This window comes from Oryctolagus cuniculus, chromosome 2 (genome assembly GCF_964237555.1).
Source record: "Oryctolagus cuniculus chromosome 2, mOryCun1.1, whole genome shotgun sequence".
In the NCBI taxonomy this organism is placed as follows: Eukaryota; Metazoa; Chordata; class Mammalia; order Lagomorpha; family Leporidae; genus Oryctolagus; species Oryctolagus cuniculus.
The window spans coordinates 21,009,851-21,074,347 of NC_091433.1; the positions used below are offsets into that span (position 1 = coordinate 21,009,851).

Here is a 64,497-nt window from a genome sequence, read left to right on the forward strand (position 1 = left end):
AGAAAAAGAACGGAAAACAGAAAATGCCAAGTAAAAATGGTAGAAAATGCTTCAGATAGATCAGTAATTTCTTTCAAAGATTTATTCATTTATTTGAGAGATAGAGTTACAGACAGAGAAAAGGAGAGATGGAGAGAAAGGTCTCCCACCTGCTGGTTCACTCCCCAGTGGCCTGAGCTGGGCTGGATTTGGGCTGATCTGAAGCCAGAAGTCAGGAGCTTCTTGGGGGTCTCCCACGTGGGGGCAGGAGCCCAAGCACTTGGGCCATTTTCTACTGCTTTCCCAAGCACATTAGCAGGAAGCTGGATTACAGGCTTCTAGATCAGTAATTACAGTAAATGTAAATGGATTAAATCCACGGGTGAGGAGGTGGGGATTCTGGGGCATTCTGGAAAAGCCACACTGCAGGACTGTAAGAAAGATGAGGAAAAAATACCAGCCCAACAAGGACATCAAGAAAGCTGGGCTAGAGGTTGGCGCTGTGGCATAGTAGGTTAAGCCTCTGCCTGTGGCACCGGCATCCCATATGGGCACTGGCTCAAGTCCTGGTTGCTCCTCTTCTGACCCAGCTCTCTGCTATGGCCTGGGAAAGCAGTGGAAGAAGGCCCAAGTGCTTGGGCCCCTGCAGCCACGTGGGAGACCGGGAAGAAGCTCTTGGTTCCTGCCCAGCTCTGGCTGTTGTGGCTATTTGGGGAGTGAGTCAGCAGATGAAGACCTCTCTCTTTGTCTCTCCCTCTTTCTGTCTGTAATTCTACCTCCCAAATAAATAATAAATCTTGAAAAAAAAAAAAAGAAAGAAAAAGAAAACTGGACTGGGGCCTGGCACAGTGGTGCAGCAGGTTAAACCCTGTATAGGAAGTCTGCAATCCATATTGGATGCCAAGTCTGAGTTCCAATTACCCCATACTTCCAGTTCAGTTTCCTGCTAACCCAGCTGGGAGGCAGCGAATGATGGTTCAAGTACTTGGGTTCCTGCCACTCATAAGGGAGACCCAGTTGGAGTTCCAGGCTCCGGCCTTTGGCTTGGCCTACCTCAGGCTGTTGAGGGCATTTGGAGAGTGAACCAGCAGATGGAAGAGTGCCTCTGTCTCTCCCTCTCTCTGTCACTCTGCATTTCAAGTAAATGAATGAATCTTAAAAGAAAGGTTGGGCTTATAATACCTGTGTCAGATAAAATAGAATTTAAGCAAAAAAAAAAAAACTTTAAGAGCAACACAGTGGGGTGGTATATGCAGATTCTTTAACACATTCTTCAATACAGATACATTCAGTGAAATGTATATGACGGAAAAATTTCATATAGATTTCAAAAATTTTTGCACCAAAATCAATTTATCCTTTTAATTCTGTTTCCCATGAACCTGTTGAAATACTCTTTTGTAAAAACAAATGACCTTCTAAGAAGATACAGTAGTCACAAATTCATATGGCTTTATCAATATAATCACAAAAATATAAAGAGAAAACCAACTAAATTACCAGGAAAAGTGGAGAAATCAATTATCATAATGGAATATTTTAGCTGATCTTAAAAAAATTCTATTAGTTGAAGCTGGCAAAAATATTTAGGATTTAAGTTTAAGCAAATGCATGTAATGCTTTTAAATCGCTATAAAATGCTGTATCCATTAAATGGAGAATGTACATTATTTCCAATTATATGTGAAATTCTTAAATTGATCACATGTTAGGTCATGATATTTTCAAAGAAATAAAATAATAAAGTCCACATCTCTGTCCATAATGCAATCAAATCAAATGTCAAACTTCCAGTGCTTGGAAACTAAGAAATGCACTCACTTGTGGTAGAAAGGGAACCTTATGGAACAGAACGTATTTTGAAGAGCATCCACAGTGTTACTTATCAAAACCCAAGTGCACAGCCAAAGTGTGCTTACAGGCCCAAACCTCTCTGCCATCCAGCTCACAGCCCTGGAAGCTGCCTCTGTCCCTAGGTTCTTTGGTTTTCTCCCCAGATATTCAAAATACACACAGGGTCTTCAGAAAGTTCATGGAAAAGGCACAATCTCTTGCAATCCCATTTTCCAAGAAGGGTTTGAAGCCCCAGGAAATGAGGTCACACGGAGGAAAACAGAGTGGAGAGATCCAGAGAGTCCTTGCTGTCTGATAAGAGTGTCCTGGATTTAGCTGTACCTGAAGCCAAATTACTCATGTTTGACCAAGTACAATTCCCTTCTTCTTGAAATATGTCGCTCCCCCTCTTCGTGGAGGAGCGACACTAAACCCTGCCTAGGCTTCATATCCGAGTCACGGCACCATTATGTCGCTCCCCCTCTTCGCGGAGGAACGACACAGGACCCTGCGCTGTTCTTTCGTCTGCTCGGCCCTTCCCGGGTTTGCTGCTGGTTCTTCCCGGGTTGGCTACCGTCCCTTCCACCTCCGTGGAAGGGCGGTTCCCCCTGCCACTTTCCCCACTTCCGCGGGGGAGCGGCACACCGCTGGCTGGCTCTCTCGGGGGCTGCTCAGGTGTTCCCTTTAGATGTTCCTGGTGCATGTTGTCTCTCTCCTCCTTTATAGTCCTCTTCCACCAATCCCAACTCTGCTACCCACACGCCGAGTACGCTGCTCTCCTCCAATCAGGAGCAGGTCCTGCTGTTTATTGGTTGAACTGGAGGCAGCTGTGTAGAAGCTGTTTCCTCTTCTCCCAGCGCCATATTGTGGGAGAGCAGATGCATAGAATAAATCTTAATTCGAGTAACAGTCTAGTCCCAGTTGCTCCCCACATAAATACTTTTTTTTTTTGACAGGCAGAGTTAGACAGTGAGAGAGAGAGAGAGAGAGACAGAGAGAAAGGTCTTCCTTCAATTGGTTCACCCCCAAAGTGGCCGCCATGGCTGGCGCGGTGTGCCAATCCGAAGCCAGGAGCCAGGTGCTTCTCCTGGTCTCCCATGCAGGTGCAGAGCCCAAGCACTTGGGCCATCCTCCACTGCCTTCCCAGGGCATAGCAGAGAGCTGGACTGGAAGAGGAGCAACCGGGACAGAACCGGCACCCCAACCAGGACTAGAACCTGGGGTGCCAGCGCTGCAGGAAGAGGATTAGCTTAGTGAGCCGTGGCGCTGGCCTCTTGAAATACTTTGAATTTAAGGTCTTGTCACTTAAACCAAGTCCTGACCTGTTCAACTTCCACTTTATGGACCAGGCTTTCACCATATAACATCGTTGCAACCTAGTGAAACTGGTTGCTGGACACACATGCCTTGCCTTTTGTGTGGAAAAACGGGCTTACCTCTGCTGTGTGAGGCTAGACAGGCCAGGCTCCTGGCCTCTCTCAGTCTCAGCCTCTGGTTCTTGGCATTTCTCTCTCTCCATGTGGTTGATCACACTTCGGTGCCAAAACTGATCAGACCGCTGCAGGCCACTCCTGCAGCACTTCCATGGCTGGTTTTGTCCGAAGCCCTTCTCTGAGACGTGTAGGTGCGTGTGTGCATGCGTGTGTGTGCCCACCGCCTCCTTCCTGCCCCCACCGCTCCAGGGAACAGAGAACAGGTGTGCACACCTCACCACCCGTTCTCCGAATGCCCCTTACGCAGCCTCGCACCTCACGTGCCAAAGAGCAGCCCCCTTCTCTTGTGGCCTCAGCAGACTCCCAGATTTAAGACACCACTGGGTGATCCCTGCTCTGCACCTGAAGGTGCTCCCCTCGTTCAGGGAGCCGGAGAGCAGAGGCCTGGCTGGCTCTCGGATGTCTAGCTCAGTCTCGGCCTTATCGCTCCTTTTATCAAGTCAGGTCTTTCTCCAGAACCCACAGTCGCTCCCTGGTGCTACCCACATCCAAAGCAACCTTTTGTCAGGAATCGCTCTGCTCCTGTGAACCTCCGTCCTGCGTGTCCAGAGTGATGCTCGAGGCACGGGCTTGGAGTCTGACAAGTGCTTGAATCCCGTCTCAAACACTCATCCAGGCAGCCTGAACCCCCGTGTCCTCATCTGTTAAATGGGAGTAATAATGGAACCCAGTTCCCAACGTTGCTGTGAGTATTGAACGAGATCCCAGCTCCGTGCATGGCCAGACATGTTATTTGTAAGAAGCACAAATGGATGCTAAATTACTGATCCAGGAAAATCTTCCAGGTTGTAGGAGGCTGGAGAGAGGCAACAGTAAGCCAGTGAGGCATAATCTTCAGTGCTTTAGAGAGCAGCTGGGCAGTCCACTGGGGCTTCATGCAATGGCTCACCCGCCCTGGGGGAGGGGAGGTCCCGCAGCAGGAAGTCACTCAGACTGAGAAGTCCAAGGTTCTATTTACTATGCAAAATGAGAGAGCTTCCGGCACGGTACCCAAGGAGAGATAGAGGCCCTTTGCATCCTCAACCCGTGTTTAAGGAGAGGCACGACTGGGTGAGGTAGTCTGTGTTGGAGCCCTGTGTGTGTCTCTTCCGCACAGCCTGGGTGAGTTATGGAGAAGAGGTGTAGTTTGGCTCCTAGCTCTGGTCCAAGGTCAAGGGGCCGCATCTGTTGAAGGCCTTCCATGGGCAGAGTCCTGAGGTGGCACGGAGCTTCATGTGGTGAGAGCTGGAGATCTGGCCGAACTGGCTTTCGCGGCGGACTCACTCTTCCGATAGCCTATTAACCCATGACTCTGTTAGTCACTGGGGGCTTAATCCATTCATGCACACAGAGCTCTGATCCCCTCTCAAAGTCCCCTGGCCCTATCCATATCTCACAGTGGGGGCTGCAGGTCAGCCTGAGTGTTGGAGGTGACGGCTACACTCACCCCCTCGTAGTGCACCCCTGGCTGCCTCTGCTCCCAGGGGGTTGGGAAGGCAGCCATGGCAGGGGGTAGAGAACCTGGCTTGCTCTGCTCTTGGTGCCAGGCCAACGATGCAGCCACCTCCTGGTGCCACTGAAAACAGAAAAACGGAGGCATTGGGGATGCACTGGCTCTGTCCTGTACAAGGCAGGGGACAAGACGACAGCCTGCGGTGGAGCAGGCAATCCATCAGTGGTCAGTGAACCAACCGGTCCATGGATCACCAAGGCTTCTCCTGCAGGCATTGGACCCATCCGTGACTCATCCTCTTGGGTCAAGAAAATGGCAGAGTCTGAGTCTGGGCAGAGAGGAACGTACTTCCTGTCTTAGAGGCCAAAGGGCAGTTAGAGCCCCATGAAGGGAGGACAAGATGCCCGGATGGTGCCATTCTGGGGAAACTTCATGGCCATCGTGCGACTTCAAGGTTCTGTGGTTCTCTGTCCCATGAGGTTCCACCATGGAGTTGGGGATTCAGCTTGAGTTGTTGGGTCCTCCCTTGTGTGTGCTGTGGCTGCCTGAGTCCTACCAGGACCTTCAGGGAGAAGTTAGTGGTGGGGAGAACTCAGCAGAAAATTGACCCCTCCTGGTCCTCTCATGGGCAGTTGCCTATATCAACAGGCTGATGGGAAAACCAGAGAAGCCCCCCTGGAGGAGGCAGAGCAGGGCTGGGCTGTCAATCAGCTCAAGTCACTGAACCAAAAGCTTATGCTGGCTTTTTTTTTTTTTTTTTTGACAGGCAGAGTGGACAGTGAGAGAGAGAGACAAAGAGAAAGGTCTCCCTCGTGGGTGGCAGGAGCCAAAGCACTTGGGTCTCCTCCACTGCCTTCCCAGGCGCATCAGCAGGGGTCCGGATAGAAGTGGAGCAGCCAGGACTTGAACCGGCTCCCACTCGGGGTGCTGGAGTCTCCGAAAGTGGCTTAACTGGCTGCACCACAGCGCCAGCCCCACAAGATGATTTCTGGGCCCAGAAATTCTGACTTCCACTGCCCACTTGGGGCCCACTTCCCCTCATCCTGCAGGGCCATCTCCCCGGTCTGGGCTTTCCCTGTGGCCACATTGCATTCTCCCTTCAAATACCCCAACATGTACTCAGAGCTGCCAGGTTTCCTGTGGGTCCAGCCTGCCCGGGGTGAAGCTGGCCAGAGCCATCTCGCAGCCAAGCATGGAGCTGCACTCAGCTCAGGGTTAGCCGCCCTCCCAGCTTGTTCTTCCAACCTCGGCAGCAGCTTGGGGCTGGCAGACGTGTGCAATCAGGAACACAGCTTGCAGGGGATTCTGAGCCAAGACGTGGCTGAGAAGGGGACATATCGTCAGCAGGTGGGATGATCAACCTGCACAGGGGACCACTGGTGACCTTGGCGAGGGTCAGTCTTGCCTTGAGACACCCAGGGGCTCATGTACAGCTGGACTCAGGGCTCCCAGGATTCTGTGATCAGCTGAGACCAGGCAGAGCCAGGGCCTGGCAGCCACTGCCCTGTGTTTTAGTCTATAAACCCTCGGGCGGGGGAGGGGGAGCAGGCTGAAACAGCCACAGCTTTACAACTTTGCAGACTGTGCAAGATTCGTGGACTGCAAATGTTCAGTAATGAAGTTCAAGGATGAAACAGGGGAGGGGTCAGGAACTCCATTCAACTTTAAAGTACCCTTGACCTCAAGGAAGTTCCTGGGGAGGCTCTCTGCCCTTGACCTTGAGTCCTTCCTCGTATATTTTTGTGTCTTCTCTCATACCCCTGCCGCGGCCAGCCTGACAACTTTTGATGGCTGCTGTCCCCAAACTAGGGCTCTCAGGGGCTCTAGACCCTGTCCTGGCTGGGTGAGGATTCACCCTCCTGGGTGCTAGAGCTATGCAAGCTGTCTTTGCCAACGTTAGGGTGCCCAGAAATGAGCCAGGGCTCTTGCTCAGAAATGCAGGTTTTAAGTCAGTACTTCGGGTGGACACAATAACCTAAATTTCTTTTTTTCTTAAGATTTTATTTATTTTAAAGACAGAGTTACAGAGAGGGAAGGAGGGACGGAGGGAAGGAGAGAGGGAGGGAAAGAGAGGGAGAGAGAGGTCTTCCATCTGCTGATTCAACTCCCCAAATAGCTGCAATGGCCAGAGCTGCTCTGATCCAAAGCCAGAAGCCAGGAGCTTCTTCCAGGTCTCCCACGTAGGTGCAGGTGCCCAAGCACTTGGGCCATCGTCTGCTGCTTTCCCAGACCATAGCAGAGAGCTGGATTGGAAGTACAGCAGCCCAGACATGAACCAGTGCCCATATGGGATGCCAGTGCTGCAGGCCGGGGCTTTAACCCTCTATGCCACAGCACCAGCTCCAAGAACCTGAAGTTCTAATAAGTTCCCGGGTGACTTTGATTCTGCCATGCCTCGGCCGCTACGGCTATGGGGTCAGAATTGGTGACTCCCTACCCTGCCAGAGACAGCCACTTGGCCCCATCAGCATGCCCAGCCCCGCTCCAAGCTCCAGCAACAAATATGTTGAAAGCCACGTAAGGTCAGTGCTTGGATGGGGCCCAGCTGGTGGTGATTTCCCCTCATCTTCACAGTGGCAGGTTCACCTGTGCAGCCTCTCGGCTTCCAGGGTCGGCCAGTTTCTCCGCTTCCCCATGCAGGGCCAGGCAGCTGTCACCTGTGCGCCCCGACTTTATAAAGTGAAGGGTGGTGGGCTTTGGAGGTGGGGCCTTTGGGAGGCAGTTAGATTTAGATGAGGTCACGATGGTGGCATCGCTATGGTGCGATTACTGTCATTAGACGGAGAGGAAGAGACCAGAGCCCTCTGTCGCCCCCTCTCTCTGTGTGAGGACGCAGCGAGCAGGCAGCTGTCCTCAAGCCAGGAAGAGGGCCTGCAGCGGGACACTGAGCCAGCCGCACCTTGATCTTGGATCTGCCCAGCCTGCAGAGCTGTGAGAAGCAAACATTTGCTGTTTAAGCCCCTCCCCACCACCCCAGTTTCTAGAATGGTCGAAGCATCCTGAGCCAAGACTCCTGAGCACCTGCTCACCCATGGACAGCCCTAATGAACACAAAGAACTTCTTCCTGTCCCGTAAAGACTCAATGCCAGGGTCTCCTTTGCTGGGTCCTGGCTGGAAAGAGTGACTTGTGCCTCCACCGGGCCTCTGTTCTTACCTGGAGCAGGTAGCAGCGCGCTTAGCTGTGGTGTCTTTGCAACCTGCATCTGCATGACTGTCATTCTGCTGCCCTGGAGGGCAGGAAATAATGATGTGGTGCAGGGTGCATAATGTCTATTCATTGAATCCTGGTCCCCCATTTCCTGGAGCCCCTCCGTGCCTCTCTGGAGAAAGTCCTATGGGAGACTTCTCCAGTCTAAGAGCGTTGCAGTCTCCAGCCCCGCTCTGCTCTGCTGAGATGAGCAGGCTTGGTTGCTTGTTGGAATCAGCATGAGAGTTTTAAAAGCCCAGAGTTTAACTCTCGGAGCCTAATTGACTTGCCTTGGAGTGTGACCTAGGCATCAGGAGGAGATAAAACCCCAATGCAGGGAGTGATGCCAAGTGTGAGAACCCCCAGGGGGCAGGACTTGTAGGTCAGTACTCAGCGCCACAGTCTCCAGTAGCACTGTTTTCTGTCTTCTGTCTTCTGGCTGGAGTTCCCCAGAGCGAGCGAGCGGGCTCGATAAATTGGGGGGCCAAGGGACTAGAGAAACAGAAACTTGCAGAAACTTGCAGAAAACAGACTCGAGTTCAAATCCCAGTTCCACTAGTTAATTAGACGTTAACTGGAGGCAGTTTTCTCCATGTCTCTAAGGCTTGGTTTCTTTCCAATAAAATGGGATAATGCTCTAGGCAGTTTCTGCTGGGTAAAAATGGAGTGGCGGAAAGCACAGACATTATTTTTTTTCTCCCAGTTCTGGGGATGACTTTGCTGTTCTGCTGTGCACCGGCTAGGCAGGCTGGGGCTGTAGGGTGGTTGGCTTGATGTCGGCAGGGCTGCTGGGGACAGCTTGACTGCTGTCCGTGTCTCCTGTCACCCAGCAGGTGCACCCTTGTCCACATGCCTGTGATCCCCAAGGACATGGGAGTTGCAAAAAAAGTTGGTGCACTTTTCTTGCCTGCTTGCTAATAATATCCCATCAGCCAGAGCTGGTCAAGGCCATCCCAGAGCCCACGTGGAAGAAGACTACCGATGGGCATGATTTGGCTTCCTGTAACTGTATTATTCAAAATGAAATGCATCATGCCTCATTTTGGCAATGAGGACCTGCCTGGGCTTTTCCTTAGTACGTATGTGCCTGTTGCTAATGATGATAATGGTGGGAAAATGGCCAGAATCAAAATGGCATCACTCACGTCAAACCCTAATGAGAAATAAATAAATAAATAACCGAAGCCAGGAGGTTGTGAAGGGGAGGCTCTCGTGCACACGAGGTCTGACAAGAAGAACTGTCAAGAGAGACCCCGCCAGCACCACGCCACACACAGAGGCTGCTGCAACGTGACCCAGCAAACACTTCCATCGTGGGGTCGGCCCAGCAATCTCCTGTCCACAGAGGACTGAGATCACTCTTGTCATGGATCCGTGTAGCCGAGGATAACTTTTTCCAAACAATGTCTCTAACACTCTTGATTTTCCCTTTAAACCCCTCGTCTTTTTTTGCCTCCAGGAATTCACCCACAATTCACAGTGGCGAGTGCGTCCTGCCTTGCTGCCCCATTCCTGATGGAAGTCCCCGCCTTTGGCCAATCTTCCTGTTGTCGTGTGGGTTCACAATGGCCTTGGAAGTCCAGTCACTGCTGACGGTGTCTCTGGCTTGCAGCCCACCATGTTTTGTTGCAGACGTTTGCTTGAAAATCATGTCATTCACTCATTTATCCATCCAAGGAATGAATTCATTAAATCATTTATTGACCGTAGAGCTTCTGCTCTGATGCCTCTGGTGCACCTGCTGGGTGACAAGCACTGAACCAGGTGCAGTGAAAGAGTTAAAATGAGCCAAATGGCCCTTCCTCTCTGGTGTTCTCTCATGCACTGGGAAAGTCATGCAACTGAATGGAAGCCAGAAGTCAACTTGAACCTCAGACTGTGTCTGCGTGTGTTTCCTCTGCCTTTTTTTTTTTTTAAAGATCTATTTATTTATTTTAAAGTCACAGTTACACAGAGATAGGAGAGGCAAAGAGAAAGAGAGTGATGTCTTCCATCCAATGGTTCACTCCCCAATTGGCTGCAGTGGCCGGAGCTGCGCCTATCTGAAGCCAGGAGCTAAGAACTTCCTCTGGGTTTCCCACGTGGGTGCAGGGGCCCAAGGACTTGGGACATCTTCTACTGCTTTCCCAGGGCATAGCAGAGGGCTGAATTGGAACAGGAGCAGCCGGGTCTCGAACTGGCGTCCGTATGGGATGCCAGCACTTCAGGCCAGGGCGTTAACCTGCTGCGCCAAATGCCGGCCCCTCCTCTGCCTTTTGCCAGTGGTACCTTATGCATAGAAACCCTCGCCCTTGGGAGTTCTGCAGTAGACAGAGGGGTCTGCCAGCATCGAGGATATTACTGGCAGCTTCATGGGGATGCGTGGTGCCCTTCCCATGGACTGGTTAGTCTGGTTTCTACCATACAACACAACACCTGAGACTGCGTACTTTGGAACCAACAGAGATGTGTTTGGCTCCTGATTCTGGAGCCTGGGAAATCCAAGGGCATGGCCTTGACCTCTGCCGAGGGCCTTTGTGCTACATCATCCCAGGGCAAAGGATGGGGAGGGTGAGAGGACAAGGCAGACTTGCATTTCCAACACCCCTTCCTGTGGTAACTGGCCCATGCCCTAAAGACCTGCATTAATCCATGCCTGAGGACAGAGCCCTCATGATCTACCACCTCTTACCAGGCACCCCCCGATCACTGTGGCATAGGGAATTCATGTCCAGCGTGTGAACTTCAGGCCACACGGTCACCCCGTGGCAGGGGTCATTGGCTTAAACAACCCACCAGCTGTTCTGTTCTCCTGAGTGCTCCCCAGGTGCTCACCTCCAGGAGCACTTTTTCTTTCCTCTCCCTTGCCCTTCCTCAGTGCAGCCTCCAGCTCCAGCAGCTCCCTTCACCACCTCCCCAATTCCTCCTCTCAGTTCCTTCCTCTCCTCTCTGTTAGGCAAAGCAATGCAGATGTCTCCTGGCTCCCCCAACCCCATGAAAATATTTCTCTCTTCCCACACAGCTTAGAAGTGAGGCAAGGAAGCACCTTGTAGCTGTACTCGACCATGTACTTCTAGGTACTAGCTTCACCTTGTCCCAAAGAACCAGTCCAGTGATTTATCCTAACACTTTCCCCAAGAAGACTGTGGAGAGTAAAAACCCTCCCCATCTCCTTACACAAACAACTTCTAACATCAAGCACATCGAAGTGTGCACAAGAGCAAGAGGAAATAGTGATAGTTTTTCCTTTTCATTTTTTTTCTTCGATAGGCAGAGAAACAGGAAAAGATAAAACTCTCATTCTCTAATTCCCTAAATGCCCACGATGGCCAGGGTCAGAGCTAGGAGCCAGGAGCCAGGAGCCCAGCACTCAACCCAGCTCTCCCATGAAGGAGGCAAGAATTCAGTCACTGGAGCCATCACTGTTGCCCTCATCTTTTCCATTGGGAAGAAACTGGAGTCAGGAGTTGGATCCAAAAATGGAACCCAGGCACTGCAATATGGGATATGAGTGTCTTAACTGCTAAGTCCAATGTACATCTCTGGAGTGATTCCTTTTAGTGGGAGCATAAAGGAAGTCTTCCTGGTGTTGGTAGTGGTGATTGTGGTGGGTGATGTGAGCCACACTTTGATGGAGCTCTTTAGAGAAGACCATTAATTTTAAGAATGAATGACTTCCAAAGACTCACTCAGATTGGTTCCTCAGGCTCCTGTCCCTTGCCTGCATGCCTTCCCCCATTACTCACTCTTCACCAGAGAGCTGGAGTGAAGGAGGGGGCAACAGCCCACACCTCCACCTATTCCCAACACATGCAGCAAGGAAGAGATGCCGTGCATCCTGCAGTTCCCCACCATGCGTCCTGCAGTTCCCCCTGTCCCCCAGATGTCCCTGGGTCATCTGTTGCATTGGTTTCATCTGGCAGGGACTTGCTGTTGCTCTTCACAGGCTTTGAACAGAGACCCACCTTGGCATTTAAATGTCCCTGCAGCCTCACAAAAAACAGGATGCTTGGAGTTGGTCATCAGAACAGGCCAAGGAGTGCAAAGAAATTTCTCAGTAATTACCACATGATTTTGTTCTTGGTATCAAAGGCCAGTCAGGGGCAGCCCACACAGCAGACTCCTAGAATGACAATCGTTTTAAATGGCACTCTGATCTCAGAATCAGCACTTAAGGCATTCTGGTCTGGCTGAAAAGCACATGAGAGGATTTCTGGCATGGAAAGCCAAGACACTGAGGCAAAAAATGTCCTACATGAAGGACCTCGGTGGGTGAGACCCCAGTGGAAAGAAGTGGCCATCAAAGAAGGAGGTACTTTTCTCTGAATAGAGAACTTCTACTTTGCTTATGGCCTTGTCTGACAGAGTTTGTGGATTCAAAAGGCTTCCATAGCCTAGGCAGCTCATGTCAAGAGCCGTGGATGGCCACTAATGTCATACATAAGCGAGTTAATTGTTAAATGAACAACAGGAGTCACTGTGCACTAACTTCCCATGCAAGACCTCTGTCCTCAAAAAGTTGTGTTATAACTATGTCTAAGTGCTCACAAAAGATGTGTCATTCTTGGGTGTTTTGTTAAAGTTAATTAATTTTCTAAAAAAAAGAACTGAAATGAACTTCAAGATACCCTGACTTTGAACAACCCTTGCCTCGACTGTTGAGGAATAGTTTTTTTGTTTTGTTCTGTTTTTCACTGTGCAAATTGTTGAAATTTTTACTTAGTACAGAGTTGGTCTTCTGTGTATAAAGTTAATGGAAAATGGATCTTAGTGGAGAATGGGACTGGGAATGGGAGGGGGAGGAGGAGCGGTGGGAGAGTGGGTGGGAGGGCAGGTATGGTGGGAAGAATCACTGTATTCTTAAAGTTATACTTATGAAATGCTTGAAGTCTGTATTCCTTAAATAAAAGCTTTCTTTGGGGGAGGGGAGCCAACAAGGGGAGGTGATTCACTCATCCTTCACTGCACTATGAGGAACATCGTCATGCAAGTAAATGGAAGCCAGAGTTGACTTGAACTTCAGACTTCAGAACTTCTCAGAGGCTCAGGGCTTAAGTAGGTTGTCTTCTGGATCTCTATGTGACACCTAACTGAAACTGAAATACACTGAAGAGATATCTTCCCTTTGAGAAGTTCATTGCTAGAAGTAAAAAGAAGAAAGGGAAGGGAGGGAGGGAGGGAGAGGGAGAGAGAGAAAGAGACAAAAAGAGAAATAAATAAATAAAGACCCAGAGTGATGGTCCGTATGGCATTTTGAGGGGTGCATGTTTATGTGTGTTAGGAGTCATTCAGTTGCAAGATGCAACAACCCAACTAAAAGTAGCTCGAGCAAAGTGGGGATATTATTTTTTGAATTTTATGGTAATGTCCAGGATAGATCTGTGTTCAGTCATGGCTGGATCCAGGGGCTCAGATGACATGTGAGTTCTAAGTCCTCTCTCACTCAGGTCCAGTTTTCTTTGTGTCAGACATGCTCTCTCCTCGTGGTGTCCATGGGACTGCTGGCAGCTTCAGAATTACAATACACCAGCTGAAGAACCCACTGTTTCTTTCCCAGCAGTCCTTGCAGGAGTCCCAGGCTGGGGTCTCCATAGCCCATAATGCATTTAGTGCCCGTTCCTACTTCAGTCTCGGAGACCCTGATTGGCCAGCCCTTGACCTCATACACCTAAAGCAGAGTACGTGAGACAGACCCCGACCAAACCACATGGACCCAACTCGCTGGGAAAATTGCTTCTACCAAGACAGAGGAAGTGAAAGGGCAATGACTGGGTACCAACACTGCCACCCAGGCTTGCTGTTTGTCCACCGGCGACCTGGGCAGCAGGCAGCTGTCCATCAAGACTGAAAGAGGGAGGTGCGAGAGGCGAGGCAGAAAAGTGGAGGAGGACTTGGCATGTGTGGTGCACCGTAGAGCAGGCCGGGAAGCGGGAGAAGCCTTGGCAATTTGTTTCTAATATTTTTGCTTGTTCTGGATGCCATGAAAGCTGCATGCATTGGCTCCCGTCTAACGTAAACAGAAGGGAAGCCAGGCTGGAACCTGACCGTGTTTCTGTGCACAATTAAGTTTGTTTGTTTAGGTCTCTTTTTTATTTGTTTTCTGATGACTCAGATAGGGGTCCAGCGGCCGGTTCAAAGCCAAGTGTTCATGTGTGTATTTTGGGTCTTGGGCTTGGCCAGGCGCAGAAAGACTTGGCTCCCTGAGGTTATTTTCCTATCCAGGGGTTTTTCAAACTTTCAAGTGGAGCTGGAAGAATGCCGTTGTGGGCCAGGTTATTTTTCTTCGCAGACCCCAGCTTGGGGTTATGGGGTGGGGTGGGGGCAGGATGCTAAACACACAAACCGGGAAGTCCCCCAGGGCACCCACTGTGCTGCGCTCCACCCTCTCTCCTTGATGCCTTCACCACCTGCCAGCCTCGGGCCTCTCTGGAGAGTTCTTCCTGGGTCTGCCCTCCTCCCACCAGACCATCAGGCCCGGGGCAGGACTCTCTCTGCATCAGTCTGCAACCTGTCACGATTCTCTTCCTTCATTGCCATGGGCTGCCGTCTGAAGCCTCTTGTGAAACAGAGAGCTATTTACAACCTGGGAAGCTGCCAGTACCTGGCTGGGCTCCTCCCCGTAAGGGGAGTGGCTCCCACGGGGATGGTGCCCCGGGAGCCAGCTGGTCCAGCGTCCAGGGCCTTGGAAGGGGTTGGGCGGTAGCTTTCCCTTCCCAGATGAGCAGGATGCAAACCAGGCACGCTAGCCTCCCTCCTCGGAGACGCCTTTCCAACTGCACTGCCTCTGATGAGTCAGGGGAGAGAGACGAGGATCCTGATTGTTTTCAGTCCCCGGGGTTTCTGCAGGCGGCAGGAGCAGGTTGCTTTAACTCCCTGGAAGCTGGGTCCCAGCTTCGGAGTCTCGGAGAGTCTGCCCTGCACAGCTGCCCAGGACAGACTGGCCAGCGTGGGGCTGGGGGAACGCTCACACACTCTGGTCACTCTGGTGAGACTTCTAGTAGCCAAGCTGTCAGGTTGCAGTGCCCCCTCCCTCTGAATGTCCACAGAGCCTTTTCCTTTAAGAAGTTCCTTTCCGGTGTTCCAATGTGCAGACTGAAGCATCCCCACGGAGAAAGATTTATTCTCCCGAAATTCATGCATCTGGGGAACTTCTTTCTTTTAACCACTGTCTTCTGGAATTGTGTCCCGGACTCAGACAAAGCCCTGCCCAGTCTCCTGCACCTGCCATGCCTGCACTGCTGTGTCATGTGTAGTGACAAGTAAAGATTAGAACAAACCCCTGGGTCTTGGTAGGCCCTGAGATAAGAATTTGAGTGTGGTATCAGTCCTTAAGGCTTCCTGGTCTGGCTGAAAAGCCCATAAAAGCATTTCTGGCATGGAAAGTCAAGACACTGTGGCAAAAAATGTTCTACATGTGGTGAGACCCCCGCAGAAAGAAGTGGCCATCAAAGAAGGAGGTACTTTTCTCTAAAGGGGGGAAAGAACTTCCACCTTGCTTATGGCCTTGTCCAAATTGTCCAAATACTGACAGAGTTTGCAGACTCAAAAGGCTTCCATAGCCTTGGCAGCTCATGTCAAGAGCCTCGGGTGATCACTGATGTCATACATGAATGTTAATTGTTAAATTAACAACAGAAGTCACTGTGCACTAACTCCCCATGCAGGACCTCTGTCCTCAATGAGTTGTATTATGAGAGTTAACTCTAAAGCTAATTCTCAAACTCTGTGTGTGTGTGTGTGTGTGTGTGCGTAAGCAAATTGTAGAACTCTTTACTTAACATAGAGTTGGTCTTCTGTGTACTAAGTTAATTGAAAATGAATCTTAATAGAGAATGGGACTGGGAAGAGGAGAGGGAGGAGGAAGGGTGGGAGTGTGGGTGGGAGGGTGGGTATGGTGGGAAGAATCACTATATTCCTGAAGTTGTACTTAGGAAATTTGTATTCCTTAAAATATAAATAAATAATTAAAAAGAATTTGAGTGCAAGGAGTTGCACTGGGAGGTGAACCCAGTGTTGGATAAAAATTATAGGAGGCTGGTAGTTTGGACTGCGCTCCTGTACTAGGCTCCAACAGTCTACAACAGAAGCAGAGTCACTCACAGCGCAAGTTGCAAAGCCTAAGTTGTTACCTGTCCTTCCAGGAAATCAGAAGTGAAAGAAATGGCAAAAACTCCCAAGCAGAGCAGTTGCAGTGATAATGAGGTTCCCTGAGCTCTAAATCCTGATAAAAAAAAATCCTGATCAAAAAAAAGGAATCCGAAGCAACCTTGCGCTAACCAGTGACTTTTCCCTTGGTCCTTGTCCCTGACTCAGAGGGACGGTAATGTCGGAATGAGCAGCTCGCTCTGTGCTCTGCGTCTGCTTTCCTCGGTCCCTCTCTGTCTTCAAAACCAGCCTCTTCTGCTGCCCTCCTTGGAACGCGGACTGAACCGCTACATTTTAGAATCACAAAATAAAGCCCGTTAAGATCTTTTACAAAAGGGGGCGGGTGCTGTGGCGTAGTGGATAAAGCCGCCACCTGCAGTGCCGGCTTCCTATATGGACGTGGGTTCGGGTCCCGGCTGCTCCACTTCCAACCCAGCCAGTGACGTGACAAATGGGAGAGCAGAAGGTTTTGCTGCAGCTCTCAGTGGGCCGGGTGTCCACTTATCCCGCTGATGTGAGCAGAGTGCTCTCCAGCAGGAGGTAAGAGTGGGTGGTGCCCGGGGAAACTGGAGACCTGCGGGTCCCGTGACGTGCGTGGGTTGCAATAGCCAAAGCAGTGAGCACAGTGTATTACACGATCATGGTGTAATTGATATTTACTTACTTATTTCATGGTCTCTTGAATCGCAAATCTTCCTTCGGGGTTCGACTTCCTCCTTCCTGAAAAACCATCTGTCACCAGGGTTTCCCTGATGTCTGAGTGTTGAACTTCTCCGAGTCAAAACGCACACCCATTTTCCTCGGGGCCTGACACTGATGTAATTCGGGGCGCTCTGGCAGAAAAAATCATACCAGTTATGAATACAGAATTAGGAAGGAAAGTGAATCTTGAATGAGAAGAGAAATCTCAATAGGTTATGCATTTAGACAGCTGATGAATAGAACAAACGTTACAAAACCCAGGAGCCTACCATCGTGTATGAATGAGCTCCACTTTTTTCTAACTTTGCCTCTGTTGGTGGCACCACAGGACCACACGGGCCTGCTGGAGCTCTGACCAGGGAGAGGGTGAGTTGGCCTGGGTGCACCTTGTGGGACTAGCAGGTGGTTTGCAGTCCTTCTCACATGCAAGGCTGGCTCCGCTATCGTTGGTGTGCATTTGTTGCAATGGCTTCCAGAAACACTCCTGCCCTCCTAAGGGTCACTTGGCTTCACAGTGTCAGGTTGGATGGAAATGAAAATAATCTCACAAAGCCAGCACTGAATATATGTGGACGGTGCCGAAAGATTGAAGATGCCTGGAGCCAGAAGCCAGTCTGTGGACACCTCTTACAGCCCTCAGGTGTGAAAGGCTCAGTCACACTCAGCACCAAGTTGAAATGGAAGTTTTCTTCCATCAAGAATATATCTGGGGGCTGGCGCTGTGGCTTAGTGGGTAAAGCCACCGTCTGCAGTGCTGGCATCCTGTATGGGCACCAGTTCCAGTCCTGGCTGCTCCGCTTCTGATCCAGCTCTCTGCTATGGCCTGGGAAAGCAGTAGAAGATGGCCCAAGTCCTTGGGCCCCTGCACCCACGTGGGAGACCTGGAGGAAGCTCTTGGCTCCTGGCTGCAGATGGGTGCAGCTCTGGCTTTTGGGGCCATCTGGTGAGTGAAGCAGCGGGTGGAGGACCTCTCTCTCTCTCTCTGCTTCCGCTTCCCTGTAACTTTGCCTTTCAAATAAATAACAAAGTCTTTTTTTAAATTTTTATTTAGTAAATATAATTTTCCAAAGTACAGCTTATGGATTACAATGGCTTTTTACCCCCCATAACTTCCCTCCCACCCGCACCCCTCCCATCTCCCGCTCCCCCTCCCATTCCATTCACATCAAGATTCATTTTCAATTATCTTTATATACAGAAGATCAGTTTAGCATGTATTAAGTAAAGCTTTCATCAGTTAGCACCCACACAGAACATAAAGTGTAAAATATTGTTTGAATACTAGTTATGGCATTAATTCACATTGGACAACACATTAAGGACAGAGATCCCCCATGAGGAGTAAGTACACAGTGACTCCTGTTGTTGACTTAACAATTTGACACTCTTGTTTATGGCATAAGCAATCTCCCTAGGCTCTAGTCACGAGTTTCCAAGGCTATGGGAGCCTCTTCAGTTTGCCGACTTCAATCATATTTAGACAAGGTCATAGTCAAAGTGGAAGTTCCCTCCTCCCTTCAGAGAAAGGTACCTCCTCCTTTGATGGCCCATTCTTTCCACTGGGATCCCACTTGCAGAGATCCTTCATTTAGGTTTTTTTTTTTTTTTTTTTTTTTTTTTTTTTTTTTTTTTTGCCAAAGTGTCTTGGCTTTCCATGCCTAAAATACTCTCATGGGCTCTTCAACCAGATCCAAATGCCTTAAGGGCTGATTCTGAGGCCAGAGTGCTATTTAGGACATCTGCCATTCTATGAGTCTGCTGTGTATCCCACTTCCCATGATGGATCGTTCTCTCCCTTTTTGATTCTATCAGTTAGTATTCACAGACACTAGTCTTGTTTGTGTGATCCCTTTGATTCTTAGACCTATCAGTGTGATCAATTGTGAACTGAAATTGATCACTTGGACTAGTGAGATGGCATTGGTACATGCAATCTTGATGGAATTGTATTAGAATCCCCTGGCACGATTCTAACTCCACCATTTGGGGCAAGTCCGATTGAGCATGTCCCAAATTGTACATCTCCTCCCTCTCTTATTCCCACTCTTATATTTAACAGGGATCACTTTTCAGTTAAATTTCAACACCTAAGAATAAATGTGTGTTAATTACAGAGTTAAAAAAAGAATATATTTGAGGTAGAGATATATCATGTACTTACAGCTCATATGAGAACAAAATTTCATAGACATTTCCCCTAAGTTGATAACAATTCTGAACATTTATATGTTGGAAACAAAAGTGAGTTTTAAAGCTGAAAAAATTTTTAAATATTTATTTATTTGAAAGGCAGACTAACAGAGAGGGAGACACACACACACACACACACACAGAGCAAGGTTTCATCCACTGGCTCACTCCCCAGATGCTTCCTACAGGTGGGGCTGTGCCAGGATGGAGCTGGGAGCCAGGAGCGCCATCTAAGTCTCTCACACTGGTAACAGAAAACCAAGTGCTTGGTCCATCGTTTGCTGCCTCCCAAGTGCATTAGCAGGAGCTGGGTCAGAAGCATGGAGAAGCAGGGCCTTGAAGCAGGCACTTGGATATGGCACGCGAGCACCCAAAGTGGAGGTTTAACCCACCGCATCACAACATCCATCCCTGGAAAAAAGGGTTTAAATCCGTTTTTATCAACAACAAAAACAAATGTTAATCAACCATGTTAAAAGAAAGACTGAATTTTATCTTTCCATTCTCTCTGTAGAAATGTTACAAAACCATCAGATGAAGGGATGCTTAAAGAATATGTAGCTAAGAAATAAAAGAACTAGGAAAAGTGGTGGAATTGTTGCGGGAAGCTTGCCACGTAGTTTCGCTGGAACCTGCATGATTTCAGAATTAGTGACAAGGCACAAATATCAGGGAGGCCGCCCGCCGCTGCCACAGGCATTTGAACATCTGGCTTTCTTTCCAAAGGCCAAGGCTAAAGCCAGAGATGAAGAGCAGATATTGGCCAAACAGAGAGGCCAAGGTTTAACTGTCTTCTGTCCCTTGATTAAAACTAGTTTCCTAGATTTCAGGCTTCAGGTACAGCAGGTTAAGTAGCCACTGGAAATGCTTGCATACCCTGTCAGTGTGCTGGATCCACTCCTGGCTGCTCCACTCCTGAGCCAGCTCCCTGCTGATGGCCTGGGAAAGCAGTGGACGATGGCCCAAGTGCTTGGGCCCCTGCACCCACATGGGAAGAAGATCCTAGAAGAAGCTCCTGGCTCCTGGCTTTGGATCAGCCCAGCTCTGGCAGTTGTGGCCATCTGGGGAGTGAACCAGCAGATGGAAGACCTCTCTCTCTCTCTCTCTCTCTCTCTGCCTCTGCCTCTGCCTCTCTGTAACTCTGACTTTCAAATAAATACATAAATAAATATTTTTAAAAAAGTGAACCAGAGGATGAAAGATCTCTCCATTATCCTACCTTTAAAATAAACAAATGAATGAACAAATAAGTAAATAAGTAAGTTTTTTTAATGAACTAATTCCTTACCACTAGGACCTATGAAAGCTCTGATGGAGACCCCAGGTCTCCACCCTCGAGCTAACCTCTCTGTCTTCCGGGGCCTTTTCCTTAAAGCACGAGAGCATCACCGGTCTTTCCCACGAGGCCAGCGTGTGTTTGCATTGCTAGCTGGCGGTGCTGCGAGCGTTTCCAGGCTCAGACTAGAAGACTTGAGCACAGCTTGGTTGCAGAGGTGGGAAATGGTGCCTTAAGGAGAGGAGACTGAGGAGTTTTGGAGTTGGAAGAAACAGAACTCGGAGAGAGGGTGGTTCTGATGGCAGACGGGCGGTTGTGAGACGCGTGCGGGTTCCGGGGGAGGCTGCTGGGTGCACGGTGCAGCTGTGCCTTGGGAGAGGAAGCAGAGGGGGAGGAGCCACCCTTCAAGGTAAGATTAGGAGTTTGGCATGGCATGTGCTGCATTTTAGACACCTGTGTTATAATCCAAGTCATCAGACGCAATTTGCCACGGGCCACTCAGTCTGATGCCCAGGAGAGATCGCACCTGTCTGGACGTGTGGATCTGGGACTTGCAGTGGACATTAACTCTGTGCAAGGTAAAGTCCTTGGGACACAGTAAGCACCACGTGCGGTTCATGGCAGCAGAGGTGTAGACATCCGTCATGGATACCATGACCCAGGTGCACCTGTGCAGAGCTGGTGAGGAACCATACACGATGTTATGAACCTAAAACAGGAGAGGCATGGAGGGCTTCCCTGAGGCAGTGGTCTTGGAACAGAAAGTGGAGGGGTGCAGAGAAGGACGGGGCAACGAGGGAAGGAGCCACACGTGCCAGCTCTGGGAAGAAGGGAGTGCGGGCATCCAGCAGTGGCTGAAGGATCCCACGGAGCCTGAGCCTTGGGAGGGACACCTCACCTCCTGGGAGGCGGCATCAGACAAGGCACAAGTTCCTTCTGTGGGTCTCAGGCTCAAGGATTCTCTGACCCTTTGGACTGCCCATCATTTTGAAGAAAGAAGCCTATAGAGAAACAGATAGAATAGAAAAATGAACTCCCATGAATCTTAGCTGGACAATGGTGCCATATTTTCTCTATTGTCTATCTACCTACCTATCAATTAACAGACTGCACACACGTATATAATATCCACATCTAAATACATTATAGGGGTGAGCACTTGGCCTGGTTTAAGACCTCAGTTAAAACACCCAAGTTCCGAGCCGGCGCCGTGGCTCAATAGGCTAATCCTCCACCATGCGGCGCCGGCACACCGGGTTCTAGTCCCGGTTGGGGCGCCGGATTCTGTCCCGGTTGCCCCTCTTCCAGGCCAGCTCTCTGCTATGGCCAGGGAGTGCAGTGGAGGATGGCCCAAGTGCTTGGGCCCTGCACCCCATGGGAGACCAGGAAAAGCACCTGGATCCTGGCTCCTGCCATCGGATCAGCGCGGTGCGCCGGCTGCAGCGGTGGCCATTGTTGGGTGATCCAACGGCAAAGGAAGACCTTTCTCTCTCTGTCTCTCTCTCACTGTCCACTCTGCCTGTCAAAAACAAACAAACAAACAAACACCCAAGTTCCGCTTCAGAGTTCTTGGGTTCAAATCCCAAGTCTCACTAACTGGACCTCTGTACTATTGGACTTGTCAATGCACCCAAATCAAAAAACACATTCCCCAATTTCTATGTCGAGAGATCAAATATATATAAACATAAGCCATTGGTTAGAAGTTCTGGGAAAGCTTATTAAGGCAGCCAAGCCAAAACTAGGAGTCACATACCTTTGGCTTTGATAGAGGTTCTGTTGTGATAATTAGAGCTGCAGCAGCCACATTGTAACCATGAGGTGACATGAAAGACGGAAGCCAATTTTAGGAGTGGGGAGCAGAATGCCACTGAGAAGGTGGAATCACCATAGCAACCTGGAATTGTCTACTCTGGGCCTCTTTTAGAGTAACTTTGACTTAGGCCACCGTTAAGTGGGGCTTGCGTTACAAATCACAGAATCTCCTGCTAAGTGATGAATCCCCAGATCTTGATGCAGGGGTCCAGGGCCAGCTCCCTGTGGGTCACGCAGGGCGAGTAGGAAACAGGCCGGGTAACAGGTAGAGGAGCAGCCGGGCTCCAGAGTACAGATGGCAGCTTAAGAGCAGCCAGCAGCCGGCGCTGCGGCTCACTAGGCTAATCCTCCGCCTTGCGGCGCTGGCACACCGAGTTCTAGTCCCGGTCAGGGCGCCGGATTCTGTCCCGCAGCTGCGGCGGCCATTGGAGAGTGAACCAACGGCAAAGGAAGACCTTTCTCTCTGTCTCTCTCTCTCACTGTCCACTCTGCCTGTCAAAAAAAAAAAAAAAAAAAAAAAAAAAAAAAAAAAAAAGGCAGCGACTGAGGGGGTACAAGGAGAATTTCAACCTTGACTTTTCATTTTAGGAAGCAATCAATGGAGCTCATCTCTTTGACAGCAACAAAACCAGCGAGAGAGCTGGCGTGGCACCTTTGCAAGGCTGGAAAATGAGGACTGTGCTGCCAGCAAGATGCGGGACCCCATTGGGGCTGTGCCACTCGTTAGCTGTCGGACCCCACTCAGGCGACAGAGCGTCTCAATGTCTCTGCTCTTCCTGTTTCCAGGAGCCTGCAAGAGGACTGTGCGAGTGCGAGGCTAAGAGCAGTGCCTGGCTGGAGACGGAATCCACAGAACGCCGCGACCAGCTGGATGGTGTGAGAGGGGTGAGCAGGAGAAAGAAGGGAGTGGGAAATGGGGGAGAAAGGTCACGAGTTCCACAGGGGGCCCGTGGAGCAGGTGGGATCTCCCAGCCCCTGGCGTGGAGATGTCCTGTGTGCACCTGTAAAGGCAGACAGGGAGTGGGCAAGGAAGGGAACAAGAGCCGGACCGCAAAGCCAGTGTGTGAGGCTGGAGCTCTGGGGCCCCAGGGCATCATGGGCCTCAAGTGAGATGATCGGCAGAGGGGGAGCTCTGTGTGCCACATGGCGGGCCGAAAAGAGCTAGCCAGGAAACTGAGGCAGCCAGGAAAAGCACTGGAAGGGAGAGAGGATTTGCAGAAAGAAATGCTGCCAGCACTGGGAGCTGCCGAGCCGTCGGACAAAGCCTGAGAGGTAGGCACTGGGGAGAGGGCTCACCGGGGCTGCTGGCCAGAGCCGGCTCGGGTTATGAGGGGGCTGGGAGGCGCAGAGCAGTCACGAAGGCGCGGATGGGGCTGTACGAAGGGCAGGAGACTCGTGGGGAGGAGGGTGCGGGGTCATGCTGCGTGGGGAGCGAGTAAGGAGACGGAAATGGAAGGAACGAGGCAGGAGGGTGAGGCGTGCCGGCTCCATCTTTGCGGTGGATCGGGAGCATAGGAATGGCCACAGGTGGTGGTGGGGGTGGGGGTGGGTGGGTGGGGGGGAAGCTGTGCTGCCCAGCACGGACAGACTGAAAGCAGGCAGGAAGACCTCCAGGTGCAGCGTCCCTGGATGGAGGAATTCAATGAGGTCTTTGAGAAGAGGGAGGGGAGAGGGAGGGAGGGAACAGTAATGACCCCATTCACTGAGGGCTGGACAGTGCCAGGCACACCTCCGTCCTCACGCCCTCTGTAAGCATAGCACCTGTCTCCCCATCATCGTGCCCCTCTGTGGCGTTGCACACCCCCTATGGCTCCGGGAGAGTGAGAACTGGCAGGGGCTGGCAGGAGAGGGGCACTTAACCCACCCGTCGGGGTACTCAGCAGCACCTGCGGTCACCATGCTCGACTGTGCCCCGGACACAGACAGCTGTTGGAGAGGCACAGGGCTCTGGCCCCCAGAGGGAAGGTGAACACAGCAATCTGAAAGGGAGGTGCCGAAGAGCTGGGTGTGGGGGCAGCTGCTGATCCGCCCTCCAGGCACAGGTGAGAGGCACAGCAGCTCTGTCACTCCTGCCGGCATCTCCCAGGAGGGGGCAGCAGCACCCTGTGCAAAGCCGCCTCCTTCAGCCACAGGGATGACTGGTGACTGCCCCAGGAAGGGTGGGTCCCAGGGGACCACCGCAGCCCAGGAAAGCCCTGCCCGGGGGACCTCGGGGAGGCTGTCCCAGCAGGCCTGCTGCACCTGCAGCTTCCCCTGGGCCCTCACATCACTGCTGCACCCCCACACCTGGCTCCCTCCTCGTGAAGCAGGAATTTCCACCTTCTTTATGAAGCCTGTGGCTCTGCTAAGCCAGGCCCAGCCACAGAGCCCAACGCGTCCCAGCATCTGGGAGGCGTCCTCTTGAGCACCTCCCACCCCTCCCCAGGCTTCCAGTGGGCCCAAGCATCCCCAGAAGTAGCCAGGCTGCACCAATATAACTCTTAGCACATATCGGATGTGAAGGGAAAATAGAGCCTCGTGACTGCACTTAGAGCTAATCTGGTCTTCTCTTCCGAGCCTCACCCACTAGTTAGTGGGATGGGAGGCTAAGCGAGATGTCCAATCCAGTTAGACTCTGAGCTGAGGTTTGCAACGCCTCGGATAATGTCCCTGCTGCAGTAACAGCACTGTTTCTGGGAGCCCCTGCCGCCTCCGTTGCTCAACCTGGAGGCTGGGTGCAGGGAACAGAGGGCGTCTTCCTCGCTCGACACCAGCCAGTGAGCGCTTTGGTCCCCTGGAGGTCGTCAGAAGCACACCAGCTGCTGCCCGCTGGTCTTTGGGGAGATGTCCTTTTTAGTCCTGGGGCATGCTGGGCCTGGAAGTGCTGCCCACGCTCCTGGCACAGGCAGTGTCCTGGGTGTTGGTCTTGGTGACTCTGGCCCAGCTGGGCCATCGTGCTAGTGGTCCGTTTCCACGTCCCTCTGGGTGCATTAGCTGGGAGGCGCACCCTGCGGCTTGTCTCCAGACTCCCAGCTCTGGAGACAGAGTGGGCTTTTGCTCCTTCCCTGCTCCTGGGAGCTCCCAGGGACTGGTGTTGGTGTCTCACTACCAAAAGTTTTGGGAAAAAAATGGAGTGAAGAGAGAAGCTTATTTGAGTGGAAACAATGTTGAAATACATGCTTAGTTTTCTCATCATGCTTATTTCCCATGAATCTTTGAGGATCCCGCATTGGCATGTGTCGCTCCCCCTCTTCATGGAGGAACGACACTAAGTCCTGCCTAGGCTTCATATCCGAGTCACGGCACCATTATGTCGCTCCCCGTCTTCGTGGGGGAACGACACAAGACCCTGTGCTGTTCTTTCGTCTGCTCGGCCCTCCCCGGGTTTGCTGCTGGTTCTTCCCGGGTTGGCTACTATCCCTTCCACCTCCGTGGAAGGGCAGTTCCCCCTGGCCGCATTCCCCACTTCCGCAGGGGAGCGGCACACCGCCGGCCGGCTTTCTCGGGGGCTGCACGGGTTCCCTTAGATGTTCCCCATAGATGTTCCTGGTGCATGCCGTCTCTCTCCTCCTTTATAGTCCTCCTCCGCCAATCCTAACTCGGCTGCCCACACGCCGAGTACGCTGCTCTCCTCCAATCAGGAGCAAGTCCTACAATTTATTAGTTGAACTGGAGGCAGCTGTGCGGAAGCTGTTTACTTCTCTCCCAGCGCCATATTGTGGGAGAGCAGATGCATAGAATAAGTCTTAATTCGAGTAACTCAGTCTAGTCCGGATTGCTCCCCACAGCATGGATTTCAAACTTTTTGCACCCAAGTAATCTCTCTTCCTTGCAGGTTTCCACAAGCTTTCTGAAGTATCCTGCTCTCTAGGGGGCCCCCAGCGCAATGCATGGGGGGCCTCCCATGCATTTTTGTCTTGATATCTGCCCTTGGAATTGCTCCCCTCGTGCCCTTGCTTCCTCTTCTTCCTCCTCCTGCTCCTCCCCTCCCCCCAGCACAGCACACACTGCCATCTTGCCCCACAAGCAGGTGCATGTGTCGAGAGAGCCCAGGGAGAGTGGAAGCCGGAAAAGTATAGAAATCTTGAGGAAGATCACATAAAATACTCATTATCATTTGATTCCATTTTCCCCAAACTTTTGGAAGTACTCCCATATCCATGCCTTAAGTGGTGGTCCCCCTCCCTGTCTCTAACCACCCAAGAGACCCCACCCTCCTCGGTCCAGTCCCTTCGCTCTTCTTTCTCTCCAATGCCTTTGCTCACTTCCCCAAAGGCCTGGTGGGCAGCGTTTCTCCTCCTCTACCCCAGGGCCCAGCTGCAGGGCTTCAAGTTGCTGACACTGGCGATTCCTCCCTGCTCTTGGCTCTGCTGCACGTATCCTCATGTCCCGTCCTGCACGTCCAGGGAAAGCCCATGCCACCCCACTGCCCTGAGGACAGCACGTACTTCCCCACCACCCAACCTCTGCCCACACTGGGTCCCAGTGCGCCTCTCCACATCACTGTCCTGTGCTAGATGAGCCTCTGCCTTCCCCAGTGCCTGCATCCCTGCAGGTGGCTCACTCCCTGCCCTGGATTTACCTGCGTGAGCAGTTATCTCCCACCTGCACTTGGTCTTCTTTCTTCCATAGGCCTACAGGCTAAGCTAAATTCAACATGATTATCACCTGGAAGAACTCTATATCAAATGTTCAAGTTGGCCCCTAGTTTACCAGCTCACACAAATGATTGCATTTCCCTAAATAATGGAGTAAATTTCCATGACGTTTCAGGCCACTTGCACCTCTGACCTCCATGGTTTTCTTCACGTTCTTCAGTGTGTGCCCGGGTCACTGACTCGGGAAAGAAGGTGGGGCCCTAGGGTTGGCACAGGTTTCAGACTAGGACAATCCTGGATCCAAATCCAGGCCCAGGCACTCACCCTCTGGATAAACTCATGGAAAATGGGGAGCTGGTTCATCCATTCAGTCAGCTTTCTCTCCGTGCCTACCAAGGAAGCGCATGGGGCTGGTAGTTGGGGATCAGGAGTAAGTAAGCCAGGGTCCCTCTTGATGAAGGCCAGAGTCCACTCAAAAGAGACAAACCTGCAAACGAAGCAGGGGCCCATGGGGTCAGAATACCAGATGGGAGACCATGGAGGTCACAGAGGGTGCCTAAAGGAGGGAGCGATGGATGCACTGCCAACAAGCCTTCCTGCAGAAGAGAGACCGGGGTGGGGTACTCCCACCGCCCTGGGGAGAAGCAAGCCATGTAGGGCCGTGAACCTTCTTCCACCCCAGACTGGAGAGGTCTAAAAATCCCTGTGTCCCTGAATCGCCAGAGCGCTGGGTACAGGTGACATTGAGGCCCCTGGCCTGGGCTCTGAGCCTGTCATTGACTCCCCAGCTCCAGTTCCTCTCCTTGCTGGGGGGAGGGGGAGTGATTTCCAGCGCCCTGGCAGCCTCCTGAGCTTCTGCTTCCTAGGAGCGACCCCTGGCCCAGCTCACCTTCCTCTAGGAAAGAGCAATTGTTACCAGAAGATATGGCCCTCCCAAGCAGGCCAGTCCAGGATCCTGAGTCCCCACCAATGGGCCAGCCCGACAAACAGCTGCAGCCGGGGGAATCAGGTCACACGCCATCCATGGGTGGGCTTTGCAGACACCTCTTCCCCCGGAGGAGTGGGCCACTTTCCAGAATCGTGGGCCAGCAGAAAGGGAGGTTGAACAAACAGGCACAGGGTCGCTCCCTAGCAGCCGTTCTTGTTAGTGCTGCGCCCGCCAGCCGTGCATTTTTGGAGTGTTACATACGCGCGTGCAGCCTTCACCAGAGGACAACTAGGACGAGCGGGGAGGGGGGAGGCCTGAGGGTCAGGGCCAGCAGATGGGCCTCTACTTAAGCAGGTTAGAAGTTCAGCTGTTCCAGGGGAGCCCCTCTCTGGCCGGGCGAGCACGAAGCTTGGCAGAGAGGGGTCGAATGGAAAAAAGGCAGAGGGTCCCGCCTTCCTGCACTGCCCCCCGGGGAACCAGCCTCTCTGTCCTAGGCAGTTGCAGTTTTCTAGGAGGCAGCATCGGCAGCCCTGGCTGAATCAAGAAGCCAGAGGCCCGGTGCCATTCTAAAATAACAGCACGCCTGCGTTTTCCAGTGGAGGGATTACTCCGTGGTGAGCCAGAGAGTTTTGGAACATCATTTGGAAGCAAAACCACATTTTTTTTCCAAAAAAAAAATCTTTTAAAGGAAACTTTGCTTGCAGCAGATTAACTCTTGAAGCGAAGTCCGTGCGGGGACAGCCCCCGGGGTCTTTGCCAAGGGGACCCGTGCTCTGAGTGTAGGCTGGGTTTCCCTTCGTGGGAGGCAGAGAGCACCGCCCTTCCGAAGGGTGGGAAAGGAGAAAAAGTAGAATTTTCTTCTCTTAAAGAGGGTTTATTTTATTTATTTGAAAGGCAGAGTTACAGAGAGATGGGGGAGGGTAGAGGGGACAGAGAGAGAGAAAGAGAGAGAGAGAGAGAGGATCTTGATCACTCCTTCAAATGCCTGCAACAGTTGAGGCTGGGCCAGGCCAAAGCCAGGAGCCATCTCGGCCTCCCACGTGGGTGGCAGGGGCCCAAGCACTTGAGCTACCTCCTGCTGGTTTCTCAGGTGCATCAGCAGGAAGCCGGGTTGGAAGCAGAGCAGCTGAGACTCAAGGCACTCCGATAAGGGGCGGTGGCATCACAAGGAGGGGCTTGACTTACTGCACCACAATCCTGGCCCTACAGAAAGAGAATTCTGGGAGCTGCATAACAAACCACAGCAGTCCCTCTTGATCTGGACTTTGGCTTTGCACAGCTTCAGTTACCTGAAAATATAACAGAAAATTCCAGAAATACACAACTCATAACTTTTAAATAACTTTTATTCTAGTATATCATTACATCATTACAGTTACTCTATTTTATTATTGGTTGTTGTGGTTAATCTCTCTTTTTTTTTTTTTTAAAAAGACTTATTTATTTGAAGTGCAGAGTTACAGAGAGGCAGAGAGAGAGAGAGGTCTTCCATCTGCTGGTTCACTCCCCAGATGTCTGCAAAGGCTAGAGCCGGGCCAGTCTGAAGCCAGGAGCTTCTTCCACATCTCCCACACAGGTGCAGGGATCCAAGCACTTGGGCCATCTTCTACTGCTTTCCCAGGCCGTAGCAGAGAGCTAGTTCGGAAGTGGAGCAGCCAGGACTTGAACCGGCACCTACATGGGATGCTCTGGCACTACAGGCAACGGCTTTACCCACTATGCTACAGCACCAGCCCTTGTGGTTAATCTCTTACTGTGCCTAGTTTGTAAATTAAACTATATGACAGGTATGTGCCAGTCTGTAGAGGGAGAAGTGTAGCAGATGAATATAAAGGGTTCAGCATTCTCCCAGGTTTCAGGCTCTCATGACTGTCTTGAGATGCATCCTTGTGGATAGGGGCAGGCCACCGTACTGCAATGCTTAGTGCCTGAAGACAGCCACCACTTTACTCACTCATGGCCCAGTGTGTCCACTATTTGGCCTGGGTTCAGCTTGGCGGTTATTCTGCTCACCTCACCTGGGGTCCTTCCTTGGGCGGCAATCATTGTAGGTTCAAAATGGGGTTGGGTGGGCTGAGATGGCCTTCCTCACTTTTCTAGCCATTTGTACTGGCTCTTAGCTGGGCCAAGTGTCTCCAGAGGCTGGCTTCAGCTTCTTCCATGGTGGCTGGGTTCCAAACGCAGCAAGAGAGAGGGAAAGGCTCGATCCATAAAGCTTTTTCAAGTCTCTGTGTTACATTTACTGTCCCATCAGCAAAAGCAAGTCATATGGCCAAGCTCTGAGTCAGCGTGGGAGGGACGGCACAAGAGTGTGGACGTGGGGCGGGAGCCCTGGTTCCATTGGGAGCCATTACTATAACTGTCTACCCACAAGAAGGAAGTAGATCTGAGATGGAACTGAACACCCTAACCTCAGAGGGATGCAAACCATGCAAGTCAGCGTGCTTATGAGCTCAAGCTGAGGGAAGAAAGACCAGGGAATTGTCTTGTTGAGGTTTTGGAACAGGCCTGCTGTTTCCTGGGGATGTAGGGATGGAGAGACATTTGCATTAGTAAGACTTGAATAGCTCAAGTAGGAGTCACTTTTAGCTTCTCATAATATTTCTGACAGCATTTTCTGCTTCCCTCCAAATTTACATATGTAATAAATGTGCCTTGAGATTCCTTGGGCTCCCTACCCTTTGGGAAGGATGATTTGAGTCTAAACAGGAAAACAGACACTTCTGGTTTGTACAACAAGGGGAATTGTTTATCTTGCTGATGGAGGAGCAGCCAGGCAAACAGGGACAGTGAGATGACCTTGGGATGAGCCACAGCAACAGGTCACCGCTACTCAGCCTGGAGAGGCAAAGAGAAGACATCAAATTATACGGCACAGGGACCAGGGTGACAGGGTACAAATTATGGCCATAGGGACCTGTCTGGTAGGAGTTGGAGCCCTGGAGAAGGCAGAGCCCCTGCTGGAGAAGCTTCCCAAGACACGAGGGAGTGAGAGCCAAAGCCTGGCTCCCCTTCTCCCAGGCCCCCCGTCCCTGCCAGTGCTTCTCAGCGGCGAGCCTGGCCGGAAGCCCCTGTTGCAGGTTGCAACACAACCTGCGAGGGAAGCCCCTGTGATGCGGAGCAGGGCAGGGTGAGGCGTGGATTGGAAGTTAAAGGGGCCGCCAGAAGAAGGGTGGGATTGCGGGTGGGAAGATTCCCTATATTCCTAAAGTTGTGTTTATGAAATGCATGCAGTTTGTACACCTTGAAAAAGGAGGGGTCTTCACGGTACAGCACCCCACACCCCACCAGTCCTCTCAGAAGCAGAGATCTGTTCTTTTCACTCTGTGGTTCTCTTTATCACAAGCCCTCCATAAAAATAATGCATTTGACTTCTTCCCATAGCCCCTTCTCAGACACCGTTCTCTGGGATGAGGTCAGAGGACAATGCCCAAAACAGACTCCCCCTGTCTCTGTCTAGGAAGGTCAGGCAGAGCCAGCCCTGCATTCTCTGGCCACCAGCACTGCTTCCTGCAAAGCCACTCCTGGGCGTTCACCAGCCCCTTTCCCACACACAGCCGGGCATCCAAGGCTGAATTCTAAGGAGGGTTCAAGCCGGGACCACGTGTTCAAACACACATACTCAAACACACACTTACACACATACACACTCAAATACACACACTCACACAGTCTTAAACACAAACTTACACTCCAGCACACACACTCACACTCACTCACACACTCTTAAACACAGACTCACACTCCAATACACACTGACATTCAAATACACACTCACACACACACTTACACTCAAGCATATATTCACACCAGCACTATCACAACCTCTACGAGAGTGCACAGAAATTCCTGTTGATTAAGCACATGCTTTACATTTCGGTTTTTTCCTCCTGACAGCAGCCCAGCCAGCAGTGGGCCTTCCTCACCTGCGTTGTGACTGCGTGCACAGTAGATGAGCAAGGAGCTCACGATGCATAGTCAAGTCCACGTACACAATGCCCATCTCCTTCTGTTGCCTCTCAACCTCCAGGAATGGCATTTGGTTCTTGTCCTGGCATTACTTCTTCTTTTCCTGGAGATGCTTGGATAAGCAGCTATTCCCAAAGTCATTTTAAATAACCAAGAGGACCATCTTCCGGAAAGTCGCCCCTAGAGTTGAGTTTATGGACCAAAAATAGGTGTGGGGCTGGTGTCTGGCCTGGTGGTTAAGATGGTAGTATCTCAGCCATGCCCATGTTCCAGGTTGGAATGCCTGGGTTCAATGCCCACCTCTGACACCTGACTCCAGCTTCCTGTTAGTGCAGACTCTGAGAGGCAGAGGTGATGACTCGAGTCTTTGGGTTCTAGCCAGCCTCATGGGACACCTGGATTGTGTTCCTAGCTTCTAACTTCAGCCCCAGCCCAGCCCCAGATGTTGCAGATATTTGAGGAGTGGACTCGCAGATGGGAGCTCTGTCTATCCCTCTGCCCATCAAAGGTTTTTAAAAATTTGAAAAGCATGGCCAATGTGACGTTTCACGCTCTTGTGTTGCTTTCCAAGGACGTGCTTGCTGCTCTAAGATGAGCATATGGGAGCCCAGTCCCCCTATTGATGGTACAGCGCCGGGGCCTGGGGGCAATTTAACATTGCTGTTGAGAACACAAACTTTGGCTCTGGGGACAGCCTTGGAAAGAGAATTTTCCATGTGCACACAAGGCTGCATTGTAGCCTGGGGGATGAGTGATGCCAATTCAAGACTCACAGCCAAGCTGGGCCAACCCAGGAGACTCTTCACAGCGGTATGGATTTGGAGAGAAGAGGTGGGCTGGGGAAGGCAGAGAAACCAGTCGGTGCAGGGAGTGGTCACTGTGGGAGCAGGTGGCCGGTGACCCTCCTGTTCTGGCTCAAGGCCTTCTGTAGCCGACAGGCACGGGCGAGTGGCACAGCTGCTGGGAATGAAGCCACTTTCAAGGGCAGAAATGTCCTTGAAGTCTGACGATGCTGCCCTGTGTGGTTTCAGGTGCCCGGGTCAAATCTTTAGATCCCTTAGCCGCCTTTTCCCTACTGTGTGCACAGGTACTTGTGCACAGTAGGTGCACATTTGTCAAATGAATGGATAGGTCAAATGAATCTATTTATGAATCTGCTCTAAGTTTCACCTGCACAGCCGATCTTCCCAAGGCTGTCTTTTTTTTTTTTTTTGACAGGCAGAGTGGTCAGTGAGAAAGAGAGACAGAGAGAAAGGTCTTCCTTTCTGCCATTGGTTCACCCTCCAATGGCCACCACGGCCGGTGTGCTGCGGCCGGCACATCGCGCTGATCCGAAGCCAGGAGCCAGGTGCTTCTCCTGGTCTCCCATGGGGTGCAGGGCCCAAGCACTTGGGCCATCCTCCATTGCACTCCCGGGCCACAGCAGAGAGCTGGCCTGGAAGAGGGGCAACTGGGACAGAATCCGGCACCCCGACTGGGACTAGAACCTGGTGTGCCGGTGCCGCAGGTGGAGGATTAGCCTAGTGAGCTGCGGTGCTGGCTTCCAAGGCTGTCTTCATAAGGTACAAGTCTGCAAACATCAAGTCATTTCATTTAAAAATATATTTAAGAAAATAATATTTGCAGCATGGTTAAAAATTGAAGGCTTTACCAAGACACTCTGGCAAAAGAAAAAAAAAACTTAAATGAAAGATCTCTGTGAGTGAGATCCCAGTGGAAAGAACATGTCTTCAAAGAAGGAGGTACCTTTCTCTGAAGGGAGGAGAGAACCTCCACTTTGACTATGACCTTGTCTAAACAAGATAAGAGTCGGAGAACTCAAAAGGCTTCCATAGCCTTGGAAACTTATGACTGGAGCATAGGGAGATTACTGATGCCATAGACAGGAGTGTCAATTTGTAAAGTCAACAACAGGAGTCACTGTGCACTTACTCCTCATGTAGGATCTCTGTCCTTAATGTGCTGTACATTGAGATTTAATGCTATAACAAGTACTCAAACAGTATATTTCACTTTGTGTTTCTATGGGGGTGCAAACTGTTGAAATCTTTACTTAATGTATACTAAACTGATCTTCTGTAAAAAAAAAAAAGAAAGAAAAAGAAAAAGAAAAAGAAATTATCAATTCCCAACTTGACTCTCACTGGGATTAAACATGACAATAGATCTGATCTGATTTCATCATCATTTAAAAAATCATCTATTATTTTTCACTTTATGTTTCTGTGTGGGAGCAAACTGTTGAAATGTTTACTTAATGTATACTAAACTGATCTTCTGTATATGAAGATAATCGAAAATGAATCTTGATGTGAATGGAGCGGGGGAGGGAGTGGGAGAGGGGAGGGTTGTGGGTGGGAGGGACGTTATGGTGGGGAAGCCATTGTAATCCATAAGCCGTACTTTGGAAATTTATATTCATTAAATAAAAGTTAAAAAAAATTGAAGGCTTTACCCATAACCACAACTTTTGGAGCCACTGTCACAATACCGCCTTTCCCTGCAGGAACTTCTTGCGTCTTTTAAACAAAACTCCTTTTCTGTGTATCTCCTCTGCTCCCTCCTCTCAAGCGGAACTTCAAGCGTTGTTTGTTTCCCGTCCGCTGTCTCCCGTTCTCCTATCTCCTCTCGTGAACTCAGTCCACTCTAGCTGCTGTCCCCATCACCCCACTTGCAGAGGTCTTGTCAAGTCAACCACAGTGGTGAGTTCTCAGCTCTCAGCTAGACCCAGCGATGGCATCTGGCATTGTTCCTTCCCTCCTTCTCAAAACCTTCTCTTCCCTTGAGTTCCAAGAAAACTCGGTGTCCTCTCACATCCCTGACTGCTCCTTCTTAGTCTCTTCAGACTTCAGATGTTGGCAACTTGCAGGGCTGAAACTGGAGAACCCACCTGTGCTCAGTGCCTTCTCGCTCCCTCGGGGTCTCATCTAGCCTCCTGCTCTCTGCGCGCCCCCCCACCAGACTCCCAATTCTCTAGCTTCAGCCCGGAATGTTCCTCTGAGCTGTGGACTCTCCCAGCGCTCTGGACATGACGACTGAGGTCACCGACAGGTATCACAACCTCAGGGTGTGGAAAAAGACAACTCCTGGCCTCTTCTGCCCCGTCACCCTTCTTCCATGTCTTCTCCAGCCCCTAGATCAGCTTAGATTCTCCTCTTTATTTCCCACCTTACCTCCCATCTGTCAACACACCCAGTGGTTCCACCTACACATAGGTGCAACACCCAATCATTTCTCATCCTCTGTTCTGGTTGAAGCCATTCTCCTCTCACATCTGAATGACTTCAAGAGCATCTAACTCCACCTAGCTTGGGCACCTGAGGCTTATTCTGTGCAGCAGCCAGAGCGAGCACCCATTAACTTGAGTCATATCGTGTCGTTCCTGTCTTCAAAGGCTCCTAATGCTTACAGTTGCACAGAGAGTGAGCCCACGTCTGTGCTGTAGCTTGCAAGGCCATCCACATCTAATGCCCCACACTTAGACTTTGTCTACTCTTGTCCCTTCGCTTACTCCACTATACTAACGCTGGCCTCCTTACCATACCTCGAATGTTAGGCTTCTGCCTTAGGACCTTTGATCTTGCTGGCTTCGCTGCCTGGAATGCTCTTTCCAGAGGTATCTCACCTTTCCCACGGCCCCAGCGTTTGCTCAAATGTGAGGCCTTCCCTGGGTACCTCCGTGAAAATGGGAACCCAATTCTGTGTCCCCCATCCCCCTGCTGGCCACACACATCTCTGTGAGATCCACCACCTAAGTCGCTTACTGTGCTTGTGTTGAGTCTTTCTCCACTAGATTGAAGACCCTGAGGACAGAGGTTTTTGTCCCTGTTGGCCACTGCTTCACAGAACACATCCTGGCACACTACATGTGCTGAATGAGTTGCTATGGGATCTAGTGTCTGAGAGTTGAGTCCCAGCCCAGTGACACGGGCAAGCAGAAACGATGACAAAAGGATGGGTTGTCCCTGTCTCTCTCGTCCAGTCCTCACCCAGCTGCCAACATCTGTCCCCATTGGCACAACGGAGCCCTGCATGAGGGGCTCTCTAAATTCCTCCCGTCCCCAACACACCCACCCCCCCACCCATCCCGGCTTAGGGTCCGCAGCTGGGGGGGCCTTCTTACGTATGGAAATTCACTGAAAAGCCAGCTTCATCTCCTTCCCACTTGTGCCTGGGGCCAGCTGCACACTAAACTCACTCACTGATTTGCAGAGTCAATAAAAGAGCTTTGCAAATCGTGCGATGGTGGTTGTTGTTACGATAAACAGTGTTTCTCAGAAAGAAAACGGAGGGGACTGCTCCTCCCGTGCTTTCCCAGCCATGTTTTTTTTTTTTTTTTTTTTTTTTTCTCCCAACAGAAACTTCAGGTTTCTGTCCAATTTGCACAAACACCCACCGCCCTGTCTGGCCTAGCTCCTCGGCCCCTGCTCCAGAGTTTTGAAGGACACTTTTCCCCGAAAAAAGCCCTCCCCCACCTGCTCGGCGCATTGACAGCTGCTCACCACCCGCAGCAGATGTGTGGCCCCAGGCTTAAGTGGGTGCAGGCCCATGAGTGGACAGACGGCATGAAGTATGTGCAAACAAGCCAACGAACAAACACTGGAAACCCCAGAGTGGCGTGGCGGCTGCGCCTGCCGTAGCCACTTGCAGAGGGCTGAGCGCGCTCTCTTTCTTCATTTCCTTGCACTTCCTCCCAGCTGTGCCAGCTGTGCAGATAGCGTGATAACCCTGCTTTGTAGGAGAGACAGGCAGACACGCTCTGTGCCCTTGAGCAAAGGGCATTGCCCCGAGTTCCTGCCTCCTTTCAGTTGCCAACATCTGCGCGTGCTGACTGCACTACTTTAGGAAGCGTTCAGTAGCGGTAGAGCAGTTGGCTGGCACTTCCCACCCAGATTGCGAACAGTTGATTCCCTAATTCCAGCTTCCATTTGGCGGGATCCATGTCCGAGGGAAATGAAGCTGCCATCTCCACACCCGCTCATTCCCTGCACAGCAGAGTGAAATCTGGGTACCGCTACCAACACGGGGATGAGCTCAGGTGCGGTGTGCTAGGCTGGCCGTCCTCAACCGGGGAGATTTCCTGCTCTCCCCATCCCCTGGCCTCAGCGGACAATGGGGAACGTCTGAAATATTTTTGGTTGTGCTCACTGGAGAGGGAGGTGCTACCGGAATCCAGTGGGTAGAGGACAGGGCTGCTCCTAAATGTCTCACAGCACATGGGGCAGGCCCTTGGGCCCATGATAATCTTTTTTTTTTTATTTTTTTAATTTTTATTTTTTTGACAGGCAGAGTGGACAGTGAGAGAGAGAGACAGAGAGAAAGGTCTTCCTTTGCCGTTGGTTCACCCTCCAATGGCCGCCGCGGCCGGCGCGCTGCGGCCGGCGCACCGCGCTGATCCGATGGCAGGAGCCAGGAGCCAGGTGCTTTTCCTGGTCTCCCATGGGGTGCAGGGCCCAAGCACCTGGGCCATCCTCCACTGCACTCCCTGGCCACAGCAGAGGGCTGGGCTGGAAGAGGGGCAACCGGAACAGAATCCGGCGCCCCGACCGGGACTAGAACCCGGTGTGCCGGCGCCGCTAGGCGGAGGATTAGCCTAGTGAGCCGCGGCGCCGGCCGGGCCCATGATAATCTAACTCAGTGTCATCAGCGCCAAGGGCAAGAAACTCTGCCACGTTGGAAGAAGCAGTCTCCAAAGGCTACATGTTGTCTAAGCCATTTATATGACATCCTGGAAAAGCAGAACTATAGGAATGGAAAATATACCACTGGGGGCCAGGAGCTGGGGGCAGAGGCAGGGGACTGACTCAAAAAGCACACTGATGTGGGAGACCCAGAGGAAGCTCTGGGCTCCTGGCTTTGGATGGGCCCAGCTCCAGCCATTGTGGCCATCTAGGTAGTGAACCAGTGGATGGAAGACCTCTCTCTCTCTCTCTCTCTGCCTCTGCCTCTTTGTAACTCTGCCTTTCAAATAAATGATTGAATCTTTAAAAAAAAAAAAACAGCTTTATTGAGGTGTACCTTTCAGGATAAGTGTTGACCCACATATGTAGTTGTTACACAGTTATCACAATCAAAGAGAACTTTTCCACCATCTTCAAGAGTTCCCTCCATTTCTTCTTGCTCCTTCCCTCTAGCATCTCCTTGGAAAATGAAAATAGTGCTAATCTCAAAAGACTGCCTGAGAACGGGGGGTGGGCGAGTGGCTCCGTGATGAAGGAGCCCACAGCCCCTGTCAGAGTGCCTTGCTTCAATTTCCTGCTCCGCCTTTGACCCAGAGTCCTGCTAATGCACGTCCTGGAAGACAGTAGAGGATGGCCAAAGTCCTTGAGCTCATGCCACCCACGTGGGTCCCTGTCTTTGGCCTGACCTGGCCCCGGCTGTTACAGGCATCTGGGGAACGAGCCAACAAATGGAAGTGCATGTTCTCTCTCTGTCGCTCTCTCTCTTGCTCTGCCTTTCAAATATAATTTTAAAAGAAATTAATTTAAAAACAGATTGTTGTGAAACGGAATGGGATTCAAACATAGGATGAGTTTGCCATGCACCCTTGCTTTTCTGCGCACTTTAAGTGAGGGAAGCTACTGTGCACTGGAAAGGACCTCACAGTTGAAGATTTGTGCCCAGCTTGTTCTTGGCCTAGGGCTGGATGGACTTGAGACTTGAAGCAATGAGAATGCGCTCAATGAACGCTGTTGAATGCATGGATGGGTGGATTGATGGCTGAACAGAAGAACAGAAGGACAGATGGACAGACAGATGAATGGATGAATAGAGGCACAAGATCTATGTGCCTAACAATGTAACGTTAGAGACAATAACAACACAAGTGAGAGGAAGGAGCCAAATGAAAGGCAATTTATCATCATGTGGCACTAAATACAAGCACACATTAAACTTCAATGTGTCTTGGGGCTGGCACCGTGGCATGTATGGTGTGGCCGCTGCCTGCGACACCAGCATCCTATATGGGCAATGATTCGTGTCCTGGCTGTTCTACTTCTGATCCAGCTCCCTGCTAATGGCATGGGAAGGGCAGCAGAAGATGACCCCAGGCTGCCCACGTGTGAGACCTGGAAGAAACTCCTGGCTCCTGGCTTCAGTCTGGCCCAACCTGGCCCAGTCTGGAGCCATTGAGGTCATCTGGGGAGTGACCCAGCAGATGGAAGATCTCTGTGTGTGTGTGTGTGTGTGTGTGTGTTTAATTCTGACTTTCAAATCAATCAATCTCAAAAAGCAGCAAAAACAAAAACTGCAATGTATCTCTAATCTGTTCTGTTGTCTTCCCCATAAAACACACAGTTCGGCCTGAAGTCCTTGTCTGCGATGGTCCCACTGTCCATTCATTCACCCGAACCAGAAGACTGGGACACACCCTCAGCTTCCCACTCTGCCCCAATGTCACACCCGAATCCATCAACCTGTCTTCCTCTCCTAACGTCCTGGTCTCGTTCTCATCTTCACCGTAAGTTGCCGCTCCCACCAAAGATCACCCTGGCCACTACAGTAGCCTCTTGCCGGGCCTCCCCTCCGGAGTCTTTCTCCTCTGCAGGCTACAACTTGCCCCAAACACCACGGGCCCTCCCCACTTCTCTGCCAACTCCCCATCACCCCGGACACAGCCCCATCTTCTTGGATCGAAAAATGTTCATTACCTGGACTAACTGCACCTGACAGTCTCTCACGCATATCCTCAGCTTCCGTCACGCGTATGTATTAACCTTTGCCCTTTCCCGTTTAACCATTTTTAGGTATATAGCTCAGTGGCATTAAGAACACTCATTTAACAAACATAGTAATAATAAAATAAAAAGAAAAAAAGAACACTCATCTTTGCTGTGCCAAGATATATATTCCCTAGCCGAAATCCTGTACCCGCTAAATAATAACTCCTCCTCCCTTCCCTAAAATTCTCTGCAAACACCATTTCACTTCCTGTCTATGAATCCGACTACTCTAGAGACTGTGTGAGACACTACACGCTTTGTTCTTTTGTGTCTGGCTTATTTCCCATGTCTCTAGGTTTCTGTCATGCTTGTTTAGCATGTGTAAGAACTCCATGCATTTTAAAGGCCGGGTGATACTGCCCTGAACAAACATACCCCATGTTGCTGACCCATCCATCCATCCGTCCACTTTCAATATTTTGATTATTGTGGATAATTGTGAATAATGTTGTGTACAAGTTCAAGTCCCTGGTGGGCGCTGCGGCTCACTAGGCTAATCCTCCACCAGCGGCGCCAGCACCCCGGGTTCTAAGCCCGGTTGGGACGCCAGTTCTGTCCCGGTTGCTCCTCTTACAGTCCAGCTCTCTGCTGTGGCCCGGGAGGGCAGTGGAGGATGGCCCAAGTGCTTGGGCCCTGCATCCCATGGGAGACCAGGAGAAGTACCTGGCTCCTGGCTTCGGATCGGCACAGCACACCGGCCATAGCAGCCATTTGGGGGTAAACCAACAAAAGGAAGACCTTTCTCTCTGTCTCTCTCTCTCTCTCCCTGTCCAAAAAAAAAAAAAAAAAAAAAAAAGTTCAAGTGATTGTTTTTGTCGCTCCCCCATTCGCTGAGGAACGACACTAGACCCTGCGCTGTTCTTTTGTCTGCTCAGCCCTTCCCGGGTTAGCTGCCGTTCCCTCATTCGTGGAGGAACGACGCTGTCCTGGGTTAGCTGCCGGACCCCCACCTCCATGGAGGGGCGGCACCCCCTGCCGCTTTCCCGCTTCCGCAGAGGAGCGGCACACCGCTGGCCGGCTCTCTCGGGGGCTGCTCAGATGTTCCTCAGGTGTTCCCGGTGCATGTTGTCTCTCTCCTCCTTTATAGTCCTCTTCCACCAATCCCAACTCTGCTGCCCACATGCCGAGCACGCTGCTGTCCTCCAATCAGGAGCAGGATCAGCTCCCGCAGCTTATCAAACTGATGAGGCAGCTGCGTAGAGGTTGTTTGGTCTCTCTCTCGGCACCATATTGTGCGAGATCAGATGGCTAGAATTAGTCCTAGTTCCAGTAATTTAGTGTAGTCTCAGTTGCTCCCCACTTTTTTCTCCCCATTTTTTTCTCCCTATTTTTTATATATTACTTGTTGCTTCTGGCTGGAGTCAGCTCCTATTCACACATCAAGACTCATCTCCAAAGGCCATTTCCTGCAGGGATCCTCTGCACTCCTGCAGGCCCCGTACTGCGCTCTCTCATGGTTCCTACTTGGCCGACTCAAAGTCATCCACGTCCTTGCCTTCCTCCCTTACTAAGACGTTATTTAGTAGAGAAGAGCCTACCTTTCTGTCTCCTCCAGATACCACGCCTAGCTCACTTCTGAAGTCTAAATATTTGAGAGCAAATATTTTAAGGACTTCCTCTGAGTCCTCCAGTCCCAACCCCTGGAGGGACTCAGGGAATATTATTAATCAAACATTGTCAAGTTATCTAATGCCTCCAGGGGAAAGAGCCAACACGGAGTTCTGACCCTTACAAGTACTTTCTGGCTGCCAGTGTCCTTGTTTCCTTGGGCCGCTGAGGGGGTGACTCACCATGGTTAAACACTCTGGAACACAACCCCTTTGACCCTGCTACACATCTGTCTACACAGCAGTGATGAGGAGGCTCAGGCCAGGTGCACTGCTATTTACGACTTCAGCCAGGCAGACCTGGGCCTTTCTTCCTGTGCCCAAGGTTGAGGACCAGCGGCAGAGGGAGTTCAAGTGTTAGAACGAACTCTCAACTTAAGAGTTTGTGAATGTTTCCTCAACTTTTCTCAGAACCACTCCGCTGGAGGCAAACAACTTAATAGTACGGGAGAGCCATGGGAAACCTAGGACTCCCAATCCACTCTTGTCTTCCTCGGTTTTTTTTTTTTTTTTTTTGGACAGGCAGAGTTAGACAGTGAGAGAGTGGCAGAGAGAAAGGTCTTCCTTCCATTGGTTCACCCCCCAGATGGTCTCTATGGCTGGCGCACTGCGCCGACCTGAAGCCAGGAGTCAGGTGCTTCTCCTGGTCTCCCATGCAGGTGCAGGGCCCAAGCACTTGGGCCATCCTCCACTGCACTCCCTGGCCACATCAGAGAGCTGGATTGGAAGAGGAGCAACTGGGACAGAATCCGGCGCCCTGACCAGGACTAGAACCCGGGGTGCCGGCGCCGCAGGCGGAGGATTAGCCTAGTGAGCCGCGGCGCCGGCCTTCCTCGCTTTTATAGCTTTCCTTCCCAAATATCCTGATATGTTTTCCTGGCCCTTTCCTAGCAGTGATCCTGAGTTCTGATCCTGACTCTTAGAAAGGAGAAAGCCTCTCTCGCCTGCCTTGCACGGTGATGTGTCCACCACATTGCAATGCATTGAGTTCATTTTTCTTTTGGTCCATTCATTCTTTTATTTAACCACTTGTCCTCCACACTGGGGGAAGACAAGTATCTATTCATATTTGAAGGCGGGGCGGGGGGTGCAGTAGGAACATACTCTCTCCCTTCACCAAGGAAACACACACATGTATGTATGCACACATGCATGCCATGTTTGAACAAAGTTCAATCAATTTCCGATCAAGTTCAAGTGCTATAGTCCATCTCTATTACATCCAGAGTGTTGTGTGTAGATGCTGGGCTAACTTGACTCATTCCCATGTCAAACTAACCTCCAAGGTATCAAGGTGGCCCACAGCAGTCTCTCGGCCATCAGAGAGCCTCTGAGAAGCTCATCACTGGCGCACATCTCATGGCTTTCACAGTCCCTGAAGCTTTTGGTCTCTTCTTCCTGCCCTTCTCGCCCCACTCCACAGGTGCCCTCCTTACGCAGTGAGTCACCATCCCCTTCACCAGTCCAGCTGCCGGATGGGGGCCAGAGGAGGCCTGGTGTACTGCAGACTGAGGAGGAGAAAGAACAAAATGCTAAGGTAGAAGCTTGCTCTGAGGTTGGAATGGCTTCCAAATCACTCCAGGTGTGTTTCAAGGCTTAAAGAGAAATTGCTGGCAGAGTTTCAGCCCCCAAGTACAGCAAAGAACATCTTCTTGAGGTACGTTACAACAAAGTTCAATTCCTTTGCCTCGGAGGAAACAATCTAAGAAGTTGGAAGAAGAGGAGGAGGAAGAGGAGAGGAAGAGGGGGAGGGGGAGGAGCAGGAGGGAAACAAAAGTCCATTCCTTTCACTAGAAGATAGGGAGGACGACCAAGAGACCACCTAGGAGACAACTGCAGGAACTGTGAGGCCCTGAATCAAGGCAGTGGCCCTTAGCTCTGGTCAAGGGAACTGGTTTGTTGGATGAGAAAAACTAACGGGCATCTTAGGAAACAGATGATGACACATCTGTAGTCTGTTGAGCTCTGGCTGGTGGCATTAACTCTTCCCAGTTTCCCATCAGCACCTAGACGTCTGGTCTTATCTCCGGCAGCCCATCTCCCACTTTGTACTCAGAGTGATGGCCTTAAAGGCAAAACTGCTGAGGTCTAGCCTGGGCCTTCTCAGTGCTTCTAGTATAGTGAGACGTCCTCTGTGTGACCTGTGGCCCCGTGCATACACTGCTCTGCACTTCCTTCGTCTGTTTGCCGTCTGTCTCTTCTGACAGACATTGAGCTCAAAGAGGGCAGCGAATACATCTCTCTCATTCTTGACTTAATTCGTAATGCTTGGCACACAGTTAGCTCCAAGGAGAGAGTAGAAGGATGAATAACATTCGGGCTGGCCCTGTGGCTCAGCGGGTTAAAGCCCCGGCCTGCAATACTAGCATCCCATATGGCCACCAGTTCAAGTCCTGGCTGCTCCACTTCTGATCTAGCTCCCTGCTAACGTGCCTGGGAAAGCAGCAGAGGATGGCCCAAGTGCTTGGGCCCCTGTACCCAAATAAGAGACCTGGATGGAAGAAGTTCCTGGCTTCAGATTGGCTCAGCTCCTGCCATTGTGGCCATTTGGGGAGTAAACCAGCAGATTGAAGTCCCCCATCCCCACACTGCCCCCCATCTGTAAGTCTCTACCTTTCAAATAAGTAAAAATAAATCTTTTTAAGAAGGGATCAATAACATTCAGTTATTGATTCAGTGGATAATTTGTGTTATACATTTGAGCCCACTAACATAGAGAGGCTAAACGAAGACATGGAAACGAATGAGTTTGTGTATACTGAGAAGAGGTGAAGCCTTGGGGAATGATGACATTTCAGGTGGCCGCATGAATGAGGAAGGAGAAGCAGCCCTAAAGGAGGCTGACTGAGGGGCCGGTGCTGTGGCACCGTGGGTAAAGCCGCTATCTGCAGTGCCGGCATCCAATATGCCCGCCAGTTCGAGACCCAGCTGCTCCACTTATGATCCAGCTCTCTGCTACGGCCTGGGAAAGCAGTAGAAGATGGCCCAAGTCCTTGGGCCCCTGCATCCACATGGGAGACCCAGAAAAAGCTCCTGGCTTCGGATTGGCACAGCTCTGGCCATTGCGGCCATCTGGGGAGTGAACCAGTGGATGGAAGACCTCTCTCTCTGTCTCTCCCTCTCCAACTCTTTCAAATAAATAAATAAATCTTAAAAAAATATAAAAATATAAAAGGAGGCTGACTGAGAAGGAACTGCTAAAAATACAGGCAAGGAAGCAGCAGGAAGCAGAAAGCGACAGGAAAGTGTCAAATGCCACCAAGGGATACGGTGACAGAAGGACTGCACGGGAGTGCAATAGTCAGCTTCCATTGCTTTTGCAAAAATGCCTGAGTGGAGCTTCTTAGGAGGGAAGAGGCTTACTTGGGTGTACAGTTTGGAGGCTCGCAGGCCGAGGTCGGGCAGCTCCATTAGCCTGGCATCTGGTGGAGACTGGTGGTGGCAGAGACCAGGTGGAGGGAGGATGACAAGGAGAGCCAAGAAACAGAGAGAGAAACTAGGTGGAAGTTGGTTTAAAATAACCAACCTGCTCAGAACTACCCACCACGTACAAGCCCCCAGTGACACAAGGACCTCCCAAAAGGCTTCCTCCCTAGACGTTATAATTAGATAAGCTATCCAGCCTTAATCCATTTATTTATTTGAAAGGCAAAGTTATGGTTTGAGGGGAGACAGAGAGAGAGAGAGAGATCTTCCATCTGCTGGTTCACCCCCCAAATGGCTTAATGACGCGTCCGAAGCCAGGAACCAGGAGCAGGTGGGTGCAGGGGCCCAAGGACTTGGATCATCCTTTGCTGCTTTCCCGGGCACATTAGGAGGGAGCTGGATTGGAAGTGGAACAGCTGAGTCTCAAACCAGTGCCTATATGGGATGCGGGCACTGCAGGTAGCAGGTTAACCCACTACCCCCACAGTGTCAGCCCCCTTTAATCCATTAACCTTAACATTAGTCAGTTAGCCTTTGACATAAGACTTAGATCAAGTCCTAGGACATGGGCCTTTGTGGGGCATCCAACTATTATCCAATCTATAGCTGGGGGCCATGTTCAAGGGAGTAGAGAAATAAGTTTAATAGCATCAAGGGGACATGAGCAGAGCTCTACATGATAATCAGGATGGTCTCTCAGAAGAAAAAAAATCGTAGTTATTGTAAAGGAGATGCTAAAATGATTCAACTGCAAAAATGCTTTTTAATAGATCGTGGTCCATGAAAAAAAGGAGACAAAGTCTAAAGTTACCTGTGAGGACACCTGGGGTAGGAGTGGCACAAGGAGAGGGAACAGTTCAGGCAAAGTCCCCACAGAGGGACCCTGCCTGGCCTCTTCAAGGACGGCAAGAGGCCGGCGAGGCTGGGGCGAGCAGAATGCATGTAGGTGACAGTGGGTGCCATGCCCGTGCTTTGGACTTGACCCCGTGATCAGAATGTTATGTTTGCACTCTCTGTTTGACACCCAGGAGGGCATCCTGAGCTGGCAAGTCTGAAATTTCAGGGGAGAAGCTAGGAAACGGGATAAACATTGGGAGTCATCGGCGTGTGGATGATTTCAAAGCAGTAGACCTTGGGGGAGGTCCCCAAGGGATTGAGTACAAGGAAAAGGTGCAAGTAGAGAGCTCGGGTTATTCTGAGACAGGAGGTCAGCAAGGGAGGAGGCTGCAGCCCAGGAGGTTGGGGGGGGGGGAGTGGCCAGGGCTGCCGGGAGAACTCACGGGGCCCCTGCTGCTGTTGGAGCTGTTGGAGCAAGCGTGCATCCCCCAGGGGATGCGGGGTCCCCAGGGAACAGAGGTGAGCAGAAGCAGGGGCGGACTGGCCTGCCCGCCTCAGGGGCCCCTCTGAGTCCTACCCCTCTGCTGACACCAGATCTGCTCTCCCAACAGCTGCCTTGCCTGGAGCCCAATTAAGGCAAAGACACAAACTCGCCCGGCCACGGCCCCACAAAGTCTGGCCTCAGGGCTGCAGCGCACTTGGAAGACGTTTTAATTTCATTTGTGTGTTTTTTCAATTTGATTATTAAGTGCCGTTTACACATGGACAGGGGAAGGCCTGTTTTCGCTCGCCGACTCCCCTTCCTCCCTGGCCTGCGTGCCTCCCTGGTGAGTAACGGGGAGGCTGCTTTGCTGGAATACGGGGGAAACCTTCCAGCAAATTGCAAAAGCATGTTCCTTCCTTGAAAACTTTCACACTTGTTTTTCGACTCTGATCCTCAAGTTCATGAAAGCCTCCATAAACGCACTTTAAAAGGCCTTAGCTTTCTTTGTTCTCCGTGGCCAACTTTCTTTGTCTCCCAGGAGGAGGTGTGTGACTTCAAGGGACAATAAACAAAGCATCAAGCCTGGGGTGAGGGCCCAGCAGGCTGCAGCAGGGGTCACCAGCAAATTGGGAGGACCCCAGGCTGGAGGTGCCGGTGCAGGGGTGGGGTGGGAGTGATGGGGGGGGTGGGAGGGGCGTGTTTGCTTCTGCATTTTCAGAACATGACAACCTGGCGCCCTCCTGGCCCCCTTGCCACCCCTTGGGTTTGCTTCTGAAGTCACTAGGATGTCGCACAGGACTTGGGCAGCAGACAAGCAGAGGGAGAGGAAGGGTCGCCGTGGCCCGAAGTAGAGAGGAAGCTGGAGACAGGAAGACAGGAAGCGATGGTGCCAGGAGCTCCCTCCTGAGGGCTGGCGGCTGGGTGGACAGTTACAGCCGGTTCTGCCAGGGGAGCCAGGCCATCCAAGGGGTCTCCCTCTTCGCTGTCACTTGGGTCATCCTCAGAAGAGGCGGCTTTCAGAAAACGGGTAGTGGGGAGAGAGGCATGGAGAGGTGGGGGCTCCTGGCAGCTTTGAGGGGTCTCGACGAAGCTCACGGGAGCGTGGTGGTGGGCTGGGGGTGCTGGGACCTGTGCCTTTGCCGGGCTTTGCTCCAATCCCGTGTCTGCGTCCACCGGGGCTGTGTGTCTGCGGTGTCCCTCGCAAGCCCTCCCGGCTCCAGCACTGGGGAAGGAACCGCAGTGGCTATGCGTCCTCTGCTCTCATTTCTCTCCCTGTCCTCCCCTCCCCTCACCCCGGGGACTCTACCTCTCCTTTTTTTTTTTCCACCACCCAAAAGGATTCCGACAGAGAGATGGAGAGAGAAGGCGGCACGGGCTGCATTTTGACCCGGGCCTGGGAAGACGCGAGGGTGGGCAACACAGGGGGAGGATGGAGCAACCCCCTCCCTGGAGTCCTGGTGGACGCTAGGGCCAGGGCCACTCTGCCTCTCTGTGACAACAGGGCCCCAGCCTCTCCATACCGGGTCTGCTCTGGCTTCTGGGAGGCTCCTTGGGGCTGGTGCTCAGTTACCCAGCAATGGCCAAGCAAGAAGCCTGCAGTCTCCCGGGGCTCCAGACACTCCGCAGCATCAGCACACAGGAGGCCAGCAGGGCCCCCAGCCTCTCCCCAGGGAGCTGGGCTGGACCCCCCCCCCCCCCGCCCCGGGGCCGGGCGTATCCGCTGTCCTGCCTCCTCTTCCTCACCCAAGCTGGCCCAGAAACTTCCTCTGTGTTCTGCCTTTGCTTTGCCCTGTCTCCCTCTCTCTTCCTCTTTCTGCCGCTCTGATCTCTTTGGATTCTCCCTCTCCTTCCCACACCCTTGGCACAGGCTCGGGAGCCCTCCCGAGATGGCCGCGGTGGCCTCCAGCTCAGGTTTGGTTCCCCGCCAAGCAAGACCCTCATCGCCATGCACATTTGGGGTCCCTCCCCTGGAAGCACCCTCACGGTCACTTGGAGAGGGCGGGACAATATCGTCTCTTTCTTCGTGCCAGCCCCAAGTATGACCCGGCCAAGACAACCCGCACCTCCCAAACCCCTGACCTCCACTATCTGCTTCCTGCAAATGGAGAAGCCGAGGCTCCAAGAGACCAATTCCTTGCTCTCCAGGTCTGCCGCTGCCCTAACTGTACCCAACTGCGGAATCACCTGCTTACGCGTCTCACCCATCTTCTCTCGGGAAAGATGTGGTCAACACGGGCACAGGGTCAGCCCTTAGCTCTCCGTTCCGAAGCCTTCTGCCTTCTGCAGGACCACCCCCACTAAGTCACAGCTTCCTCCCACATCCACTGTCCTCCCCCCTGGCCCATGGCGTGGGTCTCTCCATAGCGCATGCTCCACCCAAACACATAGACAGCGACGTGGATTTTGTTTCATCACAGATAATAATTTCTTAAGGTCCTTGTCGTGACCACTTGAGTACAAAATGCATTTGTAGGAGGGATATTTGAAAAGCTCGAGGAAAAGGGTATATTATGCACAAAAGATCATGCATGGATTTCACATTTTTCCACCAAAATCAACTTATCTTTTAATTCCATTTTCCAAGACATTTTTGAAGCACCCTGGTGTACGCTTGCAATGGAAAGATTTTAGCTTCGCACAACGAGGTCTGTCGGCCCCTTTACAGCAAATCTGCTCTCTTCATTAACTTGAGAGTAAAAGGAACCTAATAAAGAAGTTTTATTAAATGCAAAGAAGATCATTGCTTTCAAACTTCCCCGTGGAGCGGCCCGAGCCAGCTCTCTGTGATTAGTCTTCGGCTCTAACTGGTTCTTTGCGCCGAGATGAGTGAAAGCGGAGTTTGTTCCAGCCGCTGGAAGAAGCGGCCCCCTTGGCCCCCGGAAGGCTCTTTGGAGGGCAGGCCGGCTTTGACACACGCCGATGGCTGTTTCACATCGGGCTTGATGTGCCTGCCCGAGCCCTTGCCCACACAGCCAGGGCACGCTGCACAACGTGGTTAGGAGGCAGTGTTTATGGGGCTCGCAGCTAATGATTCCCATTTATGGAACATGTGTGGAGCAGCTGAGTGGGGCGGCTGAGACAGGACATCAATAAGGCCTGGGATTTGCAGCCGGGCTGCACGCACAGGCTCCCCGGGGCAGCTGCAGTGACGGTTCTGGGCAGGGGCGGGGAATCCGGCCCCCCCCCCCCCCCCCCCCCAGAATTCAGCTCTTTCCTGGCAGCGGTGGCCGGGCCGGCTGGAGTGATTGAGCAAAGCTAATAATAACAAAGAGTGCTCTCATGAGCCCAAGTGAACGTTGGTGGGTGCTCACCTCCCGCCACACACTGCGGAAAGCGTGCGCGTGCTCCGTGCTTGCTTTCAATGAATCCTCACGACGGGCCGAGGGGGTTGCTGCTGGGTTCCTGCTTGTTTGCCTAATCTGCATGTACAGCAGAGGGGACACTCCGAAAGAGGGAACGGCTTGCCCCCAGCCACAGAGCTGGATTGAAACCCTGCTGTTCCAATTCCGCAGGCACGGGAAAGTTCGAGAAGTGGACTCACACCACTTGAAATCACAGTTGACGTAATAGTGAGAAAGAGCATGCATGATGCTATCAGAAACGTCTGGATTTAAGCGCTGGCTTTGCCTCTTCCAAGTTACATAAACTCCTTAAGCTGCCATTTCCTCACTACCCCCGAGCAGATGGGTCCCACCTGCCACCAAGGTGGTCACAGCCCCGAGGCCACCACGGGAGAGGCCTCCATGGAAAGTGTAGTGACACACATTCCTCCCCTGGGAGCTGCGTGTGGACCCTGGTGGTGGTGGTGGGGGGGGGCGGCAGCCTGGCTGGAGTTCTACATCTACAACTGTCTCAGCTACCCCGGACCTTTCTTTTTCTTTCTTTCTTTCTTTCTTTTTTTTTTTTTTTTTTTTTTTTTTTTTTTTTTTTTTTGACAGGCAGAGTGGACAGTGAGAGAGAGAGAGAGACAGAGAGAAAGGTCTTCCTTTTGCCGTTGGTTCACCCTCCAATGGCCGCCGCGGCCGGCGCACAGCGCTGATCCGATGGCAGGAGCCAGGTACTTCTCCTGGTCTCCCATGGGGTGCAGGGCCCAAGCACCTGGGCCATCCTCCACTGCACTCCCGGGTCACAGCAGAGAGCTGGCCTGGATGAGGGGCAACCGGGACAGAATCCGGTGCCCCGACTGGGACTAGAACCCGGTGTGCCGGCGCCGCAAGGCGGAGGATTAGCCTAGTGAGCCGCGGCGCCGGCCTCGGACCTTTCTTTTTCCATCCAGGGAATGGGACGCTAATAGGAGCCAGCCTATTAGATGTGTCAGGGACCACACGGGGAATGGTGTGAGAAAGAGCGGGGCCGCTGTGTGCAAAACCCATTGTGCATCTCCCACAACACCGTGGAGAGGCTACTTGTTGTCTTTGGAAACGCTGGCTGGAACACTGGCACCCGCACCTGGCACGGCCGTTCTGAGCTGCGCAGGAAGCAGAAACTGGACCTTCAGAGTGCTCGTGCGCTCCAGGGGTGGGGAGGGGGAAGATGCGACCAGCAGAAACAAAGCCCTCATTAGAGACACAAGGACATGACCGCGTGCCCACCTATGGACTTGCAGCTAATGGCTTGCAGCCGTGCGGGCGTTCCAGGAGTGCCTGGGACGACATCTGGGCAGGATTCTGCAGGGACTGGGGATTGAGGCAGAGGATGGAGGGGCCCCCTGGAGAGAAGGCCCAGGCTCATTGCATTCTCATCTTGTCTCTGCTGCCCCCAGCACACAGTGGGTGCTTAATGCATGGTTGCTGAGTGAGAACAGGAAGTGGTGAGAGGAGGTACCGGGCAGGGGAAGCGGACGCACGGCGTGACTCAGAGGTAGGGAGGGCAGGAGCTCCACTCGGGGCTGAAGGCATGAGTTTATTTTTCTGTAGTGTGGACTGCCAGGGGTTGGCTCAAGACAGAGCCGGGGCGGGAGGCCATTATCCTTTGGGGAATAGAAGGGGAAGAGACAAGGGGGTGATGTAGTGCTCTCTTTATGCAGTGTTGCTTTCTTTCAACCTCATGTGTACTTTACCCACAGAAACCCCTCCTGACACTGGATTCTGGAATGCTCCTCTTGGGCACAAACACTCTCAAGTTCCTCCCCCAAATCTTCTCTCCCCCTTCTTTCCTGCTTACAGGTCCCTCCACTTTTTTTTTTTTTTGTAAGATTTATTTAATTATTTGAAAGGAAGAGTTTCAGAGAGAGAAGGAGAGCCAGGGAGATCTTCCATCTACTGGTCCACTCCTCACATGGACTGGGCCAGGCGATGCCAAGACCCGGGCACTCCACCTGGATCTCCTATGCAGGAGGTAGGGGCCCAAGAGTGTGGGCCATCATCTGCTGCCTACCCAGATGCATTAGCAGGGAGCTGGACACAGAGCAGCCAGGACTTGAACTGAGGCTCAGATACGGGGTGCTGGTGTTGCAGATAGGGGCTTAATCCACTGTGCCACAATGCCAGCCCCCCAGTTTTGTCGAAGATTCACTCCTCAGTCAGTGACCCTGGTGGTCTTGTGAGGGATCAGCCCGGGTAGGCTGAGGGTTGTTGACCACATCTCCTTTGCTGGAAGTCGCTTCGCCTGGGATTTGGAGGGCAAACGTCAAGCCTGGCAGGTCAGGCAAGGTCAGCAGGTTCACCTTGTCGTTGGTTCACTCTTGCCCGGATCATCCTTCTGCTTCTACAAGGCCTTGGTAGATCTCGATGACAAAGGACACAGTGGCTTCTCCTGCAAGCCGTGGAGGGGGAGGCTGGGGAACTGATGAGGTTTCCAGTCCTTAGTTGTGGAGACCAACTTACCTTTCCTCTCTTCTACCTCTGTCCCTGCTTCCTGCTGCAGGCTCAGCAATAGCCCTAGAGACTGTTTAACCAGCTCCCGTATCTACAGAGTCAGGTCCCTGGAACAAGTCCTGAATTTATATGGAGAACCGCTTCCTTGTAGTGCTTCTCTGACTGACCCCTGGTTGCTACAAATACTGTATCCTCAGCTGGGGAGTGAACCTTGGCTATTTCTGAACTCATCCTGGGCTTAGAGCTTGGCATTGACCTGCAACTCCTGGGGTAGCTTCGGGAAAAGACTTCATTGATTGGAAAACACACAAAGAAAAGACACGAAGAGAAGATGTTGCTCTTCTTCTACCACACGTCACATCTGGGTATTATGCTTGGAAGTGGGGCAGCCGTGGCAATCAAGTCAGGGCATTACTTGCAGAACCAAGCTGGGGACCAAGGTGGAAGAAGAGATAGGAAGACCCTGTGTCCGCCAAGGTACATTTGAGCTAAGGAATGAAATTTCATAGTGTTCTGGTTCCAGGGGATGATAGATTTTCTGTTGTTTCAGCCAGTTGAGACAGACTTCCTCATTCTTATAGGAAGAAAAAAAAAAAAAAGAACCCTTGCTCAATTACTGCCCCCAAAAGAAGCCTTAGGTATTCCTCTTGCAATGGGCCCCGAAGTCGCTAATCCCTATGAGCTTTTCTACAAGGGAAACAGGGAAGCAGCCAGCCTGGGGTGTACCTGCCACCTGGCTTCCCTGTGCCTGATCTTCTCATCCTAGCCGTCCACACAGATTTACAGGTAAACAATAGAATTTAGGGCGGCCAAAATGGTTTCCAGATTATAGCCCAAGGAAAGTGGATAAGGCTGTAAGTATGGTTGTTCTGGTAGTCAAGTGTACCCATAGGATGCAGATAACAGGGAGCCCGACTCAGCAGGCTGGACCGTCAGCTCTTGGCTCTCCCCTCTAAGCTCTCCTGTCTGCTCCATAATGCTGGCGAGGTTCTCTGCGAACCACATTCCAAAGACCATCTGGCACTTTATGGGGCTTGGCCAAGAGGAGCCCCCAGGAGACTGGGAACAGGAGACGAGGAGAGGGACTTGAGCTCTGCCTGTGGGTTCCTGGCAGTGTCTCTCCAGCAGGGCGAGACAGGCTCCACTTGCCAGCTCCCCTCCCTGTGCCTTGCAGTGGCCCTAGGACACACTGCCAACCATGGCCTCCCACAGGTGGGGGGCCATTTACACATGCTTCCTCGTGTGCAGGGCCCTGTGCTCTGTGGTGTCCCAGCAACCCCTGGCCCATCACCACTGGGGAGTGAGCTCCCATCCCATCTTGCCCCCCTCCCCCAGCTGCTGTGGTCTAGACACAAGCGAGTCAGTGAGAAGCCAAGTGCCAGTCTCTTACGAGCCTCCCCCAGGTTCTAATCCTGATAAGCATCCTCTCCCCCTTCCTCTGCCAGCCCCAGGGGTTATCAGTGTCTCAGCTACCTCAACACCCTCATTTCCTCCTCTTACTCTTTGCTGTGGCTTGAATGTGGGTTGAAGGTGTCCCCCAGACACTCCTGTGTTGGAAGCATGTCCCCCAGTGTGATAGTGTTAAGTGGTGGGAACTTGTTTTCAATTACACACACACACACACACACACACACACACACATTTATATCTATGGGAGAGAGAGAGATAGAGAGATAGAGAGAGAGATTCCATTCATTGGTTCACTCCCCCAATGCCTGCAGCAGCAGGGATCAGACCAAGCTAAAGTTAGGAACTCAGAACTCAGACTGGGTTCACCCACCTGGGTGGCAGGGATCCAAGAACTGGGGACATTACCTACTTCTCCCAGGTACGTATCAGCAGTAAGCAGGAACCGCAAGCAGAGCTGGAACTCAACCCCAGGCTCGGATCTGGGATCTGGGCCACCCAAGTGGTGCCAATTGCTCAGCCCAGAGGCAGTGGGGCCTTCAAGAGTTGGTCCCAGGAAGAGGTGGTAGGCTCACTGTGGTGCCACCCTGGGCAAGAATGAGAGCAGTTCTCATGGGGCCTTGGGTTCGTTCTTAGGAAAGAGCTATTACAAAGGAGCAAGACTGGTCCTCAGGCCTCCTGTCCGACCCTGGGATCTCCCCCCTCCCACACACTTCCTCTCTGGTGCCATCCGCCACGTCCTTAGTCTCAGATTGTCCACAGCAGTCCCAGCATGACCTTGCTCCTTGCTGCTGTTCCTCTATATGTATATATATAGTTCCATGTTAAGTGAATAACTAAATGCCATCTGATTTCTACCAGTCAGCTTTTGTTACTATAACAAAGTACCCGAGAGAAGCTGCTTAAGAGGAAAAGAGGTTTATTCTGGCTTCTGTTCTTGGAGGTTCACAAAATCAGGCAGCCTCCCTGATTCAGCATTCAAGGGAGGCCACAGGACAGCAAGGGCAGAGCACAAGGAGGGTCGAGGTGGGCTGGGAAGCAGGGAAAGTGACCGGGATCAACCTGGCTCTTCTAACCAATCCTCCCGAGTCAGCTACCTTCCAAGAACACACCCCCAGTGCCCAAAGGACCTCCCACTCGGCCCGCTTCCCTTACGCCTTTGGAATGTAGATATGCACGAGTCTGGGAGCCACATCGTGTTCAGATCAGGGCATGACTTCATTCTCCTCACCAACAAGAAATAGCCTGACCGAGGTTTCAAAAGCGGTGTCCCTCAGAGCCATGTGGGAAGCCGAGGCTGAGCTGCGGGCCTCGAGTGAGCCGTCGCCTTTCCTTTGCGGTCAGAGGAGTGATAAGATGTTGGGCAACCACGGTGTCTAGGAAATGCTTTTCTATCTTTAACTTCAATGGCTTTCCGCTCACTGCAAGCATGACCTAGAGGGCGTGTCTGCTCGGCCAGCAGCAAACTCTTCCCAGACACTCGGGAGCTCTGCAGATGAGCGATAAACCCGCTGCCACCCCGCACCGTCTGCAACAGTCTCCTAACATTTTGAGACTCCCCATCTTAGGAGCCAAGCTGTTCTCTGAGCTGAGACTGCATTGTTGTTTTTGTTTTTTACATTCTTCCCCTGTCTCTCCTTTCCTTTTAAGGCCCGGGGAGAGTAATTGGTCTGCCCAAGGTTGTACACCAAGGCCAAAGCTGGAATATGAAGTTGTTAGCCCCAGGACATGTCTCAGTCCAAGGCCATCTGCTTTCCCAGATGAGTTTCCTTCTCTCTGGGCCCCCCAGCAGCTCACACAGGCTTTCAAGAGCACAGAGTGTATTTTCTATATCGTTATTCAATCTGCACCAAATGTGTCTTGTGTATCGCTGTTGGCTTCTCGCTGGGTTCATTCACGAGGCCTCTGTCAGGCACCAGGTCGTCGCCTAAACCCCTCCCCGTTATTAATGTGCTTGCTCCCCCTCACCACTGATGCTGTGCAGAGAAGGAAACTGAGCCCCCAGGAACGTAGGCGGGAAGGTTGTGCCGCGCGGGCTCTGAGCCCAGGCGGAGGCCGTGAGGGGGCGGGAACAGCAGCAGGCTCGCCCGTCATGTTCTTGTTCCTCACACTCCCAAGGCTCATTGTCCACCCAGTATTTCCGATCCCTGGTAGACCAAGTTCTAGACTAATTGTGACCCTTCCTAGGGTAGCCCGCTGGAAGCTCCAGGCTGCTGTAACAAAAACACCTTCAACTGGATAGAGCATAAAATACGAGGTCGACAAAAAATTCAGGGCAATGTTCTGATGAAAACTTTATGCATCCATTTCAGAACTGTTTGCGCCGACAGACACATGTCTTCTGGTTCCGTGTTTCTGCGAAACTGTTGGATGTCCACTCCTATCTCGTAGGGCTGTGGAAGCTGACATCCAGTACGCAGACACCGGCAGGTGCATCGTCTGCTGAGGGCGCTTTCCCTGGCTCTTAGCTGGTACCTTCTAGCTGCGCCCTCACAGGACGGAAGGGGCGGGGCTTCTTTTAGGAGCGTGCCAATGCCTTTCCTGAGGCTGCCCCCTCCTGGCCTAATCACCTCCCAAAGGCTCCACCTGCTAACACCAGCACCTTGGAGGTTAGGATGTCAACGTATGCATTTGAAGGCAGGGGGACCCCAACATTCAGTCCATAGCAGCTGGGAAGGTCGGTAAGGCCTGTGTCTCAGGAGGGGAGGTCAATGCTAAGACACTCTGGCCTTGAGCATGGACTCCTCAGACTGCACGTGGTGAGTGGGCAGTTGTAGCCTCTAAGAGGAGCAAGACACATCCCTCTGCAATTGATTACGACTGCAGCGAGTCCACGGCCATGTGGTCGCGGTGTCAGGGCAGGATCTCACCCAGAGAGGCTGTCCCAGTGCAATCAGTAACGACTTGAGTGGAAACAGCATTTCCTGTGCCCCGATTCTCCAGTGACTCTCAGGGAAGATGATGACACTCAGAATGATGCCTCCATGTTCCTTCTGTGCAGCCTCCATTTATTGAGCTCCTACTGCATGCATGGTACTGTCATGACTAAACAGCCCTCCTAAAATGCATGCAGTGTAGTCCCTGGCATGAAGGAGCCTGTGAGCCTGGGGATAAACTCACATCAACCAGCTAGTTGAAACATGTGTGATAGAACAAAGTTCTCCAAACCTTGTGGCCCTGCAACCCCTACCATTTGGAATTTCTGCGAACATAAGCCAGTCTATAAATACCTGGTGTGGTGCTGGCCATTAGTCCTGCTGCTCAGGAGATCCCCCTGGCCGGGTTAGGGGTCTTCCTGGGCAGCCACCAACTCACGAGCCTGTGTCTTATGGAAGGGGACTGGGTCTCTCACAAGGTGGCCATCGTTCTGGGGCTGCCCACAGCCACAGCCCAGGGCCTTCCCGAATGACTCACGGATGTCACACAAAGCCCTGCTCTGAGCGGGGCTCACCCTTGGGGCCCTGCTCCCTGTCTGGAGGAAGCCAGACACGCTTCCCCATTCAACACTCTTCTTTTTTCTCTCTTTGTCACCTCCGAGGCTGAGTGTGGCACATGCACCTGCTCTCTCACACATGTCTATTCTACTCATTCCAGCTGGACCAGAGCCCCACCCCAGCCTTCCCATGCCAGCCTCCTTGTTGATCTACAAACATGGCTCCCGTCAAGAGATGATCTGATTTCCTAAGAAAATGACTGATGACCATAAGTACAAATTAGTATTCTTGCATGGGAAAGTCAGGTGTTAAAAAGACATGCACCTTTCTCTCCCTCTCACTGTCTGTAACTGTACCTTTCAAATAAAATATTTTTTTTAAATGGGAGGGGCAGTGCTGTGGTGGATGGAAGACCTCTCTCTCTGTCTCTACCTCTCTCTATAACTCTGTCTTTCAAATAAATAAAATAAATATTTTTTTAAAAATGGGGCCAGTGCTGTGGTACAGTAGGTTAATCATCCACCTGTGGTGCTGGCATCCCATATGGGTGCAGGTTTGAGTCTCGCTTATTCCACTTCTGATCCAGCTCTCTGCTATGGCCTGGGAAAGCAGTAGAAGATGGCCCAAGTCCTTGGGCCCCTGAACTCACGTGGGAGACCTGGAAGAAGCTCCTGGTTCCTGGCTTCGGATAGGTGCATCTCTGGCCATTGTGGCCATTTGGGAAGTGAACCAGTGGAAGGAGGACCTTTCTCTCTGTCTCTAATTCTCATTGTCTATAATTCTACCTCTCAAATAAATAAATACAATCTTATAAAAAAAGAAAAAGACATGTGTGGAGCCGGCACTGTTGCATAACAGGTAAAGCCACTGCCTGCAGTGCTGGCATCCCATATGGGCACCAATTCAAGTCCTGGCTGCTCCACTTCCAGTCCAGCTCTCTGCTGTGGCCTGGGAAGGCAGTGGAGGATGGCCCAAGTGCTTGGGCTCCTGCATCCACATGGAAGACCTGGAAGAAGCTCCTGTTTCCTGCCTTTGGATGGGTGCAGCTCTGGCAGTGGTGGCCACTTGGGGAGTGAACCAGTGGATGGAAGACCTCTCTCTCTCTCTCTGCCTCTGCCTCTTTGTAACTCTACCTTTAAAATAAATAAATATATCTTAAAAAGTTTTTGTAAAAAAGACATGCATGGCTCATTATATTTGTATAAGCTAAATTTGCATTTTCCTTCTTTCGGTAAACAAAAAATTTCAAATTATCGGGCTGCCTCCCAAGTCATCCACAGATTGGGTTCTCTTTTCAACAGCTCTACAGCAGTCCCTTGAGCTTTTTGCTGCAAAAAGTAATCATCTCCAGCAACAGCGAGCCTGCCACGAGCCTTATACAGTCCCAGGGGGTAATCAGGGGCCATAGTGACCACCACCCTTTGACTGTGAAGGAGTTGTGGCCCACTGAGAGGTGACGGACCTGGCCCAAGGTTCTACAGCAGCAGAGTGACAGAGCAGCCTGGGCGGGAGCCTGGGCCTTTTAGAGTCCAGGTGTGTCTCTAACCACTGAACTGCACTCCCTCTCCAGGAGAAACTGTAGATCTCCATTAAGGCAATAGGTTGGACTAAGCAACCGGAGATGATCATCCAAAGCGTCCATGCCAACTTGGCTACTTCTTTGGCAATAAGGCCACAGTGCATTGTGTGTGTTTCGTCTTATCTGAGTGCAGAGTAACGCGACTTCCTGCCTTTTTGCCTTTTGAGGATCTCATGGGAGGCATGCAGTATTGGCTGGAAGGTAGGGAAGCCTTTCCTGAGGCCAGGCCCATGGATTCACAGTGACTTGCAGAGGAGCTCAGGCTGAGCGAGCAGAGCAATGGGGAGCCACTGACCACAGGGTAGGGGGGCCACTGTGGGCCTGTGGCTGGGGCCCTGCTGAGGTCAGGGAGAGGTCCATGGCTGGAAACAAAAGAGTGTCTGAGCTGGAAAGCATGGAACCATCTGGTCCAAGGCCATATTTTTCATGTGGGGAAACAGACCCAGAACCAGGAGGAGGTGTCTTTAAGTGCACAGGGAGCCCCCTGTGAACAGGGAGCCCTCCAGCGTTCCTTCTGCAGCCACTCTGAAGACAAAGCACATGGACTGCGTGTGCATCTGTGTGTGTGCATGTATGTGTGGTCTGGGGAAAGCACATCTGCACATAGACCTCTGTGAGCCTGCTGCGTAAGCTGACTGGTGATGAGGGAGAGCAACTCAGGACCAGGAAGAAGGAAAGGGATAAAATTGAAATAAGGCCTTGAAATCTGCCCATTACACACGTGTGTCCCTGAGACTTCCAGTCTGGAAATTTGCCCTCCTTAATTCCAGGACAGCGTCTGCCAGTGTAACTGGTACTCATTTGGGAGGTGAGGTTCCTTTGTACAAGCCCAGCAACCATAGCTTTTAGCCATCTCAGGCCCTCTGGCAACTTCACGGAAGGTCTCAGTTGTTCATGGCCTTGATTGTCACACATGTGCAGGTGACATGTGGCTGCCGCTTGCCCAAATCCATCTGCCCTTCTCCAGGGAAAGTCCCACTGAATGTCATGGAAGGAAGACAGTTCTACAAGGGCTCTTGCTAGAGTTATTGGGAGGTAAGCATCAAGCCTGGGAATGAGGATGCTTCCTCATGAGAAGAGTGTCTGTGATTGAAGCCAACCCAGAGGAAAGCAGCAGAGAGATCCCAATTAAACCTTTTGAGCCCCTGGATCCAGCTGTGCCCAAAGCATTTTCCCTGGACTTTTAAATTCCAGGAGGCTTTAGATTATCTTCTTTTATTCAACTCGATTTCATAGGCAGCTAGGGTTAGAGTTGGTCTTCACTTGAGGCAAAAGAGCTGACCTTTGCACCCCATTTGCACCCCATTGTGATCAGTTATTGGCTGTGGTTTTTCTCTAGAGGGGGGAAGAGTCCATCTCCCTGGCCACGTAGCTCTTATTGCGTTGGTCAAGGCCAATCCTGGAAGAAGGTGGTAGCTGTGAGCTGTTGGCATCTGACATTCACAGGAGCAGGAGAATGGATGCAGTCACCCTATTAAGAGAACCTAGTTAGGGTACCTACTACAGACGGTCATAAAAGCATTAACTGGATCCAAGTGCACCCTTCCCTGGAAGTATAACTGCATGCCAGACACAGTTGATATATGGACACCAGTGGGTAGGAAACAGCATCCAGTGGCTCCCCATTTGCCCCCTAGGTCAAGCATCCCTCTACCATCAGCCTGCATCTCCAGGCCCAGACTAAGATGCTCATAAGCTGAGCCGGCCTGAAAAGTTGCCTGGACACCTGCTATTTTCTGCATGACCCCATGCCTGGGCTCAGTCTGTTCCAGTCTTCTGCCAGGAGTGCCCTTCACCCCCAGACGCACGTGGTTCTGTCTTCGCTTTAAGGCCCTTTCAGATACTGGCAGCTTCACTAAGCCGCTCCTCATCACTCATCAGGAACTGAGCCTTCCCTTTGTGAAACCTCACGGCCCATGCTGGACGGCACAGGTCCCGGTTCTAGGGGTCTGAGTCAGTAGATGGATGTGCTCCCCACATCTTTCGTGGCTTCTTTGGGAAGAGGCAGGTCTTCGCTCCTTGCAGCATGTGGCAAGCACGCTCAGTACTGCAAGCCCTCAGTGAGCGTGTGTGTAACTGCAGAGCGACTTGGGCGAGGCTCAGTGTCTCCGCTTGATCAAAGCCCTGGTCCTCCGCCCCTCGCCCATTGGCTACATTCACGGAGTGCTTGCTTTGTTCTAAGCACTGCGCAGGCTGCTTCCCATTTTGTTGCTTTAATTGCCTCACTTAATTTTACTATTCATTATCTCCACCCTGCAGATGAGAAAATGAAGCCCAGAGGAGCCAAGCATCGGGCCCAAAGCCACACAGCTGTTAACAGGTGGTAGACAGGATAGGGACTCAGCTGCGCCTAAACTCAGGGCCCACACTCTACACCACGGCAAGGCAGCTGTGACAGGATAAACACAGGCATTCAAGTAGCAGCCTGATTGCAAGCAGCGGCTCTGTCACTCACCTCGGGCCTGTTTCTGAGCAAAGCTGGCGGAGACTGGCCAGCTGCTCATGGAACCCATGCCCTTCTCTTCCTGGGCAAGAAGCTAGACCAGTTGCTTCTTGGGTTTCGATGCACATGTGGTTCCGTTGGGGCTCACTGAGAATAGCGGAGACCAGCAGACACACACACACACACACACACACGCAGTGTAATGCAATGTGAGACGGGGTAGCATAAAGCAACACCCTCAGCAGAAAGCAGCAGCCAGCACGCAGGCGGGGTGGGGTGGAAGTGCAGGTGTGTTCCCCAGAACAGGTGGTGGACTCAGCGCGTGCAAAGGCAGGGGGATGGGAGGACCTGGCCCGGTGCTGCGAGAACTGCTCGTGGTGGAAGAGAATGAGAAGGTGGCCAGGCCTGGAGGAGTAAGAGGAGAGGAATTCAGAAGGCGTCTGGGTTATGCACCAAAGACAAGGGGAACCCACGTGGAGTCAGTCTCAAGATGAGTGTCAATGCCAACCTGACCTTTAGCACTGTCCCTCCGGCTGTCCTAGGGGCAAAATTAGGGACTGCCCAAGTTTGTGGTTTTATTCTTTTTTTTTTTTTTTTTTTTAAGATTTCTATTGTTTATTTGAAAGGCAGAGTGACAGAGAGAAAGGGAGAGAGGGAGGAGAGATCCTCCAGCCATTGGTTCATTCTCCAGATGCCTGCAACAGCCAGGGCTGGACCAGGCCGAAGCCAGGAGCCAGTAATTCCATCCCAGCCTCCTACCTGCGTGGCAGGGACCCTAGCACCTGGGCCTTCATCTGCTGCCTTCCCAGGCACATTAGCAGGCAGCTGCATTGGAAGTAGAGGAGCCAGGACCAGAACCAGTGACTCGACATGCGATGCCGGTGTCGCAAGCCCTCCAAAGCGGGATGCCGGCTTCGCCAGCTGCAGCTCAGCCCACTGCACCACCACGCCAGCAGGCTCAGATTCTTTTTGATGAGGAGGTTTCTGGGTCCCCACAAGCCTCCCTGCTGGGACCCCATGGCAGGAATCTCGCGAGGATTCGGCTTCTCTACTCAAGGCGTTTCTGGAGCCCTGGAGTTACAGAGCCACAGGGTCACGGGCAGCCCTGCAGACACCAAGCAGTCACGTTCAGGAAGGCCCCTGGGACAGGAAGCAGAAGAAAAGGGAGGCTAAAATTCCAGCAGGCCGGCCCAAGACTCAGGTCCTTTCCCTAGATTAGCCCTAGTTCTCTCTCTCTTTTTCTTTTTCTTTTTCTTTTTTGACAGGCAGAGTTAGTGAGAGAGAGAGAGAGAGAGAAAGGTCTTCCTTCCATTGGTTCACCCCCAAAGTGGCTGCTATGGCTGGCACACTGTGCTGATCCAAAGCCAGGAGCCAGGTGCTTCCTCCTGGTCTCCCACGCGGGTGCAGGTCTCAAGCACTTGAGCCATCCTCCGCTGCCTTCCCAGGCCACAGCAGAGAGCTGGCCTGGAAGAGGAGCAACCGGGACAGAATCCGGCACCCCAACCGGGACTAGAACCTGGGGTGCCAGCGCCTCAGGTGGAGGATTAGCCTAGTGAGCCGTGTCACTGGCCCCTGGTTCTCTCTTTACTAAACGGATTGTCCTCAGACACTTTCCTGATGGAATATGAAAGCCACACAACCTCCACCTGTCAGGCCTGTGTGCTCGCTACGTGCGAGGTTACACACACTTCCTGAAACCACCAGTCCTTGCAACCAAGAGTGACGTTTGCAGGTGGGTAACCACGAGCTCACTCTAATTTACTAAGCAAGGAACCCACACGAGACCCTTGATGCTCTCTCCATTGCTGGAATAGGTTATAGGCTTAGATGCCAGACGGTCTGAGGTTCCTGTTCTGACTTCTGTGTGACCTTGGGTAAGTTATTTAACTTCTTTGAGTCTTAGCCTTCTCATCTGCATAATGGCTATGAAAATAGAACCCTCCTAACAGGGCAGGTTTATGCTTAGGATTGGATCCAATATGAAAACTAAAATATTGGCCATGGGCCTCCTACTTGGTAAACATTCAGTAGGTGATAACTGGCTTATCATTAATGTTTTCTTATTCTAATTATGACCAGCAGGGCTACAGCTGATGGGCGCACACTAGTGTGTAATAACATTGCGGTTGCACACGGGTCTATTAGCGAAAGGAGAACCGTCTTGTATACATGACTCTTAATGGATTCACCTTTGGCCTTGAGCGCCAGCACGCTGTGTTTTCTTTAAAGCATCCTGTAATTCAAGACTCTGCCCTCTCCCCTGCTCCCACTCAGTGAGACTTCTGCTGGATTGGGAACTAGGCTGCTCATAGGTTCCAAGCCAAAATTCAGTGATTTCCTCTGGTAGATCTGTCATTCTCAAGGTCTTTGGTGGGGGTGGCCGATAGTCGTGGTGGGGGGTGGAAGGAGCCAGGGATGGCGTTTTGGGCATTGCCAAGGGGCGTATTCGGTGTTATAACCATGCAGGGCTCCTGGGCTCCGTGCGGCCTGGAGGCTCTGCCTTTCTTAGAAGTTGTTTCTCTTCGTTACTCAAAAGGAGCAGAACTACCCCGATGAGGGCCCCTGCTAACCGGCTCCCTATCTACATAAATGGGAACGCTGCCCACTCGTCTCTCCAAGGATTTAATTAGTTTGGTTGTTGGCAGGTCCCCTAAAGACGAAAAGAGTGAGAGATTCCAGTGCCTAATCCAAGCCAGCCTCATCTCCGGCTTGGACTCAGGCACCAGCCCTCTAACTGGTCCCACCGAGCCCACTCTGGCCTTCCAGCTCATTCTCTCTCTAGCACAGCGATCTCATCTCAAAACAATCTGATCCCATCTCTTTCCTGGTCGGCAACTCCTCATCACTTTCCAAGACTTTAAGACTTGAATCCTTACCCGCCCATAGGCCCCCAGGTCTGGCTCCTGCTCCATAGGTCTGGTCTGGCCTCTCCCAGACCCTCCCTGCCTCTCTGCCGAGCCACACCAGGTCTCAGGGAGTCCTTCGAAGGGTGCACTCCCTCACTCACCTCTCTTACCTCTGCTCAACCTCAGCTCCTGTGGCCCTAGGGTTCCTTGTTACACTCCTCTATAGGGTTTTCCCTGCCCTCCCTCAGTAGGGCAGCAACTGGGTTTTGTTTACCACCCCTCTCCCAGCATTCAACACAGTGCCTGGGTGACATCTCACCAAGAGTCAAAAGCCATGGTTTTTAAATCGCATTCTGATTTAATATTGGGAATCTCAGATAAAGGGCTCTCTTGCCAAGAGACATGAAGTGGAGAATTCATTATTTCACTCCTTTGTCGTAGAGTGAATTATTCCAATGGCAAAAGCAGGTGGATTTATTCCTTTAAAATATTATGCTGTCAAGAGGAACGTCCCTGAATCTTCACGTTCCCTCCACATCTGTCAGAAGCATTCTTCAGTAGAAGCTGCCATTCACTGTTTCTCTATCCAGGCAGTCTCGGGTCACTTTGGTTGTAATTATGCTATGAAGAGGAGTCTTGCCAAAATCAAATGGAGGGGCTGGCGCTGTGGTGTAGCGGATTAAAGCCCTGGTCTGCAGTGCTGGCATCCTATATGGGCACCAGTTTGAGACCCGGCAGCTCCACTTCTGATCCAGCTCTCTGCTATGGCCTGGGAAATCAGTAGAAGATGGCCCAAGTCCTTGGGTCCCTACACCCATGTGGGAGACCTGGAGGAAGCTCCTGGCTCCTGGCTTCAGATGGGTGCCCGGCCATTGCGGCCATGTGGAGAGTAAATCAGCGATGAAAGACCTCGCTCTCTCTCTCTACCTCTGCTTTTGCCTCTCTGTAACTCTCTCAAATAAATAAATAAATACTTTTTAAAAAATGAATGGAGTGTATGGAACCGGGGGAAGGGATTTTATGACTCATCTGATTACCATCATAGCTCTCTCTTGAGTTTAGCAGTAGGGGTGGGTGTAGGCAGAGCAAGGAGACATTTGAAACACCCACTCAAAATGTTACTGGCCCATGTTAAATACAGAGAATGAAGGTTTAGAAACTTCTAGAGCAATCTCAAGATCCCCTTGTATCCAAGCATGGGGTCCATGGACTTGTCTCAGTGAGCTGGACAGCAGGGACAATTTTAAGTACTATTGAACTTGTGTGGTGAGACACACAGTAGGACTACATATTGTCCCTCAATATTTTGGAAATATTTATTTATTTATTTATTTTCATCTACTTGAAAGGCAGAGTAGAGAGATCTTCCATGTACCGGTTCACATCAC

At 51.7% G+C, this 64,497-nt stretch overlaps 2 long non-coding RNA genes across 2 annotated transcripts; one reads left to right on the forward strand and one right to left on the reverse strand.

Annotated features, from left to right (window-relative positions):
- Positions 1-12,813: 12,813 nt before the first annotated feature.
- On the reverse strand, positions 12,814-22,067 carry LOC127490231 (uncharacterized). Its single transcript, XR_007918072.2, has 4 exons — positions 21,974-22,067; positions 21,116-21,218; positions 16,714-16,882; positions 12,814-13,044 (listed from the first exon to the last, which is right to left on the reverse strand). It is a non-coding gene; the product is annotated as an uncharacterized lncRNA (long non-coding RNA).
- Positions 22,068-22,160: 93 nt separating this feature from the next.
- Positions 22,161-46,189, forward strand: LOC127490216 (uncharacterized). Its single transcript, XR_007918060.2, has 4 exons — positions 22,161-22,917; positions 38,806-38,968; positions 42,261-42,494; positions 45,712-46,189. It is a non-coding gene; the product is annotated as an uncharacterized lncRNA (long non-coding RNA).
- Positions 46,190-64,497: the final 18,308 nt, after the last annotated feature.